The 60,948-nt window shown below is 36.3% G+C and overlaps 4 protein-coding genes across 8 annotated transcripts; 1 reads left to right on the top strand and 3 right to left on the bottom strand.

Moving 5' to 3' along the window:
* Nucleotides 1–2,406: 2,406 nt before the first annotated feature.
* On the top strand, nucleotides 2,407–15,079 carry LOC110688998. Of its 3 annotated transcripts, XM_021865747.1 has the most exons (14): nucleotides 2,407–2,824; nucleotides 4,320–4,402; nucleotides 4,743–5,009; nucleotides 5,434–5,566; nucleotides 5,663–5,736; nucleotides 5,824–5,870; nucleotides 6,083–6,236; nucleotides 6,319–6,360; nucleotides 6,437–6,641; nucleotides 6,741–6,802; nucleotides 6,886–6,986; nucleotides 13,931–13,985; nucleotides 14,079–14,147; nucleotides 14,460–15,079. In XM_021865747.1, exons 3-14 carry the CDS (start codon nucleotides 4,766–4,768, stop codon nucleotides 14,636–14,638), a joined length of 1,365 nt encoding a protein of 454 aa, XP_021721439.1. In that variant the 5' UTR covers nucleotides 2,407–2,824; nucleotides 4,320–4,402; nucleotides 4,743–4,765; the 3' UTR covers nucleotides 14,639–15,079. The 3 variants fall into 3 exon arrangements, with proteins under 3 accessions (XP_021721439.1, XP_021721438.1, XP_021721440.1); XM_021865746.1 differs by lacking the exon at nucleotides 4,320–4,402; XM_021865748.1 differs by lacking the exons at nucleotides 2,407–2,824; nucleotides 4,320–4,402 and having other exon boundaries at nucleotides 4,793–5,043.
* A 69-nt stretch (nucleotides 15,080–15,148) lies between these two features.
* On the bottom strand, nucleotides 15,149–16,992 carry LOC110688999 (light-harvesting complex-like protein OHP1, chloroplastic). Of its 2 annotated transcripts, none has more exons than XM_021865749.1 (3): nucleotides 16,660–16,978; nucleotides 15,575–15,697; nucleotides 15,149–15,462 (listed from the first exon to the last, which is right to left on the bottom strand). In XM_021865749.1, the coding sequence occupies exons 1-3, from the start codon at nucleotides 16,843–16,845 to the stop codon at nucleotides 15,394–15,396; spliced, it is 378 nt and encodes a 125-aa protein (XP_021721441.1). In that variant the 5' UTR covers nucleotides 16,846–16,978; the 3' UTR covers nucleotides 15,149–15,393. The 2 variants fall into 2 exon arrangements, with proteins under 2 accessions (XP_021721441.1, XP_021721443.1); XM_021865751.1 differs by lacking the exon at nucleotides 15,149–15,462 and adding an exon at nucleotides 16,511–16,545 and having other exon boundaries at nucleotides 15,604–15,697; nucleotides 16,660–16,992.
* A 5,837-nt stretch (nucleotides 16,993–22,829) lies between these two features.
* Nucleotides 22,830–28,172, bottom strand: LOC110688997 (UPF0496 protein At3g19330-like). Of its 2 annotated transcripts, none has more exons than XM_021865745.1 (3): nucleotides 27,975–28,172; nucleotides 24,494–24,650; nucleotides 22,830–24,340 (listed from the first exon to the last, which is right to left on the bottom strand). In XM_021865745.1, exons 2-3 carry the CDS (start codon nucleotides 24,573–24,575, stop codon nucleotides 23,301–23,303), a joined length of 1,122 nt encoding a protein of 373 aa, XP_021721437.1. In that variant the 5' UTR covers nucleotides 24,576–24,650; nucleotides 27,975–28,172; the 3' UTR covers nucleotides 22,830–23,300. The 2 variants fall into 2 exon arrangements, with proteins under 2 accessions (XP_021721437.1, XP_021721436.1); XM_021865744.1 differs by having other exon boundaries at nucleotides 22,831–24,343.
* A 6,874-nt stretch (nucleotides 28,173–35,046) lies between these two features.
* On the bottom strand, nucleotides 35,047–36,943 carry LOC110689055. The gene is made up of 2 exons (XM_021865801.1): nucleotides 35,801–36,943; nucleotides 35,047–35,724 (listed from the first exon to the last, which is right to left on the bottom strand). The coding sequence occupies exons 1-2, from the start codon at nucleotides 36,941–36,943 to the stop codon at nucleotides 35,047–35,049; spliced, it is 1,821 nt and encodes a 606-aa protein (XP_021721493.1).
* Nucleotides 36,944–60,948: the final 24,005 nt, after the last annotated feature.

Here is a 60,948-nt window from a genome sequence, read left to right as displayed (position 1 = left end):
ATGTTTCACTAATCGGCACTATGTGGGAGGAGCCGTCTGAGTTTGAGATCCTGGCAGTCTTTTTTGTTCTGGCCATCATGCTCTGCATAGACACAGATACAGTCGGACTTTGTATAAAGGGCAAAGATGGGTCCAGAAAAGGGCAGGCGGCACTCCTAGTCCTAGATTCAGCCGTCCCCGGTGACCGGCTGATCACTAACCTAGGTCGTGTCGTGTGCTTCCGTGGTGCCATTTCAAAAAAGAATAAAGTAAAGAGAAAATTAAGAGTAAGAGAACCGACGGTTACCTGAACGAGTGACGATTGATGAAGTTCTGAAAATCCTTTGCAGTCGGCTTGTCAGAGCAGGCGGTAGGTAGAAAGGGTCCAAAATGTCAGAGCAAGTTCAGGGGTCCGAATGTTCTCTCACAAAGTTTTCAAGTGTGAAAATGACCGAAGTCAACACTCCTTTATATAGGCGAAGTGAGAAGGCGAAGGGTCACTTCCAGAATTCAAAATTTTGGCGGGAGAATCTCTCGGCCTCTCGCCGAGTGACACCTGTAGCAGGTAGTCGCCTGTTACAGGGCGATACCTGTCACAGGTAACACGTGACCAGTCACGTGCCACCTGTGAGGGGCAAATAATTAGGGGATTTTTCCCCACCAATCACCATCTGGCAAGTGGACCAATCAGGTTCCGCCATGTGTCCGTCACATGGGCCAATAGGAGTCTGCCACGTGTCAAGCAATGATCCGTCCACTATGGACCAATTACGACACGACACGTGTCCTTCCCATGACACCTGGGATAACCGGTCACCTAGGCCCAACTTCCGAGGGAAGCCCAATCAGCCCAAGGTTAACTTAAACCTAGATTGGCACGTTTTCCGAGGTTATAAATACCTCCCTTAATCCTCATTAAGGGAAAAAACACGCTAAAAACGCAGATTACACACATTAAACACTCTCACCTAGAGAGACCCAATCACTTTAATTTCCGCATTAATTACTCCTTAATCAAGTGCTAACTTGACCGTCGGAGGCGGATCTCCAATCATCCGGAGCATCCGTTTGTTTTGCAGGTACAGGCGTCCGGTTCCAGTCTCGGAATTGTAACTCTCCCGCAGGACATCAGAAAACCCCGAAACAGGCCTGGCTTGTAAATGTATATTTAGAAAGATAACTTCCAAATAAAATCTAATTTTGCTTTTTGTAAAGAGGTAAAAATGTAAAGAAAAGCAAGTTAAAGGTAGAAATACATATGTGAGCTATTTGATGTTATTAAAATATATATGAACGCATTGTTAAGGCTTATCAACAAGTGTTTTATTTATTTTTTTAGCATATGCGTAACACATGCAATTCGAATTAATACAAATTAGTAAAGGAAATAAGAGTAGATGTTGCCATTTAGAGCCAGAGCCTTTGATAAACGGGCCTAGGTCATACGTATCACGCGCTATGTATACGACCAATGAGGTTTCACCGATCATATAAAATGAGGGGAGTAACCCCTTATCCTTGTAAAGTGGACACAACTTTCTCTTTTCTTCAATGTGGGATACATATCCTACTACTCTTCTTTATCTTTACACTCTTTCAATGTGGGACAACATTTTTACTCACATGTAGGTTTGTTCATGGGCTCAAGAGCTTTGCTATGTAGAGTTGAAACTGTCCACCCTATTCGAATAATAAAAAACATAATGGGATTTGGGGGTGGAGAAATTGCCAAATGCCTTTATGACATTGCGGCCTTTCTTCATTTTCGTATTTCGGAGACTCTTCGTAGTTTTGATCAAGAGATTGGGAATTAATCTCAAATCCCTAAGGTTAGTTTGCGTTTAACTATGATGGGGCAACGAAGGGATGCTCGGGGCAACCTGGATATAAAATTATAAATGCAAGTAATTTTTATAGTAAAAAAAATAATTTTACAAGCAAAAATTCTTTTTTCTCAAGCTCAAGTGGGGTCAAGGGACTCCATTAAAATAGCTTGCATCCGCCACTAAATCAGGCGGAGGGGTCATTATTCGAGAGTGTGAAGGAATTTTTATTTCAGGTTTCTCTACCAATTTTGGTCATTGTGTGGCTTATCGGGCTAAGATTTTGGCTTTTACTCAGGCCACAAAGACGGTGATAAGAATTGATCCTAAAATCTTCTAGAATTGATCCGTCACTCTCTAGCTTACTTCTTTGTTTGTATTGATTTTGATGTGTCTCAGTCATTCCTCATTTGAAAAAAAAATAAAATTACTACGGGTAGTAAAAAGAAAAAAAACCAACTTGCAAAGATTTCCATAAAAATTGTTGTAAATTAATTCCCTATTTGTGTCAGTTTAAAAACTTATTCCCACAATGTTGTCCACGTAGGATTGGATGGAGATTTATATATATATATATAGATATTTTAAAACAAAGAACCGCTAACGTCGTTAGCGGTTCTTATATTAAGTTTTAACTTGTGAAGTTTTCTTATACAAGAACCGCTAACGACATTAGCGGTTCTTTTGAAAAAAAAAAAATAAATAAAAAAAAAAAAATACCAATCTTCCAACCAACTTGCGTGAAAAAAAAAATAAAAAAAATAAAAAACCAAATCAAAGTTCATTAAATTCGTGCCTTTTCAACCTCCCTAGAAAGTCACTAAACCCCTTCTCTCAAAAACCCCTCACAGCCAAAACTTTGCCGGCGACGGTGCCGTTGTCTATATATGCCTTAACCCCACTTCAATTTCTACTTCACAGCATCGGAAGCGCAAACATATTTTCATACTCAAATTCTTATATATATATTTTTTTTTTGTTTTTTTGGTGAAAAATTCAAATATTTATTCCCTACTTTTCAGGTAATTGAACCCCAACTCATTTATTCATCAATTTTCCAATATTTAACCTCTAATTGTTTCTCCTAAAGTCCTAATTAATTATTGCTGTAATTTTTAGTTTCTGTTTTTTGTTACTGTATTTTCTATAAGCTGTCATTTTTGCCAATTTTTTTTTAATAATTTGTTGATTATCATTTTTGACATTATTCATGCTCTTATATATTACTGGGTTGCTAGCTACTGAATTTAGATATGTTGTATTTGGGAAATTAATATGCAATTTAAATGCTGGAAATTAACTATTGAATGTTATATGATGAGTTCTAATGTTCATTTCTTGTGTTTTCGAAGTCGATGACATTCTAATTTCTTGAATTTTGATATTGCCGTCGTATTACTAACATTAGAAGGCTCGTTTTTATGTTGTAGATATGTAATATACACAAGTTACAGATTTACAATTGGTACAAATGTTGATTCCAATCGACTATAATTATGTTCTAAGAAAATTGAAGCATGCAAATTTTCGGATAATTCTCACCTTTACATATAAATTACTAATAGAGAAACTATTAAACTTGAATTATGAGTCACTTTTATCAAGAACAAAAGGTCTCACCATAACATTTGTATTACAATTACGAAACCTCTAAACTTTAATTTACAAGCTATTATTGACAAGTAGAAATAGTGAAGACTTTAGTTTAATTAAGCGAAAAGAAAATTTCTATAACTTAGAGATAGGGAACAGGATAAACTTGGAAATGAAGTTTCCAATTTCTGTTATCAATGACATTCTCTGACTCAAGCTTGTAATTAAGTCAAAAAATTAGTCATTGGGGCTTGTCACATTGAATAGGAGGGAGATGACAAGTACTAAGAGAAAATTTTGATTTTGATGAGCTTGAGCGGGCCGCTATAGAAGTGAGCCCAATTGGCAATCTTAGGGTATGCGAATGAAGGAGTTGTCTGAAGATTGAATTGTAATTTGAAATTACCACCAAGACTTTGTTCTCTTCAGGTTATTTTGTTGAATTTGACTTTTTTTGCTAATTCTAGATCTGACTGAATTAATCTTATTTTTACAAAACGTACATTTTTTTTCACTGAATAAAGCATATATTGATGAAGTTAGCCGAATTTTTGCTGTGCTGTAATCTGTTATGTTTAGTTAAGGATGCTTTATGAAATTCTGGTATCTTGGTTTTGCTTTAGAAGTCGTTGAATTTGATCTAAATCAAAATCTAAATTCTTGCATCACCCAAACGATTTAAACAAGGAATTTTAGTCAGTTTAAGAATTATAATTCAGAAAACAGCTCAAAAAAGTTTTTCTGTTTTACGTTCTCATTATACTTATATCATCATGACATATTTTATTTCTTTATCTTTATTTTTTTATTTTTTATTTTTTATTTTTAATTTGGATGATATCTAGTAGACTATACTAGATTGTGTTCCATTCTATACTTATGAATATTAATTTGAACTGATTGATGTTTCCTAAATTTTCTTAGGTTTGCTTCTTTACAATCTTTGCCCTCATTAAGACGAAATTATCCTACCGTTGTTTTGGTTGATACATGATTTCTCATTGAAGGTACTAGAAGTGGTTCTTTTGAAGAAAGCAAACTCGTTGTCCGATTTTTCTTTTTTTCTTTTACGCTTTCTTTCTTAAGAAATTGTGGAGCCACTTATTAGTTAATTAGCCAGTCTTAAGTAGGATTCATTTTATGATTGCTTAGGAAGTTAGGAACTACATCGAGTTGATTTATAATATTGATTGTCATCTGGTGTCTCAAATATGTTGTCCATAGGGAATTATGGGTATAATATATGTTGTGAACTGACTTGTGATGTTAGATCTTTACATCTTATGCTATGTAAGTGTTCAATTTGATCTTATGTTCACTACTCCATTCCTATAATTCTTGAATCAGGAACCATCAGTGGTAAAAGAAGAATGTCTCATTATCGTGTAGCACCTCTACACAAACTCCTAAGAAATGCCATGGGGATTAGCTGCACCAGCATAACTTCTTCCACTAGAACTCCTGCTGGAATTGGTCTCTTCTCTCGGCGTCTTCTTCAGCCGTTGTCATATTCACCTCCCCGATATTATTGCGCCAATCATGTCTCAAATATCAACCCGGTTGCCCTACAAATGGTTGATTATGCTCTTGGCCTTGCTCGCTCTCAGAAAACTGGTCTCTCTATTCCCTCTCTCCAATTGGGAAATAGGTTTAAATTTTTTTTTTCAGGATTTATTTTTTTGCTTTGCTGTTTCTCTTTATTTTGTTCGAATTATGGACACTATCTAATTTATTGGGAATTTTACTTTCCAGAATATATTAGGTCTACAATGAACATATTGTGAAATTTGAAGTTTTTGCTATCTTCCTCAAAGATAAGGGTGATTAATTGATGCCTTAAAGGAATACAATTATTGCTGATTTACTTTCTGGAATTTAATTTTTGTTGATTCTGTTTAAACTTAAAAAATTGTTCAATTTATTTTGGGTGAAAAGGCAACATGTATTTTTCCAGAGTCTCTGCCCATTTAGTTTATGTTGATTGATTCTCTATTTGTTTTCTTAGTGTAAAATGTTTGCTGTTATTGGCATTTGGCAGATGAATCATATGGGGAAGCTTTGCTGGTATTGGAGCAGGGTCTATCTTCTCAATCACAAGAAGGGCCAGATGCTACTGTAGAGAATACCAAGGGGGTGATTTTACTCGCTATTTCTAGTCTATTGTCTGAAAGGTTTGCCAGGCAACACTATAAAATTGTGATATTTCTTATATTAGCTGCTCGGATGATGATTGAAGTTAATAAATCGGTTCATTTCATTTGGTTTAGGGGGAATATTGATGAAGCTATGCAAGCCTTGCTGATGATCCAGGATTTAAGTAGCTCTTATGTTGGTGTAAGAGGTAAGATTGAAACAATACAATTGTTTTATTTCATGGATGCATAAGTTTCGTTCACAGTTCTATTACACTAATTCTTTGCTGCTGTAGTTGCTGCAATGGAAGCACTTGTTGGGCTCAATTTAGAAATCGGTTTGGTAAGATCCTCCAGGCATAAATTTTTGCACTTTTATAAATATCATTGTTTGAACCTTTTTATACGAGTAACTTTGTAGTCTATTATGGATTCTTAGTCTATGCTTATGGTGGCTTTGGTATGTCTACTTCCCAATGTGTGTCTGTTTTTCTCTAGTGAGTGACTATCTATATGAACGGCGTAAATTCATTTGGGTTGTTCTTCCTTGTATAGGATGATACCTCATCAGTGCTCGCAGATAAGTGTTTGAAACTATTGGAGCATGAAAGCTTGGAGACTGGTGATGAGCGTGGCTATAAAGTTTTTAGTGCACGTTCTAAAGCCATTAAAGGCTTGGTTGAGATAGTTCATGGAAATATGGAATCAGGTAAAGAGATAATTTTTGACCTGTTGGTTTGTACAATATTTTTTTACTGGTTTTTCTATAATGACTAGGTTTTTGGTTGTAGCCAAGGGCTTCTTTGAAGGTTGTCGAGATGAGGGCTGCATTGGTGAGATTTCATTCTTTCAAGCTGATTATAAATGTCTGACTTTTACATGCCTTAATGAGCTTGTCATGCTTGGTAGGCAATGCATCTCTGTCATATGGTGAATTCTTGCATGCTAAGCGGGACTTCAATGCTGCAAAGGAGTTGTATCAAAAGGCCATTGATGAATCATCTGAGAAGAAGAATTTCAATTATCCATATGACTTGGGGGCATGCAATATGTCACCAGAAGAAGTTCTGTTGGCAGCCACATGTGCTTTGGGGCAGCTTGAGTCTCATTTGGGGTAAGTAGAGATTGTAAATGATATTCCTGTGGTCGTGGCCTTTTCTTCTCATCAACTTGTTCAAATGAAGTGATCGTTGTTATAATTGTGCTTTATCAGGAATTTTGGGGAGGCAGAACTGATTATGACAAGGGCATTGAATAAAGCAGAAGAATCTTTTGGTAGCATTTTTGTTTTCTCCTGAAAAAGCAGGTTAATTTTAGCTGCTTGTAAAAATAATAAATATTCCCCTTGATCTATGCAGGCACACACCATCCTAAAGTGGGAGCTGTCTTAACTTGCATAGCACTCCTGTATCGACAGAAAGCAATTGCCGAACGCTCAAGCTCTCTCTTGATACAAGAGGTGAGATCGTTGCATCAATGACTTTAAATAACCATTCATAATGTCTCATTCTGGCTTTTATTTTCAATTGTTGTTGCTTCTGTATTGGTACCACTTTGAGTATATGACTAGACCCAAGTTTTTTTTTTTTTTTTTTTTGACAAAAGCAACTAAAACTAGAGCTACAGAGAAAAGCTAAATAAATTACTTCTACACCAACCCGAAATATTATGCGCTTTTGTTAGTTGGTCTCTACTCACTTTCTAAATCTTACACAAATGTAACATTCCTTTTACCTTCAATAACTCCCCAATGGTCCATAGTAATCTCACTTCCCTTTGATTGGAGTGCCGCAACAGTTGAATAAGAGCTATAGAATCTGTAGAAATAGTAATACGTTGATAGCCTTTCAGTCGTGCCCATTTTATAGCTTTCAAGCAAGCTATCATTTTCGCATGTAAAGCCAGAAGTGCCGTACCAAACTCCTTTCCTCCATCCAAAAAGTTAACAGCATCGACAGAGTAAGCCCATCCAAAACCTGCATGTCCTGTATCTTTTTTCCAAGATCCATCAACCATGATAACCACCTGTATATCCCTTTCTAAAGGAGCGCTTGGAAGTTCCATTCTACTTCCAATGTTGATCCTGTTAAAACCTGGTGGTTGATCCCCATTAATACCCAAATTTCGTTAGAGACTTGAAGCTGTTACACCTGGCTTAAGGAAAGAGGCAAGACTATTCGTTGTAAGATCAAAATGTCTCAACAGTCCGTTAGTTAACCACCTTCATTCCTAAAAACCCTGGCATTCCTTGTTAACCGATGACTCCACAATACTCCTATAAAGATATGTAATCTTCTACTTTGCTTCCCATCCTCGCTATAAAAAAGCAGGATATGATGCTGAATCCAATGTCTTAAAAGGAGTAGGCTCAGAGCTAATATGCAAAGGGAAATTTTGCCGAGCATACCAAGTAAGAGAGCAAAACCTAAAAAGGTGTTGCAAATCCTTTCCACCATACCACACGAATCACAAGTACCTTCCAATTCTACCCCTTGTTTTAGCAAGTTAGACTTAACAACCAACCTATTCATAACCAGTTTCCATAACAATAAACTACATTTTGGGGGAATATTTAGTCTCCAAATGAGGTTGAAGAAAGAGTAGTCATGATCAGTTACCTGTTCCACAGAAAAATCACGCATTAGAAAGGCATATCCGGTCTTAACAGTATAATTGCCCGAAGGATGATAGTTCCAAAAAAGCATATCAGCCTCATCAGTTGATGGCAACTCCATTTCCTGAATTCTCTTAGCAGTGTTCCACTCAAACCGGTCTCGCACTATCGCAACATTCCATGGGTTATCCAAGATGAGATCTTTCACCCTACTGGAACCAATTCCAATTCAACACTGGGGAAGGTTAGACTCAGGTACCGTACCTTGTACCCACTTTATATTATCAACTTTAACTCTTTCTCTATTACCTATCTTCCAAGCGTATCCTTGGACTAGCTTGTCCCCCACGGATCGAAGCCCCCTTCTCTCCCACGAAATATTACGGCATTGGGTCCCTTAGTCAAAATCGAGCAAGCATGATTAGGCTCTAAAGCACGAGCCACTAACAACTGTGGGTTGCATTGCATTCTAACAACTTGTTTAAATAACAAAGCGTTAATTAAGCAAGCCATGGACTTAATACCAAGACCTCCCATATCCTTCGGGAGCTGTAAAGTATCTCTGTTCACCCAGTGCATACCCTTATCCCCTTTATTCGCCCAAAAGAAATGAGCAATTAGAGAATTAATCCTATTAGTAATAGAAACTGGCAACTTGAAGCATTTTATAATGTTTGAAGAAATGCTCGACGCTAATTTTGTCGATTGAGATAAATTTATAACATTCCAAGACATAATCCTCCGGGACACTTTATCAATCAAAAACTCGAATGCCCCCCTCTTGCCAACTAGAAAAATAAATTGGGGGCCCAAGTGCCTCTCCTCGAGCGGATGAAGTTGGCCAATACGAAGAATAGTTTTGTACTCCTCGATTTCAGCTGTTGTCTCGAAACATTGCCAAACTTATTTAGGATCTTTGTCTTTGGTAGCCTGAAAATATAGCATAGCATCATCAGCAAAAAAAAAAATAAGTGTGAAATATATGGTGATCTTCGAGTCACGCGCAGTCCCTTGATTTGTTTAATATTCTCTTCCATTGAAAACATGCGCGAAGAATATCCATGCAAAAAAGAAATAGATACAGGGGGATTCTTCCTGTCGCAAACCACAAGAAGGTTTAAACACCTCCGAAACTTGGCCATTAATTAGTGTTCTATAAGACATTGTAGACACACACTGTGAAATCCATCGAGCCCAATTTGGAGGGAACTTGTACACCCGTAGGACCTTGTGCGGGAACATCTAGTCCACTCGGTCATAAGCTTTGGGCATATCCAACTTGCTAACTGATAAAGGCCTCATTATTAGTATTAACAAGAACATTATCTTCCACATTTCTTCCTGGCACAAAAGCATGTTGAAATTCAGTAATGAGATCCGAAAGTAGCGAATTCATTCAATTTACAAGGCATTTGGCTGTGCACTTTTAAATAGTATTACATAGACTTATAGGCCGGAATTGTGAAGCTAACTCTGGAATATCCACTTTCGAAATCATAACTAATAGAGAAGTGTTAAGCTCCTTTAACAAGTAACCTATAGAGGAGAAAGATTGTACCGACTCGGGAACCAACCGTATCCCAGTGTTGATTAAAAAATTCCGCTATAAACCATCCCGAAGCCTTTAGATTATGTATAGAAAACATCGTCTTTCTAATTTTCTGTGTAATAAAAGGTCAAATTAGATCTACCGCATTGACAACTTTGGCAAATCTAGTTCCCGAAGAACTATATCCATTCTTTCTTCTCGGTTATTCGGAATCGGCCTAGCTGGGATATGGACCTCTTTAAGGGTATCATGAATTAAGACCTCAAAATTTTTTTGGCCAATCACCCAGCCATCCCTTCTCCTTCCTTGTCTCAAAGTGATAATCTCTCTTCTTTTCTGCCGTTGCTTAACCCGATTATACATCATGGTGGAGGGGCAGTCACCTTCCTTAGACCATCTCTCTTTCATACGTTGTTGCCAATAATGAAATTCCATGGTACTCTTTGAAATTTGTTCATTAATAGCTTGCACATAGTCTATCGCCTCTCGTAAAGTACTGATATTAGCACCTTGATCTTGCAACTCTTTCGAATACCTCCTCCAATTTATGCCCCTAATCTTTTTGTTGTTCAAACACCATCGTTGTATTTTATGGCGCAACCACTTGCATCTTTGAGCCTGTTTAAATATAGAGGAACCATTACATTCAAGACTCCAAACTTCAGTTTTAAAAATCTTTAATTTCTGGAAAGACCAAACGCCATGTTTTGAATTGATACGGCCGATTTGACTTCAAAATCAAGGAGTTGGTATCATAAGTAATCGCCGCATTATCCGAAACTGTTATAGGTTCGTGAATTAACCTACCGTCAAGGGAATTCATTAAACCATTGTGACGAGGAATAAGCTCTATCAATCCATTCCATAATTAACTCCGATCCCAATCTCTTATTCGTCTAAGTAAAGCGAGGGCTAAGTAAATCACTTTGAAATCTCCAATTAAGAAAATTATCCAACCCCTTTATCACACTAGAACCTCCTAACTTATCACTCAAAGACTCCAATTGAATTATGTCTCCCATAATCAACACATTTGGAGAATTATGTAAAAGCAACGAAATATCATCCCACACCTTAGCCCAATCCTCAACCTTAGACGCTCCGTACAAAAACAAAACATGTGTATTTGTTCCATTAACATCAACTATCTTACAAAAGAGAAAATTTAGGAGAGGAGGCAATACAAAAGACATCTCCTAAGTACCGACAAAACAAAGCAAGTCCTCCTCTAGTGCCATTTGATTCTACCCCAAAAGAAAAGTTAGGAGCAAAATTTACAACCAACTTACTAACATCACTAAACAACATTTTAGTCTATGAAAGAAACATAAAAGATAGTAAATTAGTAACTAATAACCACACTAAATAAGGGTGTGTAGGGGAAAGTGGGCCATTAAGCCCCCTACAATTCCAAGTAATTAACTTCATAAATCCTTCGGAGTTGACCCAATGCAGCCTCCTCACCATTTTGAATAAACATAGAATCCATAAGAACTTGTTGCACTTCCATGTCAAAAGCATCAAGATCGTCATAAAGTTTCGAAGTAACCTCCTTACTTCGTTGTTTCTTTGATGGGCCCGAGGAGGATGAAGAGGTAGCAGCAGCCCTCTTTCGGCCTCCCTTCTTGAACACATTGGAGCTAGCTTTCACCCCTGCAGCCGCGCATCATCCACATCAGTAATGGTCTTTGACTTAAATCAAAGCACCCATTTTTATGACGCATCCAGATGCTGAATCCACCCTTGTCAGCCACCTATATAAAGTTTTTAGTCTTTTTTTCTCGAGCCAGCCTAAGTCATAAGAGCTAGCCCTAACATTCTCATAATCACGAGGATTTATCGGCGAACATTCGATATTTCTTGGTCTCTTTCCCAGAATTCTATTGCAAAAATTCATTAATATCAAAAGAACCAGGCTGTGAACCCGGCAAATTCGGCGGATCGAATTATGTCATTGGCAAGTTTTGGAACTCGCCACCAAAAGAGTGCGGTGAATCCGCCGGGAACAAAGCCCTAGGGTGATCCAAAAACACCCTTTGCGCCCTTGAAAGAGATAAAGATTAAATTAATCTTCTTCCTGCCTCCACAAAATTCAAATGATTAGCATCAAGAAAATCATCATAAGAATCAGCACCTCGTCAGGCAAGTTGTTGGTTGCACCACCCAAGTTCGGAGCACCAATACAAGGTTTGGAACATCTTGTAACTACCCAGTCACTTCAATTATCGTGCCTTCTTGTTCCCAATTTTCAATCCCTAAAACTTGAAAAAGACTACGAGGTTGCCCATCTTCCAGTTTCTTTGTGCACCGCTGCTGAAGACGGCTCCCCCACCTCAAAGGTGGAACCACCAAACTGAGGAATTGTAGGTGGCGGGGAAGAAGAAAAAACATTACTTGAGTTGATTCTATTCGCCCTATAAGGCTGAATAGCCGCCCTTATAGGTGAATAAGATGATGTTGGAGGTAGAGTGTTGTTGCGTGAGTTTGATAAGGTATTCAAACCCAGATTCAACGGTGACGGAGGATTATTCAGGTTTGGCATCGTATACTCAGCATACGGGTCCTATCTCAGCCCTAATCGCGCCGCCCTGGAGAGAGGCGGACAACCTGTTGACCGATTCTTGCCTCCCTCACATTGCCATCCTCCACCCCGGAGCTACTTGAACTGTTAGAACCTGTAAAGTAAGCTGTATCGGGTCTTTCATCCGAGTTAAAGTCAGAGTCAGAATTGTCATCAAACTAATTCCTTGCACGCAAGGGTGCATCCTCCGGCTCTTCCAACCTAATCAAAATGATAGTTGCGAAACCTAAAAATATCTGGCAAACCTCGGATAAAATTAGTGTAATAGGGATAATCTAAGGGGCCATGCAATACCCTCTAACCATCCCTTTCGACAACGAGAAAGTCACCTTGCCACATCAATTCTTAAAGCACAATTTCCAGAATTATGTCCAACTCTACCACATCTTATACGAAAACGAAAAACACCCTCATACCTGAAGTAGACCCAAATCACTCGGTCACCTTCAATTAGGTTATAGCACTCAGGAATCAGTGGTTGAGTCATGTCAATCACTGGCATTCACAATAGGCTCCAACTGGTCGAACAAAGATCCTTCTTGCCCATGCCTCCGTTAAATACGGAAGTGGCAATCCATACACACGAACCCAAATTCCGGAAGTTGAAAAGCTGATTTGCTGAGGAATGAGACTAGCTTCATAACGCCTTAAATTGATGAGACGACCATCAAAAGTCATCGTGGCTCAAGATATTTAGAAAACAATGAAAATATCTAATGTATGACATTGGTATAAGTAGCATGTTGTTAAAGGATGGATCCTATTAGCTGTCCATGATTCTTGAAGTCTATGAGTAGTTATGAAACTGAACTAAGAGAAACTACTTTTGTCAATCAAAAGGCAATTTTTTGGAAACTGGAATAATATGATGTATTCTTATGGAATATTACATTGTAAAATCACATACCAATTCTATTTAATTTATTTGATTTGTTGCAATGATAAAGGCAAAGGCATGGCAAAATTGATCTGTACCAATAACTTAATCCAAATCACCTATATGTACCGGACTCAAAAATTGTGTGACTTATAAGACTGTTGAGAGTGTTGACCAACTTATCTTATACTCCCTCCGTTTTCAAGTACTTCCTCCACTTTTCATTTTCACCCGTTTTTTAATACTTGCTCCATTTCCTTATTTGGAAAGCTTTTACAATATTTAATTCACTTCTCTCAACTAGTGGACCCAACATAAATCATATTTTATTAATTTCGTATTCTCTCTCCTCCAATTCTCTCAACAATTTTTTCTTTTTACAGTTTTTTATTCTTCCACCTACCCCGCTACCTCCATATTTTATTATTTTCTCCGGTTTCTCCTAAAACTCGACTTATGGAGAAATGGATCAAGTATTCAAAAACAGAGGGAGTACTAAGTTAATTGGCAAAAGATTTGAATATGGCTAGAACTAAATAAACTCGAATGGGGCTGAAACTAATTTGAATGGACTTGTTGCTTGAATATGGCCCGTACTAAACAAAATCCAAACGACTTGTCGGCCATCTCTACGGTTGCTATACATTGGTTCATGCAAAAAACTTAATTTTGTCAAAGAATGTTGTTTGACCTTGACCAATTGACTAAGTTTGTCGATTATCATTTGGATTTCTACTATTTTCATTTTTCCTCATGGAATGTGATCTGCTTCTGCTCCACAGGGACTCTACAGGAAGGCTATAGATATGCTAAAAGCTCCTCCATTAGAGACAGATGGTATGATACCATTGCGCTTAAACATCTCTCTTTTTTTACGTAATGGTTAGTAAAGTGGATGTCCCAAAATTAATTTCTTCTTCATTGTGTTAGATGCAAAAGCAAATGTGGAGCATGTTCGAGAAAACGTGGATAAAAGGGATATCGTTGCCCTTGCCAGAGGTATGCTTGGTCCAGTATAATTTACGGGAATCATCATCTCTTGGATTTTCCTTAGTATCTTATTATCTGAAATGTGTTCAGTCTGATGGTTTTGCATATTTTGAATGAAGTCAATGAACATTGAAATCTGTTGCCTATTTGGATGAAGCCCTGTTTCTCTTGTACTGTGGTGGACTTCATTAACATTCCTTATGTTCTAATTATTTACCTGTAGTTGAGAACTTTATAAATGATAAATATCTTTAGCTTCTACCTGTTACTTTCATTTCCTTTGTCCATGATCGCTTTTACTAATCTTCACTTCTTATGCAGGGGGTTATGGTGAAGTACTTAGCGTCCAGCAAAACAGAAATGCTGAAGGAGAAAGAATGCAGAAATGGGCAGAGGCTTGGTGGAGAAATCGTCGGCTATCACTTGCAGAAGCAATCGACATATCCCAGTCTTCTTCCAAAGTCCTGGTACTTGATACTAGGATATGCAGAGCACTTTAGATGCTGAAACATCCTTCTGTATCAAAAGATCTGTGAGTCTCTAGATGCTGTACAAAATAAATCAAGCAACTAATTTTGTCTTGCTACCTGATTTGTACCATTCTACATTTCTGCTGTCATGTGGGGTAAATGAGAACTTGTGTTTGTTTTATGGCCTGTCTGTGCAAGTACATGGCAATTTTGGATTTAGTGGGTAAAACACTAGGGATTTCTAGTTGCTGATCTGTTCTAAGCCATGTCTAGTCTAAAATAATTGTATGAAATTGATGTCTATCATAAGGAATAATTTCATGTACATCTTAAAGTGCTATGGTATATCATAATATTAGAGAGAACTGTGAAGTTGCTCTTCTTATGATAGTAATGGAGGCATATAAGTTGTCAAGATGGTGTAGAAAGTAGCTATTTTCCACTCTTGGAGATTGGCCATATTGCTCATTATGGAGTGTTTTTATTCTGAAATTACCTCTTTATCAAATAGCTATACCCAACATATAAAAAGATGCTGTAAGATTAGGCAATAATATGCCTGATTCTGGAGATTGATTGATTACAACTTGGCCTATTGGCTTGGTACATCACAGTACACTTGTTGCTCGACTGCAGAGCTTTTATATCCAGTGTGTTTTCTAGCAAACGCTACATGAAGCACTTCTGAAGTGATTAAAAAAAGCATGCAGAATTTGGTAATTGAAAATATAGAGTGTTACAGGTACAGCAACTATATGATACATGAAATTCTAAACGGCTTCTCTTCAGAGTGGAATATCAAGCCCTTTTCCGATTTCAATGCCTATAAGTTGTAGTATCCCCTTGTTTAATATCTGACAAAAACATCATCGTCAATGATCAAGTTCCAAAATATAGCATAAATCAGAAGCTCAAAGAAACAATCAACTACGTTTGAGCAAGAAAGATGTGGGAAACTTATCATACAAGTTCAACAATGAACGTTCCAATGAGGCCAATCATACATGCTCGCGAGTTCCAAATTTCAGCAGTCTTGGTGAACCCAAGAAATGAGGGCTTAAACTTAGGTTCTACTTTCGGCACCACCACCTGATCAAGTCAAATGATTCAGCCAAATTGACAGAGAAAAGGCCAGAAGAGACGAGATGAGAAAAATTGAATCCTATACATGATTGATATGAGCTGCAATAATGATCCATTAAGGTCCAATTTCTTTTAAGACATAATTAGGCAGAGAAATGACAGGTTAACGCATCAATGAAATACGGCTTATTTAGATTTAATGGCTGTCACCAAGTTCTTTCTCTAGGCATTGCCATAAGGCATATATATTAAAGAAGTCAATCCATCACCATAGTTTAAGATAACAAAGCGAAACAACAATTATATACAAAGAACAATAAAACATGAATTACCTTGCATTTGTAAGACGGTTAAATAAACACACTTTGATAAGCTAATTAATAGAATAACATTCCTAACATTAATCGCCGTTATATTCAACAAGTTTACTCACCTATATCACATAAAAGTTACCCATTTGTGCAATTAACTTTTATGTAATCTGGGATGACTAAACCTGTTGTATATACTATACTCGCAAAATTGCGGGGGATACAAGTTTTAGCTACTCCAAAATGGGTTGCAAAAGGTTCCTCTTCCCACTTTATTAAACAATCATCACCACTTTCATGAGTTCCATCTTTCTACAACCCCCCTTTCAGCCTCTAATTCTCCCCTCATTATAGGCACAACGCAACAATTATTCCAATGAAGAGAACAATTTTTTAGCATACTTTTAATAATCATGCACATTACATCAAATCTCACATGTAGTGACTAATGAGGAGTGGAGTGACTGTGCCTCCATCTCCCCAGAAGTGACCAAGGTTTGATGCTCACCCCATCTCTCCTGTCACACGAGGGGCACCCTGTAACTTGTACATGTAGAAATTTTATAAGTCAACTACTTAAACAAACTAAAAAATAGAAAGAAAGAAAAATAAAATAAAATTGGCGGACTAAAAATTCTGAAGACAGAAATAACATACACCAGCAGGGGGCTTGGCAGCTCTGACTCTGAAGGCACCATGATTAGTCCCAGCTCCATGATTTCGATGGCGAAGGCGGCGACCCGATGGCGGAAGTAGAGATAAGTTAGAAGCTGCCGCTGCGGGTTGAGGCTGTTTCAATGGATTAACCAGAAACTGAGAGTTGAATAGAGCCACTGATGCCATTAGTTTTGAGCAAGGTAATGGTGGGATGAAAGTTGTTTGAACAAGGGTGATTGGTTTATGGACAAACGGATCAGTTACGTCACAGATTTCATATTGTGGCCTGGTTGCTTTGATTGGATGAGGTTGTTACATGTACAAGTAGTAGGCTAAGAAAATAAAATAAAATATGTGAGTAGGATTTCTCCATCTCTATTTTAAGTTTTTAACTAATTCTCCCTTCTATCAACCTCACTTGTTAATCTGAATTGATTTTATTTAGGTTACTTCCTCTTTTTCAAGATAAATTTTACCATTTAACTGTAGTAGTACATTTTCAATGTAAAAAAATCGACTAATACTTTTATTTTTGAAAAATACATTGAGATGATTTTTACAAATATTTCCACCGTCATCAAAAGAATGACCCTTTGGGTTAACATGTATTGTTAATATAGGGGTATAGTGGTCTTTTTGATCTATGTAACAAGGATAGTGGAGTAAATTCACCACCAAGAACAGTACTACCTCACTAGATGCTAATTTGCATCGTTAATTCCTTTCCGTCATCTACTCATCTCCATATCCACTTCTTTTTTCACTCAAATTAAAACCATTAATGGAGAAATTGGCGGCTACAATGGACAACTTAAAGGTGATGACAAATATCTACCCTTTGGGGTTAACCATGCCCTTTGTTTCACCCTTTATCATTAGGGTTTTCGTTTAAGTGGTGGCGGTGGACATGTTTGAGCATCTTCAATGGTGGATGAAAGCTTGGACATCTTCAATGGTGAGCGAAAGCTTGAGCATCTTCTACGGAGGATGAAAGCTTGAATTGGGCATTTACTTAACGTTAACGACGAAAGCTTTGTTGGGTTACAGGTGGTAGTAGAAAAATAATAAAATAATATATTTTACTCCTCATATTTACAAAATTGCCATCATATTAACAAGCTTTGTTAATATGGCATATTAAATGGGTTCTCCTCAAATTCTAGTCTTAAAATGATCACTTATTTGCAAAATATTCTCTATTTTGTAACAATATTCGTGCAAAATTAGCTATTCATATAAATTTTGAATTTTATTTTCCAATGTACTTTTACTACTTCCTCTTTCATTTTCTCAATAATAAAATTCCTATGGTCAATGCTTGAGAGTAGAAGGGGAAGGTAAGTACTAAGTAGGTAAGGGAATCGCCCTACTCCCAACTTTCCAAGCCAATGTAGTTGTTGGTGAGGCTCAAACTTGTAACTTTAAAGTTAGAAGATTAGTTTTCCACTAACACTACCAAACTTTGATTGATTTCTAATCAATAACAAAATACTGAAACAGACACCAAGAATGACACATGTCACTTCTTGATGCTGTTTTTACCGTCCAAATTTTTTTTTCTTTTTTTTTCACTTCTAAAAAAAATCATTTTTTATATTATTGTGATTCACTTTCTTAAAAAATATTCACCACATCATATAATTATAATATTCATTTCCTAAATAAATATTCACATATTATCCATATCTTTTACTCAGTATTTTATAAAATATTTTATTTTCATATTTTTTTACTTTTTGATTCGGAACTCAATTCTGGTTTTAAATTAAGGTTCAAACTTTTTCATTTCCATTTAAAAATATGAGGATTATTTTTTGGTAGATTTTAAATCTATCTATCTATATATTATACTAAAAGACAAGCGCCTCAATGTGAGGATGACAAATGTCACTCTCTCATTAGTTTATCTTATTTATAAAATATATCTATATAATTACTGTTTACATATTTAAGCATAGTTATTTTTGTTAAACTTCAAACAATAAAAGCAAGTTTCTATACATGCATAAGATTTTCATGATTTTCCAACATAAATATTAATTTAATTTTTTATAATAAATATATACTTTCCAATACTACAAATAATCCATAAAATCTTTCCAATCTTTATTTATAGTTAAGTTAAAGAATAATAACTCATTTGAAACAATATGATTAAAGTGGCATAATTAAGAAAACAAATATTTCATATTTTGAAAGGCTAATATTGTTTTTTTTTATGAAAATTAAATAAAATCGATAATATTTAGTTTGACGTCAATTATGAAATCAATACAAACATTTTAAAAAAATCAGATGTACAATAAAATATTGTGCACCTATTATAAAAGCTGCCCTGTAATGAATGAAAGTTATTTATGCTTTATTGATAAAAGTTACCCAAAATAATGTAAAAGTTTTTGATAAAGATACAAATTAGTGTAAAAATTACTTTTATCGTTTGTTGTACTCCTTGACAAATAGTGAATGCTGAGCCGAAATGTTGTCGTGGAAAAAAATACATAATCTTGAACATAAATTTAATTTTAATCGGCCTTTCATTTTCTATACAATGTCTTTTACAATGACCTTTTGTTTTTCTTGCATAAAAAAAAAAAAAAAAAAAAAAAAAAAAAAAAAAAAAAAACCTATGAACCAATAACCAATCTAAACAAGAGGAATAAAAGTTAAATTGAATTAGACATTTGACAGAAAAGGGATAAATATAAAATGCATTATAACTATTACTCATGTTTTAAATTGTAATATTCGTATTAACAATGCAATTACTTATGAATTTTTTTATAGAAAAACTACATTTTGATTTAAAAATCGTGCTTGCTCATGTACTATACTAGATATACAACAATCATGTGCAATAATTTATGTTGTTTCATACATAATAATACTTTTAACTATAATAATGTGTGTATATAATATAATATTTTTTATAATATAAAAAAGTATACGTATATAATATAATATTTTATAACACGTGTCCTCCATACCAAGTGTAGTCTCAATCACCACTACACCAATTGGTTGTTGGTGTAGTGGTGATTGAGACTACACTTGGTAGGGAGGACCTGTGTACTCCCCTGCAACAACAATCGGAAAGGGAGTGGAACCTAATAACCTAGAACTGATCCTCAAATCTGGAAAGGGTGAACCGGATAGAACACCCAAAACTCAATGCATATATGACGGGAATTAACTTATCCTTTATCTATCTTATACAAAACTCCAAAGTCTATTATTTTTTTCTTTCAAAATATGATAATAACATTTGTAAATTTTTGTTAATATGAAAGATATAAACCTATCAAAATGTATATATAGTTAAATTGTTTAATAACTTATATCGAATGCGTAGTTGTATTAAAATTATTTGCATGTAATCATTAAATGTGTTGGATGTTGTGTAGCTATGCAATGTCCAAAACTTTAGTTGAGCGACTTTGATTTAGTGATTGTATGGTAAAAAGATATTGACTTCGATCTTGAAACCTAATAGTCTAATAAATTCTAAATAGAAAAATTAAAACAAAAGGAAATGAAAATAGTAAATGGCTTTAAATATTGAAATAAACATAACCTTTTAAATCAATTTAGCGAATTCAAGAGACAATTTTAAGGCATTTAAAATTAAATGGGGGAAAATATATGTAAAAAGAACATTTTTAGATATATAAATGTCCATGCACTATTATAAGAGTTTTGTTAACCTTTTTATAATTAAGGTAGGGATAAATCTTAGTAATATATACTCCGTATATTTTATTTATATAAAATTATTAGTATCCATACCTATATACGAAGTATTTGTGTCGTATACTATATTTAATCAGCTGTTGGTTATATATATGACTATTATATAATATATAGTTTTTGGCACAATGCTTAACTTAGGAAAATATATGTTCTGGTAGGTCAAATATAAGGTTATTATTGTGTCTATAGATTTAATGAGTGCGACGGGTAAATAAAACATGTATATATTAGATTGATTGTAACTACTGATGCGGATGGTATGATAAGAAAATTTTAGTTACGGGAGATATAAATAAATTAGTCCACTTCTTATATAGTTATGTGGAGTATTATTCAATTATTTTTCAATTAATAAAATAACATTATAAAAAATTAAAAGAAATTCAAATAATATAAAATACTATTCAAAAAACATTCCTTTAATTTTTTTTTATTGACCATTAGTACAAGTCCTTTAATAGTAAATGAATTACCTTTGTTTTTATTTTTATTTTTCCTACGGGTTTAATAATTTGATTTATAATGCACGGGCACTATGCTAGTTAACACTATAATTTGTTATAAAATTTTGTAAAAATCGTGCGTTAATCAGAGTATTAAATAATAATGAAGTTATGAAGGTTAAAGCGATATATTTGAATAATGCAAAGTTAATATTATAGCTAATCTTATGGATGCAATTAATAGCACTAATCGCTTTCTAAAACAAAAAATAAAAAAAATTAAAATTCTTATGATGAAACAATAACGAAGGTCAAATGGTGCAAAATTTAATATCCGACATTTATTTTGAAATAAATTAAGAAATCTAGTTATTTACAACTCCATGTAATTCACTTGAGTTACTTTCTACATTTTTAATAGGTGCATCAATTTTGACTTTGTGCAATATCTATATATTTTGTTTGTTTCACTAAAAATTACATTAGATAGTTAGGCTATGTTTTGTAAATAGCTTTTTAGTGGGTTTTTTTTTGGTGGTCGGTGATTTTTAGCTTTTTTATGCGGTGAAACAACCAAAAATATTTTTGGTTAATAGTGTTTTTTTTTTTTGGTAGAAAAACTGGCTTTTAAGCCAAAATAAAAAAACTTTTGGCTTTTGCAATAGTATAATAATTAATAACATGTGTTCTTACACCAACAACCAACAACACATTTTACCAAACAAATTTATATAGAACCACACCAACAAAATGCATTCAGTACAAATAACCAGTCAATAATTTGTTATATACCGGGTGCACAGTGCACCAAGGATATTGTTTGTTTATTTTAATGATTATTGCTCATTTAATCATCACATGAGAAAAAAAATTGCCTTGTACACGCACCCGAGCAAATAATTTTTCTTATAATAGGATAATCGACAATAAACAAAATACTTTCTGAAGATTTTGTCTAAAAAAAATGTTTCAGTAAGTTGTAAACTTGTAATTATATTATCGGAAATTTCACCATATACCACTGAGTTTAAGCATAATTCACCGTATACCACCAAAAACTTTCTAATACACCATATACCACTCAATTATTGTATATTAACACAAAATGCCCTTTTTGCTAACTGCCGTTAGTCTGCCGTTTGGGGGACTTTACCATTATGCCCTTATACATCTAACTGGCGCCATTGATAGGGTTGACTCCATTGACCCCCCATTTCCCCTTTCCATTGAAGCTTCTCTCTGTTCTTCTCCATTAAAATCGAACCCCAAAATCAATCAAAAAGTTTCAAACTTTCATCGATCCCCCTGGCGGCAACAATTGCGATCCCAGCCACTTCCCAGATGGCCGGCGACTGCCCTCCCCTGGCCCCTTCCCCCCGCCGGCGACATTCTCGACCCCTTCCCCCTACGCCGACGACCATCCCACTCCTACTCCCCTTCCCCGAAAATCATCCCCCACCTGTAACCCAATTCCCGATTTCCTCCCCTTCCCCGATTCCCGATCTCTCTAACCCTAAAAAAATCCTCAATTTCCCTCTTGCAAATCCCAATTGGAATATCGACGGCAAAGAAACCACCCATCAAATCTTGACGAAGAGAGAGAAGGTTGAATTAGAAGCGAATTTGTTCGAAAAAAATGTTGATAAGTCGAATGCTGATAAGTCGAATTGATGTTGTATGGTTGCAGATTTTGAGTGTTGTCGGTTCAGGGGGAGAGGGAGGCCGACGCGCTGGCGAGAGAAAGGCTGGGCGCCGGCGTGGGTGGGGGCGTGATAGGGTGGTGGTTGGGGGTTCTAGTCATATTTCGTGCAAGCAGGGGATGTTAGGATAGGGTGGTGGTTGGCTGGGAGACGTTGGTGGTTTGGGAGGAGGACGGGAAGGGGAGATGGCAGGGGTAGGGGGAGCTCTGGAAGGCCGGCGAGGGAGGAGGCTAGGCAAGGCCGCCGGCGAGGGAGGAGGCTGGGCAAGGCCGCCGGCAGGGAGGGGGAGCTGGGCTGGTGGGGGAAGGGGGTGTCGGGGTTGGTGGAGTGAGGAGGTGGTGGCTGTTTTTTTTTATAATTCTTTATTTAACTAATTAATTAGATAATATTAATAAGAGCCAATATGTGATAGCCACGTGGCATAATTAACCTTAATTACTAACGGCGTTAACGGCAGACTAACGACAGTTAACAAAAAGGGCATTCTGTGTTAATATACAATAACTGAGTGGTATATGGTGTATTAGAAAGTTTTTGGTGGTATACGGTGAATTATGCTTAAACTCAGTGGTATATGGTGAAATTTCCGTTATATTATTGTACACTTAATCAGTTAAGATTGTTACTATGAACATGTAGTATTGAAAACTTAAAAAATAATGACATTTTTTATGGATCCCAAAAAGGGCAATTTTGTAATAAAAGTAAATAAATAAATAAAATTAAACTACCTGAACGCTAATCAAGACTACATCTGATAAAGAGGTATCCCTTGGAGAAGGAGTGATCTGGTTTTGTTGATTGCAGAAAAGCAGAGGCAAAATTTCCCCACAAGATCAGTAAACTGGTCGAATAAACTTGCACGGTTCTTCCTTAGCTGCTTCACCACTTCATATGTAAGGTACTTATCCCTACCCCAGTCCAACCCACGGCGAATCAAAAGCCTATCCCCCTCAATTTCAGTATGTAGAAGTGAGACAAGGCGATCAATGGTGTCCAAAGAATGATGCAGCACAAAAGCACTCATGGCTGCAGCATCAAGCTGTGTCATATTTGCTTCTTCCCTCTTTGTAATTTTCGAGGGGAACATTATTGGGCAGCCGGAAAAGCCGACCAGGGCGACCAATGCATGAGCACCAATGGCAATGGCTGCTATAGTAACTCCAACAGCTGCCCCAATTAAACATATTGCTGATGTGGTGGTGCCACAGCGTACTTGACGAACCCTGCCACGGGACTTCTCAAGGCGTTGGTCTACCTGTTGCTTGAGCTGGAAAAAGCAAAGTCGCATGTCTTGAAAGTTGTTCGAATCAGGGCATGGGAAAGGGTTCCCTTTCTGTTCAAACTGAAGTAAAACATCAAAAGCGTGATTGCATTGTAATTCAGTCATAGATTCTGTGTCAGTAGGTAGGATGTCAACAAAGTCATGTACATGGGCATACAGGGAGCGGGCATGATGAATATTACGGTGGAGGAGGAGGAGAAGCTGGCATGTTTGCTCACTGTGTTCAAAGTAAGCAGTGACGAGTTGAGTAAAAGTGGTGGCTGGGGCATGCTGTAGAACCTCATCGACAGCTTCACGATCAGGCTGGAGGACCTGAGACAACAAAAGCTGTGGTTGATGGTCAGTCTCATTGTTCTGATAGTGCTCAACTACATGAATCCTGGACCATATCTCGTTGTAGGAACTTGTCTGAACTGCAAGTGCATACTCTTGTGAGAGATTGACAGTAGGTGAAGGTACAGCACTTGTTCCAGAGGTAGTAGGTGTTCCCTGTGATGAATTCCCTGCTATAGACACCAATATGTTTGAAGCCTTTAGACAAGCCCAAAAGAAAAGATGTATGCAAATACAAATGACATCCCTACACCACTGTCACACAAACTACTATGAAAATTTCATTTAACAAAAATTAATAAATTTTTTGTAAAGTTATCTACCTTCACCTGGATGATGCGTAGGGCTAGTTACTGTGGTTCCAGAAGATGAGGTCAATGGTTTCAAGGGCAAGCAACCCAGCATATCTTGCAGTTTTATCTACAAAGAAGTAAGCAGTCCCCTTTTGACTACCAAATAGTTCAAACATTGAGGTTCACACTGCAAAGCAAAACTTCAGCTGTTAGAAAGGCAATCTACTAAAATTGTTATCAAAAGGCAACAACTTTGAAATATTACTAAACTAGCTTTGAAATATATGTGATTTGAAATACAGTACTTTGAAATGGTATGAAAATATTAAAATGTTGAAATTACGTAGACAAAATCATGCTAAACATACATATTAATCTTCATAATCATCCCTAATCATTTATTGTAAAACTTCTGAAACTCTACACTATAATTACCACTCAAGCCTTGTTTCTCTTTGTTAAAGTAGATTATCATGGAAATATCAAACAAAGGTATTGTTCTTAATAACTTAAAAATACAAAATTTTTTGGTCGTAAGCTCAGATCTAGGTTAATAAATTTGTATCAGTTCAATACCAGGCTCTTAAGTCCAATGGGTCAAAATGCTCTTTGAATGTAAGTGTTTTGTATGAGAAATAAATTTTTGGTCAACAGAAAGACCTACTTAAACAAATTACATCAAGCAGAGCATATTAATATCAGAGTTATAAATTACAAAACAAAGGGAAAAGTGTCCTAAGAAAAGAGAACGAGACTCATAACTGAAAATATAATCCAGGAAATAATCAAACAATGTAGGACAGTAGGACACACTACAAAGACCACATTGGTATTAAATTGATCCACTATAAGAACAAATAAAAAAAATTTGGATAGGAAGATTCTCAGATGTTTCTTAGCAAGTCTTTACCACCAATTACACCCTTCCTGTGACTTTCTATCTCAAAAATGAGCCAATAGCTTAGACATGGCTTGCAGTTGTTTACACCTCAATCTCAATGCAGGAACAATTGATAATATTTGTAGTTTCTTGACAAGTTGGTGAGTACAAAGTTACCAATTAACGGAGACTAACACTTTGTTTGTATTGAAGAAGTGCAGGAAATGAGAGGGAGGGATCATCTTTCATTAGGATAACAAATGAGAAAGAAAGGGAATTGGAGGAGAGAGGAATGGAGTGATTAAATTTTAAGAAATTGATCTCTTCAACAATGGAGAGAGTTGAAAGGATAACTCATCATTCTCTCCCCCCCCCCCACCCTCTTACCTCCCTCCCCTTCTTTTCTTCCCATTTCTTTATCCAAATTCCACATACACCATAAAGGAAGAACTGAAGCCGTAAAGGAAATTACATATACTTCCTGACATGAAAATTCGAGAAATAAGGAAGATCTTTCAACATCTTCATATAGGTAGCCATAAATCATTAAGGGGCCGTTTGGTTCGAACATTGACCCTGATTTAGCTTGATTGTTTGGTTGTGTCTAGCAAACGGAATGAATTGCTCATTGATTCCCTTTGTGACTGCTTGGTTGAGAACCAATCAAATTATGAGTTTTTAAATTTTTTTTTTATTTTTTCCAACAGAAGTCATGAAAAAAATTGTAGTATCTAACAGAAATCAAGTCTCCCAAAATGAGAAAACATTGGTATGTATAAAATTGGAAAAAATTGAACATTGGTATTTTTTTTTTTTTTGGTGATTGGTTTTTTTTTTTGTTTTTTTTTTTTTTTGGTATTTATTTTTGGTAATTGATAGTCGGCCAACATTAAAGGGAAAAAAAAAGGTAAATTATGAACTATTCGTTGTACGTCATTGACTTTCAATTACAAACAATAATTCAACAAAATTAGGAATAAAGTGTAGTTTCTTTAACAATTCATGAAAAAACAGAAAAAAAAAAAAAAAAAAGGGCTTGATTAAGGTATAAAACATGAATTCCAAACAACAAGAACATGAAGAACGATGGTCGGATATTGTCGCCGGTGGTCGTACCTCGTTAGAGTCAGAGATTGTCACTGGTGCACGTAGTTCGGTGGCTGCCATGGTGGCCGGAGCTTCAGTGAGGGTGACGGCTATTTGGGTTTTTTAGGGTTTGAGAGGAGAGAGAGTGTGATGGGTAATGAAGTGGGGAATGGGAATGTAAAAGTCTAGGGGGTGGGAATCAGTGTAGAACATATTTGGGTAAACTCAAAAGTAAAAGTGGGTAAAGGGAATGATATAAAGTAACAAACAAACAACAACAAAGGGAATAAGCCATGTTCATTCCCTTTCCCTTTGATTATAACCCCCAACCAAACGCCCCATAAATTTCATATGTAACCTAAATAATCTACCATGCTTTAGAACAGAAATTCCAATCGTCTCTTATTCTATATCTCTTCAAAACCAAATCTACCCAAAAATCCTATCTAATTTTCTAATAAAGAATCTTCTACTTGCAACAAAGACAAGATTGACACTCCCACTAAGCCTATGAAAAAACTATTGCCTACATACCATCATAAGCAACCACAAGCAATGGTTCATCATCAAGCCAATAACATTTTGAGAAGATGCCCAAAAAAATCCACCTGGTTGACTCTTCATTTTACCTCAAGTGCGCGGTGAGAACCTTAATACTCTTGCCGGGGTACAGAGTACAAACCTTTTGATTCTTCATTTTGCACCAACACTAGAAGCTTATTTATTTATAAAATAGCCGATCTTAAAGCTTGGACACATACCCTTGTCCAATATGGATTCTTGAGTCCGACTAACATAGAAATCCATGACAATATCAAACCGAACTACCTTACATTTTACAAAATTTCCAAAAGGAAAGTTTCCCAACTCCCAACTAGACAACAACATTTCCTTAACTTGCCATTAAAAATTTAAGGTTCCAAAAGTATATATATTCCCAAAGTTCAAATCTAAGTGAGATATTGGAGCACACTTATGTTTCAGATAATCACAGTTCTAGAGATTCAACTCCATAATAGGATAAAAGAAACATCGAGAAGTATTAATACCGAATCTTAACCAATACTGAAAAATATGGACACAACAACTAATCTACTAGTTCCCAGTTTCCTAAAGGCTAAACCAAAGAACAATGTATACCTCAACCTCATTGGCAAGTATAGCAACAACTCGAAACGCGATTCGATATAAATTATTCAACTACTTAACTCAAAATTTCAATCCGAAATTGAAATTGAGAGTTCAAGCATACATATAATGATCCAAAACTACTCTTACAGCTCAAAATTCAGAAAATGCACAAAATCCATACTCTTTTAACTTTTAGCAACATGCAAATGTATTAAAAACCCCTAATTTGAAAATCAAAGTATAAAAAACCATAAAAACTCAACAAATAATCAGATTAAACCCTAAAAATTCAAAACAAAAATTACGAAAACAAATTTATAGTAGAGTCAACTAATTGCTAGAATATTGGGAAAAGCAAATATGAGAACAAAGAAATTAGGAGAAATTGAAGGGAAAAAAAAATTAAAAACCAACCTGAAATTGCAGAAGTAAAGAAGTCGAAGACGTTAAACTTGCAGAAGAAGAGAGGGAGAGGGAGAGAGAGTTGCTGAAGTGATTGAGTCAGAGAGAGTTTCAGCAGCTCACAATAGTGTCAACGCGGTGCATTTTGTTGGCTTTTATATTGCTTCCTTCTACACGTTTTTTTTTTTAAATGTAAAAATTGAAAAGAATAATCCCACCTTTCACTCATCTGCTCAAAATAATCCCACCTCGTCGAATTCCAGAAATAATTACACCTTGTATCTAGCACTGTCAAAACGGTTTGACAGTTCGGTTAGAAATCGGTTCGATATTTAATCGGGTCGGTTTGGAATCGGTTTAATTGTCTCACGGGTCGGTTTTGGTTCGGTTTAAATAGTTATCGGTTCGATTCGGTTTCGGTTTATTCTTAAGCGATTTTAATTCGGTTCGAGTTGTAAACAGTTCGGGTAGTAAACGGTTCGGTGCAAACGGGTTGCGGTTTGTTAACGGTGCGGTGTAAACGGTTTTTATCCCGATTCAAACAGTTTCGGGTTGGGAACGGTTTCGGGTTAGAAACAGTTCGGTTCTTTTTGGGTTCAGTTTATAACTGGTTCGGTTCTTTTTCGGTTCAGTTTTTAACTGGTTCGGTTCTTTTTCGGTTCAGTTTATAACTGGTTCGGTTCTTCGATGGTTTATTACTTTAACGTTATTCATATCGGTTCCATTTCAAGTTTACTAAATTACGGTTCGGGTCGGTTTTCGGTTTCAAAAAATAAATTGTTTATCGAGTTGTTTGGATTCGGCAATTAAATGGTTTTGGTTTGAAATTTGATAGCACTTGCTAACCTTTTGCGTTCACAAGTTTTATATAAAGTCGCGAATCATTTCAAATTTACTTATTTAGGCATCATATTATAAACAAATTCTCATTGATTTTATAAATACATATTATGTTCTGTTTCAAGTTTAGTCATACTGATCTTACTAGTTTATTACGAAGTAGATTATAAGAGTTAGTGTATTAATGTATTATTGTTTTACAATTAGGTTATTATATGCTTCTTATTTAATCATTTATATACTACGCATAGTATCATAATCATGATTTGATGAGTTCTTGTGAAATGAAAATTTGCAATTTGGTAATTCGATACTTGATTAGTCAACAAGACTGATAATTATGACTCGTTTATCATTATATATTTTCATGAAATTATGAAGATATTACAAAGTGCTTTGATTTGTATAATGAAAGAAAACACTAATGACTAATTAACAAGGTAATATTGATTAGTTCAATCGATCATGTGTACACATTATTAACACATGGCATCTAACCATCTCATTGTTAAATATTCGTATCATCGTTATTTGTATGTATTAGTACAAAGTTATAGACTCATTAGTGATCTTTTTAAATTTATCTATTTATACATTTTATTAATATAAGTTTTATAATTTTTACGTGTATGAAAATAAAGATATACTAGTAGATGTTTTAATACGTGTCTTGGGCACTGATCCCGATCAAATGGGGCAAAAAAATACTAAAGAATTGAGGGAATAATATTTTTGTAGATGAATGTACAACACACAAACACACACGGATCACCACTCTCAACCATAGATTAAAAAATCAATGGTTAGATTCTTTCTCCCACAACACACACGGATCACCACTCTCAACCATAGATTAAAAAAATCAATGGTTAGATTCTTCGGAAATTTCACCAAATGCCACTGAGCAATTTAAAAATTCACCAAATGCCATCGGACTTTTCAGAATTCACCAAATGCCATCCAGTTTTAAAAAAATTCACCCAGTGCCATTAATGACCAACGACCGTTAACTCAGTTAGTAATTAGGGGTTAATCATGACACGTGTCATGACATAATTGGATCATTTATCTTAATTCATAAAAATTTAAAAAAAATACAAAAAAAGTTAAAAAAAATACAAAAAATTAAAAAAAAAAACAAATTTTTTTTTTAAAAAACCTAAAATTTTCCCAGCCACCCCGACCACCGCCAAACCCTAACCCCTCCCCTCATCTCGCCGGAAAATGGCCGGTCACCACCAGAACCACCAACAATCGGCCGACCGACCATGTAGCTCCCCACCGACCCACCGCCGACCCCCAAAACCACCCACGCTGCTCGTCCCGACCCCAAAAACCCTGCTCCCTCACTGCCACCACAACAACTCCACCTCCAAGCACCACACTGCCCCCTTTGCTACACCCACACGCACCACCACATCAGCCACGATTAGCACCACCCAGCTCCCTTCGCTGCTCCCACGCGCACCAATTGGTCTAAATCCTCAACCCTGATGCACCGCCACTTCACCGCCACCACTACATAACCCATTTGGGTTTCGAGTGCAACCCAGAAATCCCATTTTCTAGGGTTTCGGGTTTTCTGGGTTAAGTCGATTTTTGGTGGTTTAAGGTGAGGGAATGGGGTTTATAGGAGCCGGAAAACAGGGGAGGGGGTGGTTTCGAGGATGCGGTGGTCGGGAAGGGGTTGAATCAGAACCGTTGCTCATGAAGGTGGAGGTTGGTTGTGGTTTTCGCGGGTTAAGGTTAGATTGGATGGGTGGCGCGTCAGGTAGGGGAGGTCAGAGTAACAATGGTGGGGGTTGGCGACAGCGGGTGATCCCGACTCTGGCAAGTCGGTTTCTGGGCTGGGGAGAGGTGAGTTGCGTGAAGGGAGGGGGAGAGGGATAGGGAATGGTGGTGAAGGTGGTTCCGGTAGTGACTGGCCGTTTTCCGGCGAGATGAGGGGAGGGGCTAGGGTTTGGCGGTGGTGGGGTGGCTGGGAATATTTTGGGTTTTTTTTTAATTTTTTGTATTTTTTTAACTTTTTTTTTTAATTTTTATGAATTAAGATAAATGGTCCAATTATATCATGACACGTGTCATGATTAACCTTTAATTACTAACGGAGTTAACGACCGTTGGTCATTAATGGCACTGGGTGAATTTTTTAAAAACTGGGTGGCATTTGGTGAATTCTGAAAAGTCCGATGGCATTTGGTGAATTTTTAAATTGCTCAGTGGCATTTGGTGAAATATCCGTAGATTCTTTCTCCCACAACACACACAGATCACCATTCTGAACCATAGATTAAAAAAATCAATGGTTAGATTTACAAGAAACCCTTTTGAAACCCTTTCACTCTCACTCTCACTTTACCACTCTCACTTTACCACTCACGGGCTCACGGCGCCTCTCATTCTCACGGGATTAGCGCCTCTCCGTCTCCCTCATACATTCATTCACAGCGGACCTTGAAGCTGTCCTGATTTTGCCTCTCTCTCATCGGTGTTTGCTGCCCTAAATCTCCAAATTCAAGTAACCACTCTCTCATTCTCGATTTTAATTGATATTTTTTGTTGGTATGAATTGGTTTTTTTTTTTTTATTATTATTTATATTTTGTATATGTATTTCTTGTAATTCATGGCAATTAAAAATGTAAATTTGGGGATGAATGGATGATAGTAACAGTATATAAAAGTTGGCCAAGTTGTTGATTTTATATATATAAATGAATAAATTGACTGAAAGTGTTGAAGAATGGGGTTTTGTTTATAAGGAATTAAGGATATATAACTTATTACATGCAGTATTCTGAGTTTTTGTGCTCCAGCTGCTATAGCAAGTTTTATACAAGGTGGCTAGCTTCATTGTCTCTAGGTGACTAAATGCTCTGTTTTGCCGGCGATTTTTAAAAGTTTATTAAGCACATTATTGCCTGAACTTTGGTTTATTCATACATTAAAATTAACACACTGTTTTGTTCAGTACATTTCTATTAGTTGCTGCTGTGAAATATTAAGGTGAAAATTAATTAAATTGACACTTTGTATGATCCCTGATCAGATAAAATGGCCATCTACATGTATCAATATGTGGCCTAGTATTGATTTTCTTTCAAATGTGGTATGACTAGTATCAAACTATCAATAGTGCTAAAATAATAAGAATTCTTGTCAGTTTTGAATATATTCATGTTCTTTGCTGATGAGTTGACATATAATGGAATATGGTTTGCTCAACTACATTCACTTATGATGAAATGTGTTGTTTTGTTTCTGTTTTTTTAGTAATGGAGCAAGGGTTTGGAAATTATGATGAGAAAACTATAGATTCTCAAGATACTGTTCAGAATCAAGATTCTTCTCAACAACATAGCCTAATAGTATATTCATGTCACTAGCACACTCCCATCTTTATTTCATTATTACTCACGGAATCAATGTAATCATATGCTTAATAGTCTATGTGAATTAATTTTATTTATTACGCCTTCAGCCAAACCTTGGTACTTAATATTACAAGCTTTTTGTTCATTTGGTTTCATCACCTCAAATGTATACATGACTAGAGGTAGTAGTGTTGCTAATAGTTTGAGGCAGGGCCTGAGCCTGCTTGTTTTGCTCTTGTTTGTGAATACTGATTATCCTTAATGAATGATTTGCCTTGCTATTTTAAAAAAAATATTCTAAGATTTCTAATATTTAATCCATTTAATTATATTCCTGTAAAAAAAAAAATCCATTTAATTATATAAAAAAGTTTGTAAACGGTTCGATTTAGAAGCGGTTTGGTTCATAAACGGTTCGGTTTATAACCAGTTCGGTTTACAATCAGTTCGGTTTTTAAATGGTTCGGTGCAAACGGGTAGCAGTTTGCTAACGGTTCGGTGTAAGCGTTTTTTTTGCCAGTTTAAACGGTTTCGGGTTGGAACCGGTTTCGGGTTAGATACGGTCCGGTTTTCTTTCAATTCGGTTTATATTTGGTTCTGTTTGTTAACGGGTTCGGTTCTTAATACGGTTTAACATTATTCGGGTCGATTCGGTTTCGGGTTTACTAAAATACGGTTCTGGTCGGTTTTCGGTTTAAAAAAAAATCGGTTTTTAATCGGTTCGGTTATCATTTGGGTCGGTTGGTTTCGGGCAGTTAAACGGTTTCGGTTTGAAATTTGACAGCAGTACTTGTATCCCCTTCTTCCCAAAATGATCCTTTTTCACTTAATGACCGGTTCTTTTGATTTTAAACCTTATTCTTCCGGTTTCTTTCTCTCTCCTTCCCTAATTAAGAAAATACCGTTGGAGGCATTTATAACCTCCATAACTCCTCTCCTCTCCCTCTTTGCAATTTGTTTAAATTTGCCCCCCTCCCTTCAATTTTTTTCACAATTTTTCGAATCTTCTCTTGCTCTGTGAATCATCAATGGCAAGTCATATGTCAAATGGCTCTTCCTCAAGGTCCAGATCCAGGAGTAAGTCTGGTAGTCCCATGGGTCCAGTGTAATGCTACCACAACGAAGTTGCTCCTCTTAGGACAGTGAAGTACGATGGGCCAACTGTGGGGAAACACTTCTATGGGTGCTCTTTCTGGCCTGTAAGAAAATTAGGGTTTTTTGTCTCTGTTTTTGATTTGATTTTAATTTGTCTAATTTGTGGCAAAGGACTTGTGGCTTCTTCAAATGGGTTGATGAAGTGGATGATGTGCGTGAGCTGCAAACCATGATTCTTGAGAGGGACACCACCATTGCTGAACTGGAGATGCAGAAAGAAGAGCTCAAAGAAAGGTGAAAAAGCTGAAGGCTAAGAAGGAGGAGCTGATGGAAGAAGTGGAGGAGATGGGCATAGCCACAACAGAGACTATGTTTGAGTTGAAGGAGAACAATACTGACAAGCGTTTGATGCTGACTTTGGTTTTTTCTTGGGCGTTTTTCACTCTTGTGTTGCTGATGAAGTGAATCAGCTAGGGTAGGTGGGGTTGTGATGTTTTTTTTGGGTATAATTAGGTTGGTGGGGGAATGTTTTTGGGAGGATATGCTGGTAGTTTATGCATGTTGTTGATCATGCTTTTAGGTTGATATTTGGAAGGAATTTCTATTTGGAATTTTGTTTGTGCTTATGGTTTGTAAAAAATTTGGTCACATATGATGAATGAAATGATGTCATATTTTGGTACTTTGTTAGTGTTCTTAATTATTCTGTTTCAACAAAAGTGTATGACAAAAGGAAATGCTCAAATTTTGGAGAACACTGAATAACATACAAAAGCATCACTTGATTTAGTTGACAATGAAATTGTAGAGTAGAATTTGATTACAAAAGACTACTAATATCTAATTGTTCAATAACAACTAAAATTGCTCAATAAAACAAGGTTTAAACTGAAAATGTTCAATAACAACTACATCACTATTACAAATTAACTACTTAGACTATCACATAGCTAAGCATCTAAGTGTTGGTTGTTGACCCTTGGCTGAAGTTGTAGTTGAATGTGGTGGTGAAGGCACTGACATCCTGAGGTCCACTGCCTGCTGCTGGCTGCACAGACCAAAAACAGAAGGAAAAAAACCCATTAAAATACAAAGTTAGAGTACATTTTGGAAAACAGGACAGGTTAAAAAAAAAGTGAGCAAGGCCTTACGTTTGTGATGTTACTTCCATCAATAGTGACAAAAACTCCAAAGCCTTGAGGTATATGTGTCCTTCCTCCACCTCTTCTCCCACCCCTGTTGGTCCTCCCCCTCCCTCTGCCCCTTCCTATACTAGAGGCTGTATCAGTTCCCATGCCACCTGCCCTGCCTCCCCTGCCACCCCTAATGTTTCCCCCACCCCTGTTGCTTGTTGTTCCTCTATTGCTGACACCTCCTCTAGTTACAACTCTACCACCTCTGCCAAGTCTTGATGGTTCTGTTGTAGCTGTGTGATGCTGAGTGGTTTGAGGCACAAGTGGGATCTCTGTTGGGCATGGTTCTTTTCTTGGTCTTCCTCTTGGTATTTTAGCAGGGGGTTGATGGGGCTCTCTTGTCAAAGCTTGAGGGCTGGAAAACCCTTTTTATTGTGCCCTTTTTCCTTGCACCTTGAGCATGTCATCTCCATCCTATGCTTGGTCAATTTTCCTGGCCTTTTGGGATCTTCAAAGGGGTCCTTGCTTTTGTTTTTCCTAGGTCTCCCAGGGCCCACTTTAATTGGTGGTGGATCAAGTTCAAACTCAATCCTTGGCCAATGTCTTTCACCCTCAACTGGTGGTATTGACCTTGAGTAGGCCTTTATATAAGCTTCTTTTTGTAACAAGCATTAACATAATCTTCAGCATTTTTATGCTTGAAGAAGATAGCTGCCACAACATGGAAGCAAGGGAAGCCTGTCATGTCCCATTTCCTGCATGTACAGGTGTGAGCCTCCAAGTCCACATCACATGTGTCCAAGTAATAACTAACTTGGAACTTAGTCAGAGAAGAGGGGGTGACATCACATTTTGCAGCTTCTTGCTTCTCTATCAGCAGCTTCCTATGTATTCTAGGGCATAAAGGTGTTGTCCATTTTAGCATCTCCTCCCTCTTTGTCACAAGCCTCTTCATTAGTGATGATCTGATATCTTCCAACATGTATATCAGGTGCTTGGCTCTAACATTGATAATATAACCATTGAAGGTCTCTGCCATGTTACTTGTTATCACATCACCTTTGACTTCTGTATTCAGGTTGGCTCTGCAAAAGACCTCAGGTTGGTATGACTTAAACCCTTCAACAGCAAGTGGGTCTGCCTTCTTTAAAACTTCAATGTTCTCATCATAATCAGCTTTGTTGTAAGACTTTGCACAGTTCCAGAATAGGAGCTTGAACTCATCCCCTCTAAAATTTTTGTGCCAGTTTGCAAATATGTGCTTGGCACAATGCATGTGTTCAGCTTGAGGGAGCACCTCTGAAACTCCTCTTAAAATAGCCTGCAAAAGTGAACAAATTCAATTTCCAATACACATAACAAACCATTTACAAAACCTGTTGTTTTTAAGAGAATACCTGATGTTCATCGGACAAAATCACCAGCCCAGCACCTTCTTCAAGCTCCAAGCTCTTCTTCAAATTATCTAGGAACCATTCCCATGAAATGTTGTTCTCACCCTCTACCACTGCCCAGGCAATAGGGAACATCTGATCATTCCCATCTCTTCCAACAACAGACATGAGCTGGCTTCCAACAAAGGTTTTGAGGAAGCAAGCATCAACACAAATGACCTTCCTGCATCCTTCCTTCCATCCCCTTCTGATACCATCAAAGCACACATACAGTCTTTGGAAAATTTGGCGGCCCTTGTTATTCTGTCTGTATGTAACCAAGTCAATATCAGTTTCTGGGCTAGCCTTCTTCAATGCCTCAAGATACCTAGCTAGCTTTCCATAATGCTCTCTCATGGACCCATGCAATTTCATGTGTGCATAATATTTCACTTTATAGGCAAAATCCTTCTTCACAATAACTCTGTAAGCTCCCCTCACAGTCTCTATTATCTCTTTTGCAGGCCAGTGAGGCCTTGCCTTAACCACATTAAGCAACTGGTCAGCCAACCAAGTTGATTTCAGCTGAATGTTCTTCTCCATGTTCCTAAGGCATGTGTGCTCACCCATGACATTCTTCATCACAAAACTACCTTTCCTTGAATCCCAAGAAGCATACAGTCTAAAAGGGCAGCCTTGATTACACTTCACCCCTATTCTCTGTTGCCTAAGTTTGTCAGTAGTCACTATACACAGATTCCTTCCTTGAAGTATGGCATACTTAGCCACTGCCTGCTTAAAATCATCCCTAGATGTGAATCTCTGTCCTATAACCCACTTGAACTTAGAAAAATCTGTATCTTTCCCAACTAAAAGCCCTCTTTTGGCCCTTTTCTCCTCTAAAGTTTTCTCATCATCACTAGTTGTAGGAGTGTGTATTTCATCCTCTGAATCCTCATACTCGGAAACATGTTCTCCTTCTTTCCTACTACTGCTAGCCTCTACAGGTGGAGTCTGTTTTTTCTGAGCTTTCAACTTACCCTCAGCAGCTTCTTGCTGTAGTTTATGAGCTACCTCAACTACAATACTGTTAAATCCCTTAACCCTTTCCCTTGCAAGAACTTGCTCCTCATCACTTGTATCCACTTGCACCAAATCAGGTTCCATGTACAGAACTATATCCTCATTATCAACTGCAGCTCCATTAGTACCAAAGTTAAGTTCATATATCTCATAATCACCTAGCTAATCATGCTCCCCATACTCATTCTTATCAAAGTCTACCTCATCAAATAAAGCTTCATCTATCTCTTCAGCATAATCTGGGTCATTATCCACTTCATCATCACTTAAGTCTGCATCATAAATCAACTGGTCTAGAGGAATGGGGCTATCAGGTCTTTGATCTTCCCATTCATAATCTTCCGGGACACTAGATCAAAGACATATGTTTCCAAGGTGAGAAGTGTTTTGTGTTTCTGGTTCAAGGTTTGGTAAAGGTACAGAAGAAGAAGGGATAGGGTTACAAGTTTGACTGGGAGATGTAGAATCTTGTTGGATGAGTTTTTTTTTTTTGCCTTTTACAGATGTGGTGGGGACCACTAGAGATGCTGTTTTTTGGTTGCATTTTGACAGCTCTGGTAGCTTGTCTGAAACTACACAGGATTCCTGTGTCAACCTATTGGACCTTCTTGGGGCCAGCTTATTGGGCTCAGTTTGTTTATCATTTGGGCTTTTTATGGGCTGGGCTGTATTTGTGGATCCAGCTTGTGAGGGATTGACAGGTGTAAGCCAATCAAGGTCCTGCCCATCATGCACAACATACAACTCAATGCATCTACTGCCACCCTAAATGTTCACCATTGACCTCACCTCACTGTCATCATAAACACTCCTCAATCCACTCTCAAAATCTAACCCAGGAACAACATAGTATACCTTAAATATTGGACTATAATTACCACATTTTTCAACTAGCTCCTTCAAATAAAACCAACACAATTCATCACAATCCACTTAAAATGACTTAGATTTCCCACCCAAGTACACCCAGACATTCTTCTTTTTCTTAAAGGTACCCCCATGAAAAAATCGCAAAGAAACAAGTACCATTTTCAATCTGAAATATGCAAATAAGGGAAATTGACGCAATTAGGGTTCATAGACTACTTTAAACACCAATTAAACTACAAAATTAACAACATTTCATCATCAATCACCAGCAACATTCATAAATTTGAACATTTAACCTAAGTTAAACAATTGTGAAAAATTAGGGTTTGCCGAAGTACCTCAATCGCAGATTTACTTCCTCTCTTCAAGAATTCACAGTGCACTTCGCGTCAAAAAGCGTAGAGCTTGGATTTTCTTTGGGTGGTGTTTGAAAATCAACCTCCAATAGAGTAGGATGGGTGGGAATTCGAGTTTTTGTTAGTTGAACAACGAAGGAATTTGGGAGGGAAAATCAGGTAGAAAGAGGGAAAGAAGAAATAAAAAAAAAGGGGTTAACCTTTTCTCCAAGTAACCCGTAAAAAGGATCATTTTGGGAAGGAGGGAATACAAGGTGAGATTATTTCTAGAATTCGACGAGGTGGGATTATTTTGAGCAGATGGGTGAAAGGTGGGATTACTCTTTTCAATTTTTCCTTTTTAAATTTTATTTTATTTTATTTTATTTATTTATAACTCCATAATTTATATTTATACTAGAGTGGACTACGGCCCGATGCACGCTAACGGCTAGCTCTTATAGAGAAGCTGTATTGGCGTGTATTTACACCTTTGGTTTCCAAGTAGACCTGGTAGTTTTAATACTACTATTTGATTTATGTGCCTATATGATGGCTATGTAGAAATATAAGAAATCCACTAAATTTTTTTATGACAATTATTTTTTAAAACCCTCAAAATTTTGATAGTGTCATTTCAAAATTATTATTAAATAATATTTAATTGATTTGCATTCGATCCCTTCATAATTTAAGCGGTAATTGTCAGTTTAGAACTCTTAATTGATTTGCATGTTTCAATAATACTTAGTGTGTTTTTCTTTAAATGAATTTTTTGTGAGTTTTGGTCAAATAGAGTTTTAAAATGTGAAATGTTCGTTGTAGCTAAAAACTTAATAATGTAAGTTCTTCACTTATTTATGCTTTTCCTCTTAAATTATCTCCATGATTAATTAATATCAATTTTTTTTTCCTATCAACGATTTTCCTTGATTTTAGGATTTTTAAGTTCTTTATACCTCTTGATAACATCTGCTCAAATATCACTTTTTGATATGAATCCCATTCAAATTCCATAATGTTGTTTATGTGCCATCAAACAATGTAGATTTCAAAACTAATAAACCTTAACAATAGTTGCAATTAAATGACGACAAGATTGTAAATAAGAAGAGTAACCACGAAGGAGTAAAAATAGACAGTCTCTTCGTAATAAAAAGTCTCTTCGTACATACATTTTTTTCTTTTTAAATAATAATAATAATAATAACATATTAAGTGCTCCCTCCGTCCCCGAATAATAGTCACTATTTCCATTTTTGGACACCCAAAATGTTAGTCACATTTCACAATTTTAGGTCCCATACAATAACACAAAATGACCTATATACCAACCCTCATTTTTTTTGGTTGTATTATCTGTGCTTCCCAAAATACCCTCATATTTGCCTTTGTACTTGTGCCTTAATTGAATGAGTTGTCTCCCTTTTTAATGACAATCAGTTTCTCTCTTTTCTTTTTGTTTTGCACATGATTGGATTTTAGTTCCCATGTACTTTATTTAATTCTCCTTAATTCCCGTGATTTTCACCCAAAAGTGACTATCATTCGGGGACGGAGGGAGTATAAAGCATTAGATTTTTTTTTATTAAAAAAAAAAGCATTAGCATTACAAGTTTTTTGTTTAAATAAAAACTTTAAATTAATTGATGATAGGTTTAATGAAAAAAAACATTAAATATATTAATGAGAGTTAACATATTAATGAGGGTAAAAAAGTAAATACACATATTTATACATATTTTTAAGGGTATAGTTGGTAGAACATTATTTCTAAGAGTTATCTTCTACTTTTTATAAAGTAGGGATAAGGTAGGGATGTAAAAGAAGTAGTTTATTTTTTAAAAATTATTCCCTTCATTTTTCTTTAAATTCCATAATATTATTTCTTAAAATTTTAAGCAATGTTTGGTTCATTAAATTTAAAATGATTGGTACGAAATATCATAGTAGAAGGTTTAAAAATTATTCTCATTTAATAGGAGGGAAGTAAGAGAGAGGGACAATGTAAATAGCAAATTAATTGGGTGCACGTAAGAAAAAGAAGATATCAATGCCTAAAAATCATAGTCAACGCCAGAATAGTATGCACAAGTTTCATCTTACAAAAAAATACTACCTCCATTTTATATTATTTGCAACGATTTGACATAAAGTAGAGAAGAAAAATATTTAATCGTTGTAGATAATATTAAACGGAGGTAGTACAAGTTGGTGGTTTTTTTGTCAAAAACGCTTTGAAAGGTTTTTTTTTTTTTTTTTTTTTTTTTTCCCTTTTTCGCAAAATGGTGCTTTTAAAAGAATTTTTCTGACAAATTTTCCTTGTTTAATTTCCTTATCTTTTATTGAGTAATATAAATTATTCATTCGAGTAATCTTATTTTAACAATCATAATAACCTTAATTTATTATTATATGATTAACAGTATTAAAATTAACCAAAAAAAGGAAATATCAAAAAATATAAATAACATCATTGGTTTTATGTATATCTATAAACCATATAAAAGTTGAAACTTGCATGATATCCCCTTTACTGTGCTTAGGAACATTATTTTTGGCGCTTTTACTTCACTACCCCCAACAATAATAAATTGCCCAAAGCCCTTTTGCCTTTTTTTTTTTCTAAGGGGTGGGGCTGAGTAAGCAGGTTTAGTGCCAGGTGTATTGCTGTGAGGTTTGCATTTTTTTTTTTTACTTGGGTTCAGAATTTTTATAAAAATCCAATTGCTATTAATTACGGAGGGAGGTGTCCCCAGGAGAATAAAGGTGGTTGCTGCAATGGTGGTGGCATTGCAATTCTTTTTGCATGAAAAACAACCCCAGGAATGGTGGTGGAAGCTCAACTAATGTTGCGTGTCACCAGGTTTGTGTTTAGTGTAGTTGTGAAATTGAGGTGAAATTGATTAATTTTTGTAGGTGTTCTTGGGAGGTCAGAGGCTTGGTGTTAGTGATTATTTGATTGTAGTTAATGCCTGGGTTTAATTACTAATTTGGGTTTGTAAGTGTTTTAGAGTGTGTTGTGGGTGGTCCCAAATTGGAATTGAAAACCCAGCTTTCCTACTTGGTCTTACTTTTACTTATGCAATAGCTAGAGTAGGTGATTTAGGCAGTATTATTGTTCAAGGAGTACTTTGACTGATTAAGATATTGCTTTACTTGTTTAATGCGGTGTTCTTCAAGTTGCAAATTTAAGGCGGTGCTCTTCAGGCTGCAAATATATATATATATATATATATGCTATTGGAATTGTTCATGCAAGAATTAGGGTTTGATTTTCTGTTGTATGTGGCGCAATTTGCTTACAATTGGACAATTGAATTAAACATTTAGACATTATAAACAGTTTTGCATTTACATGTGTACTTCAATTATTTGAACAATTGTATTATTACATTTTGATAAATCTTGATATCAATGGTAGTTGATGAATACAAAGACTTCAATTCAATTATCCAAATACATATTTATCTAAAATCCTGTTATCATTTGCTTTAGTTACAGCTCAAATTAATAAATGCTTGATTATGGTAGTTCTTGATAGGAATGGTGTCCTTCGAACAAGTATATTATTCCGATAGAGAGAATCGAAATTATTAGAAAGCTAATTATTCAGTAAGGTCAAGTGATCAGAATGCCTAGTTGGAGGCCGCTTCCGATTAGTAATATTATTTCATAATAAATATTACAGCTTAATCTTGACTAAACCCTTCGGGTCACGCCTAACCAACTAATGATCCAATACGACGAATTAATCCGTAAGGAATTAATGAGTCGCTCGAGTATTACATATTTAGACGTCAGAAATCGAGCTAGGAGCCTTGAAACCGAGCATCGCAAGTCGAGTCGAACTAATAAAAGACGAGGCTGTAAAATCAAACCAATTAATCAACAATTACCAAAATACCCCTAGCATTGGAATGCCCCGAGCAAGCCGAGTGCTAGGGGAAAATGGTGCTAGCATGTGCACCGCACTTAGGCAATGGTGTTAGGTGCGCATGGCTAGCATGCACCAGCCGCGCACAAGCAGCAGCAGCCCGCATATGCGTGTGTGGCTTGCTACGCGCATGTGCGGGCAGGTGCGAGGCCAGCACTGCTGGGGCGCCAAGCATACCGCACCAGCAGCAGCCCACTAGCAAGCGTGGCATGCTTGTTAGGATGCATGTACTAGCGTAGTGCAGCAGCAAGCCTCGGCCAGCAGCCCGCGTATGCGCGTGGCTTGCTGGGACGAGGCAGCGTATTTCCCCACACCAAATCCGCCAACTGGGCACGCCTTAGTGCCCAAGGCTGGCACCACGTGGCGCTCGGGGATAGGGGAATGTGGCATGAGAAGGGGCGGCTAAGGGGAAGCTTAGGAAGGAAGGAATGGTCCCCTTCCCTTGTGGTCCTCACCTACCCTCTCCTTTCTTGCATGCCACTTGTTGATTAATTATTTTTTTGGGATTTCTTTTTATTTTTAATTTAAAAATAAAATGAGAAAATGGATTTTACCAACTCTCCCAGATTGATGGGAGAGTGGAATTCTCACAAGAAATTCTCTATAAATACCCACCTTGGAAATTAGAGAAAGTCACTTGAGTAGGAACTCAAAAAAGGCATCTCCACTTGATAGAAAACCTTTAAGTTCATATAATACTCGAGTAGTGTTTTGGTCCAACTGGACTAAACTTCAAGTAAGAGACCGGTCAGGTCGAGTTGCGGGTGGATACCTGTAGACACCCAAATGTGTCTCCCCAAAACCAAACCCATTGATGAGTACCTTTCGTGTCATTTGATTATCGAACAAAGCGAAAGTGTGAAAATTCTAGTGATGAGGACGTTTTTATTAAAATATCTCTTCTTTCTGTTTTTTAAAATATTTCTTTTCTTACCTTATTTTTGAAAAACGTACATTCCAGTTTATTTTGGTCCATGTTAAGGGTCCAATAATGATGTAGTTGGATGGGGTTTGAAAAGACCTTTCCAACGATATATTATAAGCCCAATTCCGATGAATAATGAGGAAGTTATGACCAAAATACTAAAATGGGCTCGATTTAGTTTTTATATGCGGCCCAATGATCTAGAGGATGACCTATTATTAATTATCATTCCTAAAGATATTAGGATTGATTATAGTTTTCTAGAATACTCTAGAATATTATTTTAAATCCTAATGGAGTTAGGATTGATAATTATGTTTCAAAGAGTTTGAAATTGAATAAAACTACTCTTTTTAAGAAGCCTTGTTTTGTACGAAGTGGAATATATTCAGATTTTATTTTCGTGCCTCATAATCTTTATCCAAATTTTATATGGTTGGATAGATCTTTAAATTATCTTTCCAATGATATATTATAATATTAAATCCAAGTTATAACGAAAAAGATATGAATGAGACATGAAACTCTATCCAAAACTGATGCCCTTCCACTATTTTGGCCATATCTTTTTATATACAAAATATTTTAATCTGATTTTAATTGGGTTGGAAATTAGACTATAAGATCTTTCCAACGACATATTATATGATTTATTTGAACTTCCGGATCAAAAGATATGATAAAAACAAAACGCGTGAAACTGTTTATTATCGCTTGACGCTAAGCATTAGCGCCTGGCACTAAAGCTTGGCGCCTGTCGCTAACCTTCAGTGCCTGGCGCTAATTAAGTTTTATTCTCGTTAAAACTCTCATTCGTTTTTTTATCCATCCAACTGATTTTCTCTATAAATAGCCTCTTAAAATTCTATTTTCAATCATCAATTGTCATCAATCCTTCTCATCTAATTATCATCAACTCTCATCAAGAAATTCTTGATTGTCTCTCTCTATTTCTACCCTAACCTTTTACTAACACAACTCCTCATACATTAGATCTAGACACACCTAGCATTGTTCAAAGTTGCCTTCTCCATAGACGTGAAAGGTTTTAATTTCTGAGGGTTTGGTCCCAAATCTTTATTTCAATTATTTAATTTAATTGTTGTTTTATTATTTTCCTTGAATTTACTAACGTGTGTATTTTGTTATTAAAAAGAGGTAAGAGGCATCCAAGTAAGTACTTTATTTGTTTGCATTGTTCTTATGATATAGAAATCATGCTTAGGTTGTTATTATGATTCCTAGTGTTATGTTAGGGTATTTTGATCTTCCTTGTATCATGTCTAGGGTAACTTTAATATCAAGTATGATTAAAAGTATGATGCCTTTTATTTTCTTCATAATATTTATGATGTTAGTATCATGTTAGGGCTAAATATTTGATATTTATTGTTTAGTGACATGCTAGGGTTTGTTATTAATATTGTTAGTATCATGCTTAGGATCTTGCTATTGTTATGCTTTAACATGATTATTATTTTTATAATAATAATAATTATTATTATTTATGTTGCTTGATGATTATAATTATTATTATTTTGATTTATTATGTTGCTTAATGCTTTTTTATTGTTATTGCTTGATCACGCCTTTTATTTATGTCTAAAAGGAATTTGTACTTGTAATCATGCTTAATAAGATAATTAATAATCTTGTTTAGGGTTAATGTGGTTATAATTCAAGTGATCTCCAATAATAGATTTATTTGTGCATTAAATTCAACCAACATAGATTAAACAGGTTTAGGGTTAAACCTGTTGATTGCATGTTAGTCAGAAAGCGCACATGAATATGATCAGAATAAAGTAGAGGCCTATTATTAGGGCAGGTTCAATCTCTTTTAGGTTGGATTTGTACCTTTATCCCCGAACTACCAGTCATGGTTCCAGACCTATTGGAGTTGACGATCTCTTGGATTGTTAAGGGGTGTAACCTTCATCCTGTGAACGGTTTACAAGTTCCTAAAACTTGTTGGTAACTCTTTTGCTCTATCTTCTTTCCCTTTGGACGCCACTGTACTTTAGTGTATGATCACAGTGGGGTTCAAGTTTGGGGTAATGCTTGAAATATTCCCTACAGTTTTTTGGCGAATCCACTGGGGAGGATTTCTATTTTAATTCCTGAAATTTATTTCGGCAATGATTTAGAATGAGTGGATGAGACTCGAAAATTTCTAAGTATTTCATGTGCGTAATTTTGATAATAATATTGTCATATGCATAAAAAATATCTCATTGGAAAGACCATCCGTAATGAGTTAAAACATAGGATTTTTATACGTAGGAAATTTGAGGAATATCTTTCACAACTATGATCGAAATAATGTTGCGCAAAACTGGAAAATTTTATAAAGCTGCTGAGGCATGTAGGAACTAGCTTCAGCGAACAAAGACTAGCGCCAACATTTTGACGTTAGCGTCAGGCGATAGACTTTGTCGCCAGGCGCTAAAGCCAAAAGCTGGCGCTGGACTCTGTTTGCTGGCGCCAAGTTCTTCCAATACCGAGCCAGAAATATGCGTTCTAATTTCGACCAGTTTTTAGCACTGTTTGCTCGATCCTACTTCCTGATTGAGTTTTTCTCACTTTTCTGAAACCCATATGTGTTCTACATATGGACATAACCCCCTGGGAATTCATGCTCCATCTACCTGATTGAACGCTCTGAGCAACAAAAGGTACATCCGAGAATGTTGAATTCACCAAACCATGGAAGCGAGTTTTTCTAAACTCGCGGTGTCCCATCCACTCGCGCCAACCCTTCACGGTTAGGCTTCCGCGTAGTGCATCTGGACAATTAAACATGGACCCTCTTTGACTAACCTATATCCCAAACTTTAGAGAACTAGAGCCATGGTTAGGTTGCAAACTCATTGCATCATATTGTGCCTACTTGACTAATTGTGATTATTTGTTATGCATACTCTCTGTGATTTTTCCTAACCGTTTGTTTGACTTGTGTTAAGACTAAATAAACTAATTAATAACTAAAGGACTTTGTTTAATTAATTGATTAATTAATTTGAGCTAATAAATATGCCTTAAGTCGAGTCATAGTCCTTTTAAGTCAACCCGGATTTTTATTCCCGTATACTCCACAAGCGTCAACTTGTTTTGGTAATAGCCAGATTTCTAGGAAGAACTACGAGTCTTACAGCCTATGGATCTATAGCCTCGAGTTTTATATTTAATTTGGCGTTGGTTTCATCCCAATCAGAGTCACAGATAAAAGTTATGACTAAAATTCCACAGCCTGTCCAGTTTAGTGCATATACGTGAAGTCTTAACTTAGTCTTTGCTTGAGTCTAGTCACATAGTCTAGTCACATGGTCATGACACGAGTCTTAACATGTTACATACACTCACTAGTATTAGCACACACTTTGAGTATATATCACCATGACCATGTCTTAGGTTCATGCATGAGTCGGTTTTTTTCCGTCATTTGAGTTGGGGGTACATTCTATTCCTAATTTTTTTTATCCCTCCAACTACTTCATCTTTTCATTCTCTACATGTTTTATCCATATCACAACCTTCATTCTTCCTACCTTCTTCTATCCATGCATGTTGAATCGAGTTTGAGTCAAGTGATTGACAAACAAAAAAAATGAGGGTAATGATGAAACAAATGCACAAGGCAAGCTTCTCACTAAGATTTCATGCTTTCTTCTTCTTTTTTTCAAACCCTTTCCCCAATAACTCTTGCATAGGCACACTTTAGTCTCCTTGGATTTTTTTCTTAGAGTTTAATTTTTACCCTTCACTTTTTAAATAAAATGAGCATTTATTTCCTTGCATATGATCAATGCATTGCATTGCATTTAAAAAAAAATCCATGTCAAACTAAGCACAAGGTATACCAATGATTTGAGGCACCCCTTGTAGCCACATCATATCACCTTTTACCCTTCAAATATGCAATCCTTTGTTGATAAACCACTTTGAGCCTCGTCTAACGATAGACTTTCAGTTTTCACCCTACATCTACCTAACTTTGGGATGGGATAGTGTGTAACTTATGCAGTTTTCAATATCATAAAAAGCTTGAGTGACTTCAAAAGATTAAAATAGCAAAAATAGAAAAATAAATAAATAAAAGTGTACAAAAGGGTAAGTGTTCCAATGTCATTGACATGAACATGTCTTTGATATGAACACGTCTCAGATTGCGTCTCTTATCGAGTGCTCGGTACCGTGCCTGAGAAACATGAATGCCAAGTGAGTGATAGACCGCATGATCGAGATTGACCACACTTATAAACATAAAATAGATGCTAAAGAAAAAGATAAAAGAGAGCTAAAAAAGAGTGAGAAACCTCAAGCATAAAATATAAAGATTCAAAAGCAAAGTTGCACACCTTGGGGGCTTATCTAGGGTCTTGAGCCTTTATCCCCTTCTTCTTCAAACCTTTAGCCTAACCACGTTACAACCCTTAAAAAGACCTTTTTGAGGTATACACACACTTGTGCGAGGTTCGGCTAGAGTTACGTTCGGCCTGATTCCTAACGGATACGTAGGCAACCTCACATCGAGGTGCGGCCATAATAAACATGCATTCATATTCACATTCACATTCACACACCATGATCATATCAAGGGATCTCCTATGCTCATCCCTATTTACTTAGAGCTAGACTTGGGGGCTTGATCCCTACATCATTAGCTTACCTAGCCTAAGAGTCTCCACCATTTGACTCTTTTCAATATATTTTCCCACACACTTAGCCCTTGCGGCCTAACTTTAGTGTCACTATCATACAAATCACAGATACATGACCAAATATACTTCCCTTAGGAACCCTTTGTCATGGAATCTTCACACAACGCTGAAGCATGCCTTGTCATGTCAAAATCACTTATCGAAGTATGAAGTGCTTAGCCTCCGCGCCTAAGTTACCTAAATACTTTCATTTTCGAGTCAACTAGGATAGTTTAAGATGTTACAATCCTTGTACTATGAGAGACAACGTTGACAGATTAAGCTCATTTAACATGCACCCTCAAACACTTTGTTTCTTTTTCACGTCTTTCTTTTTCGGGAGAGAGTCGGTACCCTCCACAAAAATGACGGAGAATTTTTCTTTTTTGCATTTTGAGTCGCACGATCACATTACAATGCACACACGAGTCATGTACATATTGAGTCGTGTTATCACATTCAGTCAACACTATGCACACACGAGTCACATGAAGTGTGTCATCATTGAGTCAAGTTTATATCTTGAGTCATGTCAAGTCAATGAGTCAAGCAACACTAAGTCTTAGGTCAACCCTAATTACATGAGCAAAGTCCTATAGTCAAAGATGTAAATACAGGTGCATCCCAGCAACAGCAAGAGCAGAATAGGGAAGACCCTACTCTAGCGCCAGACGACAACATCTAGCGTCTGGCAATAGATTTCAGCGCCTGACGCTAGATTCCAGCGTCTGACGACAGGGCCAAATTGTGGCGCCAGAAGCATTGCATCGGCGACGGAACTCTCAACCACTCAGAGCAGATATTTTAACCTCTTTCAGCAATTTTGGGTTCCTTGGTACGTCAGTTAGCCCCTATAAGCAATTTTACATGATTAAGTAGTCGGCTTGATTACAATCGCAATAAGTGATCGACCTGATGAAAGATTGCCTCACTTAGCTTAAAGAGCCTAAACATTGGCTCATCGCATAGACACCAACATACTGGTTCATAAACAGCAGAGGCACCGACATAATAGTTCACAAGTAGTAAAAGCACCGACGTACTGGCATAACGAAAACAAAGTTCAAGCGAGCTTTAAAGATCGACAAGCGTTGGTCTTCGGAAATTTTCTTCGGAATATTATTGCAACAAACATTAAAGTATCAAAGCTCTTTGTTCAGAGATGCGTGGACAATCCTTTCAAGCTCTTTTGTTCAGAGACGCGTGGACATATCATCAAAGCTCTATTGTTCAGAGACGCGTGGACATTTCTTTCAAGCTTTTGTTCAAAGACGCGTGGAAATATCATCAAAGCTCTTTTGCTCAGAGACGCGTGGGTATATTATTCAAAAGCTCTTTTGTTCAGAGACGCGTGGACATATCATCAAAAAGCTCTTTTGTTCAGAGACGCGTGGACATGTATTTCGAAGCTCTTTTGTTGAGAGACGCGTGGACATTTCTTTCAAGCTCTTTTGCTCAGAGATGCGTGGGCATCCTATTATCAAGCTCTTTTTCTAAGAGACGCGTGGGCATCCTATTATCAAGCTCTTTTGCTCAGATACGCGTGGGCATCCTATTATCAAGCTCTTTGTTTAGAGACGCGTGGACACATCATTCAGAAGTTCATATTAAAAAGAAGCTCTATTGTTCAGAGACGCGTGAACATATCCAAAAAGCTCTGTTGTTCAGAGGAGAGTGAACATCAAAACAGCAAGATGGCGTTCCCTAGCTTGTGGAAGGTTGTCGCAACAGAAAAATGCAACAATCGGTTACCTCCAGAGATGTGTGCTCGATGGTGCAAGATACGCGTTTCTTAATTCTTTTATCTGTTTTAACTAACGCTAGTTTGCAGGTATCGGCGTTACAAGAATGATTTAGGATAGCAGAACGTTCTGAATCATTCTCTGTCCCTATCGATACTTTGACTTTCGTTTTCGAAACTCGCGTTTCTCCAAACTCAGTCAAAGTGGGGGCTTCTTTAGACACCCTAATGTGTCTCCCCAAAACAAAACCCAGTGATGAGTACCTTTCATGTCATTTGATTATCGAACAAAGCAAAAGTGTGAAAAGTCTAGTGATGAGGATGTTTTAATTAAAATATCTCTTCTTTCTGTTTTTGAAAATATTTCTTTTCTTACCTTATTTTTGAAAAAGTGCATTCCAGTTTAGTTTGGTCCATGATAAGGGTCCAATAATGGTGTAGTTGGATGGGGCTTGAAAAGACCTTTCCAACGATATATTATAAGCCGAATTCCGATGAATAATGAGGAAGTTATGGCCAAAATACTAAACTGGGCCCGATTTAGTTTTTATATGCGGCCCAATGATCTAGGGGAGAGTCTATTATTAATTATCATTCCTAAAGCTATTAGGATTGATTATAGTCTCTAGAATACTCTAGAAGGTTCTTTTAAATCCTAATGGAGTTAGGATTGATAATTATGTTTCAAAGAGTTTGAAATTGAATAAAACTACTCTTTTTAAGAATCCTTGTTTTGTACGAAGTGGAATATATTCAGATTTTATTTACGTGCCTTATAATCTTTATCCAAATTTTATACGGTTGGATAGCTCTTTAAATTATCTTTCCAATGATATATTATAATATTAAATCCGAGTTATAACGAAAAAGATATGAATGAGACATGAAACTCTATCCAAAACTGATACCCTTCCACTATTTTGGCTATATCTTTTTATCTACAAAATATTTTAATTTTATTCTAATTGGGTTGGAAAGTAGACTTCAAGAGCTTTCTAACGACATATTATATGCCTTATTTGGACTTCTGAATCAAAAGATATGATAAAAACAAAACGCGTGAAGCTGATTATTAGCGCTTGACGCTAAGCATTAGCGCCTGGCGCTAACATTCAACGTCTGGCGCTAATCGAGTTTTATTCTCGTTGAAAATCTGACTCGTTTTTTTATCCATCCGACTGATTTTCTCTATAAAGAGCCTCTTAAAATTCTGTTTTCAATCATCAATTTTCATCAATCCTTCTCATCTAATTATTATCATCAACTCTCATCAAGAAATTCTTGATTCCCTCTCTCTTTCTAGCCTAACCTTTTACAAACACAATTCCTTATACATTAGATCTAGACACACCTAGCATTGTTCGAAATTGCTTTCGCCCTGATGTGAATGGTTTTAATTTCTTAGGGTTTGGTCCCAGATTTTTATTTCAATTATTTAATTTAATTGTTGTTTTATTATTTTCCTTGAAGTTACTAATGTGTGTATTTTGTTATTAGAAAGAGGTACGAGGCATCCAAGTAAGTACTTTATTTGTTTGCATTGTTATTATGATATAGAAATCATGCTTCGGTTGTTATTATGATTCCTAGTGTTATGTTAGGGTATTTTGATCTTCCTAGTATCATGTCTAGGGTAACTTTAATATCAGGTATGATTAAAAGTATGATGCCTTTTATTTTTTCCTAATATTTATGATGTAAGTATCATGTTAGGGCTAAATATTTGATCTTTATTGTTTAGTGACATGCTAGGATTTGTTATTAATCTTGTTAGTATCATGCCTAGGATCTTGCTATTGTTATGCTTTAACATGATTATTATTTTTATAATAATTATTATTATTATTTATGTTGCTTGATGATTATAATTATTATTATTTTGATTTATTATGTTGCTTAATGCTTTTTTATTGTTATTGCTTGATCACGCCTTTTATTTATGTTTAAATGGAATTTGTACTTGTAATCATGCTTAATAAGAAAATTAATAATCTTGTTTAGGGTTAATGTGGTTATAATTTAAGTGATCGCCAATAATAGATTTATTTGTGCATTAAATTCAACCAACATAGATTAAACAGGTTTAGGGTTAAACCTATTGATTGCATGTTAGTCAGAAATCGCACATGAATACGATCAGAATAAAGTAGAGGCCTATTATTAGGGCAGGTTCAATCTCTTTTAGGTTGGATTTGTACCTTCATCCCCGAACTACCAGTCATGGTTCCAGACCTATTGGAGTTAACAATCTCTTGGATCGTTAAGGGGTGTAACCTTCACCTCGTGAACGGTTTACAAGTTCCTAAAACTTGTTGGCGACTCTTTTGCTCTATCTTCTTTCCCTTTTGACGCCACCGTACTTTAGTGTATGATGACAGTGGGGTTCAAGTTTGGGGTAATGCATGAAATATTCCCTAAAATACCGTAGGTTGTCTGTACACCTGCAAGACTTGGCTTTGAAGTAAGGGCTCCGGGTGTGAGCGAAGCACGCGAAAAGGGTAAGATCATCTTTTCTCTCTTTCTTGTTATTTATGTCATTTAGTTATATTAGTTGTGAGCTGGTCTTGGAGTTGCGTTTTCTTCCGTGGTGAGTTAGACTTACCGAAACCCAACAGTTCTTTCTTTCATGCAAGGGATTGTGTCTGAATACTCATTCTGTTATTGTATTTAACTTCAGAATTGGTATGCATTCTATTTTGGTGTTGGTGTTTTTTAAAGGTTAATTTTTATATTACCACCCAAAAATTTAACCATTTTCGAACTAACCACCCGTTTACTTTTTATTTTAAATTACCACCCCTTAAATTAAATAAATGCTCACATTACCACCCATTTCAAAAATTTGGTGAATTTTCTGCCTGTAGGCACCAGTTAACACTTATTTTGACCCTTTTGACTGATGTTTTCCCCGATTTTTCTCTTTAAAAACGCTCTCTATACTTTAATTCACATTTCCTTCACCAAATTTTACCAAATTTCAAAGAGAAAAATGTGAATTGAAATTAGGAGAGTGTTTTTAAAGAGAAAATTTGAGGAAAAAATCTGCCAAAATGGTCAAAATAAGCGTTAGATGAGGCCCACCGAATTTTTGAAATGGGTGGTAATCTGAGCATTTATTTAATTTAAGGGGCGGTAATTTAAAATAAAAAATTAAACGGGTGATTAGTTCGAAAATGGTTACATTTTTAGGTGGTAATTTATAAATTTTCCTTTTTTTAAGAGTGTACATTTGCTTGTGATTCAACCATTTACAATGTCTTTGCTTTCTTAGATACACTTTGTTTGTGTGACCACATTTGGTTATGTTTTTATATACATTGTTGTGGATATTTATTGAGTTACTATTCTATGAAATAATCGACTTCTTTGATTTGGAAATCGTTTCTTTTGGTGTATATGTAAATTATCCTATGTAATAATTGTTTATGTTGTTGAGATTGGAATTCTGACATTCTTGCTGTTAATATATTAAGAAGTATAGGTTGTGGATCAATAGGAATTTCACGAGACCTTATTTTGTATGTTTTTGGCTTTATGACCTTTAGGCTTTATTCCCACCTTTTTTTTTGTCTCGGGGGAAGAGATCAGTTGTCCCTTTTTCCATTCTGTTTTGTATTTTCACAAAGATTTACTGAAAAGAGGTGTTCGATGATTATTTATAGTCCTAAACGTGGTTATTCCCGTTACAGGTTATGGCTGTAGTACCACGGACAATCTTCATTCCTTTCCAATCTCTTTTGGAAAAGATAGTTGCTTGGCTGAAATTTCCTAAACCAGTTTATGGGTTCATAGTATAAGATTTGGAAATCTTTTGATGATTTTTCCATTAATCAAGGATGCCTTTAAATAGTCTTACAGAAGACTGCAAATATAAAAAGATAAATTCAACATTATTTACTTTCTAAATACTAGAGATGATTACAAGAGCATATTTATCTAAGTACAATAACTTTACAAAACAGAAAGATACGATGTTGACAAAGTAAATTAAACTAATGAAGTTGGAAAATTCGTTAATTACTACCCAAAAAAGGGGGTCTTTGTGAATTATTACCCCTAAAAAAAGTTGTTAATTACTACTCTTAAAACTAATTAATTCTAGTGATTGCTACCCTTTTCCCTAATCAACCCCTAATTAGTTGATTTAATCTCTTAATGATATCATTATCCGACTAATTTATAATTAGTTTCTTTTAAGGCATGATCAATTAAATAAACTCTAACACCACCTCTAAACCACACTGCACCACCTCTGACAGCCCCCTTACCCCATCCCCGCCATCTCCGGCAGCCTCCTTACCCCATCCCCACCATCCCCAGCAGCCTACCCCCGCCCCGGCATCCACCCCTGCTCTAAACTAATTATAAATTATCCGGATAATGATATCATTAATAGATTAAATCACCTAATTAGGAGCTAATTAGGGAAAAGGGTAGCAATCACTAGATTTAATCAGTTTTAGGGGTAGTAATTAACAACTTTTTTTTTTCCGGGTAGTAATTCACAAAGACCCCTTTTTTGAGGTAGTAATTAATGTAATTTCTAATTAAGTCACTGTAAGGAGGGTGATCCCATCGTAAGGGTACTCTCCTTAAATGCCCTTGGCCACTTAAAGGCCTAGGACTTTACACTTATTAGGGTGTAGTAGGATTTGAATTCCTGACTGTTTGGGGGACCTTAAATTAGAATTGATTCTATTGTCACGATTTTTTATAAGAAACAAGTAGGAGTCGCCAATGAGTTTTAGGAAAAACTCATAAACCTCTTTCATGCCTTTCTTCCATGTGGAGTTCATGGAATAATTAACACAAATCATAAGTTTACCCATGCTCAAATTGGTCTATAAACCAGAAATGAGTTCGGGAGCGAGGGTACTAAGATAACGTTCCTTTTAGAGGGGAATCGTCACCCTACCCCTAGTACAACCTCTACTAGCTCTTCCTTTTTTACAATTTCATCACCAAACAATATATGCAACGCGATACCTAAAACTATGCTAGTTGATTTTATTTACAAGCATTAATTCACGTAGGAATTACATTACAAAGTCGTTATTCTTATTTAATAATATTCGTGAAAATAAACAAGATTCGCCTCGGCTTAGGTGATCAACCAACAATTATTTAATTCAATTCTAGTCTTTATTTAACGTAAGATACTATGTGGAATTGATTAATTAATTATTTTAAAAGTGATCAAACAACACTAATTAATTTATTAAAGTCCTTTTAAACAAGAAAATAAAGGTGATTTAACTAAGTGCTCAGGAATTTACCACTTCTCTTTGCTAGATCTCCGTTTAGAACACTTATGGACACCTTCTTGTTGGGGAACCTCCACCGTAGTAACAAAGTATCGAAAGGGTGAGTGTTTAGAACAAGAGGGCTAGGTTGCACAAGTTCACAAGTTATTTCGCCAGAGTTTTTAGGTTAATTTCTGTCTGTTGAAGCCTCGATTTAAGCTCGTATTTATAGAGAAGGATTAGGTTTAGGGTTTCGAGCAATCTGCCGCAGCAGGTGTCGCGCGCAACAGATGAAGTTGCGCGCGGCAACCCAGCGCAAGTTATAGAGTTGCGCTGCTATGTGCAGCGCAACTTTTGGTCTTGCGCGCGGCTTAATGGTAAGATTCGATTTTATATTTTCCGTATAATTTCCGAATAATTACAAATATTCTACAGCGCAACTCTGGAAGTTGCGCTGGGTGTTGCGCGCAACTGAATTAGTTGCGCGCGACAGCCCAGCGCGACTTTGTGAGATGCGCGCGACTTTTTTCTGCGGCAGCACTAAGTTTTAACCTAGGCGCTCCTAAATCCGTCATTATTAGGGTTTAAGAACGGGCTTAAGCCTAATTATGATCGGGTTTAGTTAATTGGACCTTTGCTTTGGCTTTTCTTTAATTTGGGCTAGTCTTTTGTGTTTTGTGGCTTAACCAGTTATCCATAAGTATTCTTCACTTTGATCCAACACGAAGATGGCTTTATTTGTCGTCATTGCACTTCTTGTCGGGACAGGAGGCCAAAAGTAGATGTCTACAGTCACTTAGACTTATCTCCAACACTCCCCCATAAGATAGGTTGTTGCGGTGAAAGACTAATCTTGGAAAACAGAATAAAGAAATGAACCTTTACAAGTGGCTTAGTTAGTGAATCAGCTAACTAATCAGAGCCAAAGATATGTTTTACACGTAACGAACCTTGCTAAGCCTTTTCTCTGACAAAGGGAAATGCCAATGCAAGGTGTTTCATCCTTGAATGAAACACTAGATTAGCGGAATAATACGTGGCACTTAAATTATCACAATAAATGGTTGGTATAAGCTCAAGCTTAATACTAATTCTGAAAGGATTGATTGTAGCCATAACATTTTTGCTGTTGTGGATGCAACCAGGGGCGGACTTGGCCTTGTGCCTGGTGGGTCAAATGACTCACCAGGGCCCAAATTTCTAAGTCTTTTTTTTTTTTTAAAAAAAAAAAAAAATTATTAGTTTGTAAAAAAAATTATTAGTTTGTTAATTTTAGTCTTGTCAATTTTAAGCTTGTTAAATGTTAGTTAGTATTGTAATCTTGTCAATTTTCTATTTGGATGATTTTTGTAAATAATTTTTTTTGGGAATTTTGGTAAAATTTTTTTTTTTTACATATTTGGTTATCGATTGTGAGTTTGTGACTCACCGGTCAGAAATTCCTGGGTCCGCCATTGGATGCAACTGCTCTATAATCAGATTTGGTTGAAGAACGAGCTAAACCATGTTGCTTTTTAGATCTCCAAGATAAAGGATTACGACCAAGATAAACAATGTAGCCCGTGGTTAACACATATGAGTCATGATCACCCACCCTATCTGCATCAGAGTATGCATGTAAGCGTAGGGTGAGTTGCGATGCAATGTAATGCCATATTCTGTTGTACCCTTCAGATAACGGAGTAGCCTCTTAAGCGCTGCCCAATGTAAGTCAGTGGGTTTGTGCATAAATTGGGACAAACGATTCACTGCAAAGGCTACGTGAAGTCTTGTTAAAGACAAGTACTGTAAGATCCCAACAAGAGCTCTATACTTGGTTGGTTATGATAATATTGTGCCATTAGTAAGACTGAGAGCTGGTTGAACAACCATTGGAGTGGAGACTGGTTTGGCCTCTGACATGTTGGCCTTAGCTAGTAAATCATCAACATACTTGAGTTGACTTAGGAATATTCCATTTTTGTGTGGCAATACCTCTACACCCAAGAAATAGGATAATGTACCAAGGTCTTTAAGAGAGAACCGAGCAGCAAGTCTTTTGATAAAATCTTGAAGTGTTGAGGTTGAAGATCCTGTTAAAATTATATCATCAACATAAACAAGCAAATAAATGGTAGTGCCATTTTGTCGATACATGAAGAGAGATGGGTCTGCTATAGAATTTCGAAACCCATAGGACAGAAGGAAGCTTTTAAACTCCTGATACCAAGCTCTCGGAGCTTGCTTAAGGCCATAAATAGCTTTGCGTAGTTTGCACACATGAGAGTGACGACCTTTGTCTAAGAAATCAGGTGATAAAGACATGTAAATGTCCTCTTTTGGAGACCCTTGAAGGAATGTGTTGTTGATGTCAAGTTGTCAAAGTGACCAACCCTTTGTGATGGCAAGAGGGAGCATGAGATGCACAATTGTTAGCTTAATAACAAGGCTAAACGTCTTAGAGTAATCGAGACCAGGCCGTTGATGAAAGCCTTTTTCCACAAGGCGTGTTGTTCAATATTACCATAATCCTTGTATTTTATTTGATACACCTATTTGCAACTAACTAAATTTTGTGTAGAAGCTGGAGGAACAAGTTTCCAAGTTTGATTGCGAGTGAGTGCATTAAATTCATCCGTCATGGTAGCCGCCAGTGTGGATCCTTCAAGGTTTGAGTGATGTTTAGTGGTTCAGTAGGGTGTAGGGATGGTAGCATGGTGACCATATTTTAGATTTGGCTTAACAATATTATTTTGAAGTCTTGTGACGATATTTCGAGTGGGAAGAGGAGGAGGTGGAGAGGGAGGAGTAGGTGGAGAGGGAGCGGGAGTAGAGGGAGGATGAGGAGGAGGAGATGATGGTTGTAGGATGGGAATGGGCATTGTACACCTCTCATCAAGGGACATCAACTGTGGAACCTTTGGTGGGAGTGTAATTTGAGAACAAATTTGGGTAGGGAAAAACATCTTCAATGAATTTAACATGTCTAGAAGTATAGATGCGATTTGTGGGAGGGTGAAGGCGATAATATGCACTTTGTGTTGAGGAGTACTCAATAAAGACACAAGGTAAAGAACGAGTGTCTAGCTTATGAGATGAATAGGGACATAACCAAGGATAGCATAGGCATCCAAAGTTCAGTTTATGATAATTAGGAGGAGTATTGAAGATTTTGAGATATGGAGACTTATATTCAAGTGAGGCAGTTGGTAGACGATTAATTAAGTATGTGGCGGTAGTAAAGGAATGACTCTAAAAGGTATGAGGAAGTTTAGCATGAGAAAGCAAAGTAATACCAGTTTCAACTATGTGTCAATAACGACGTTCACCATATCCATTATGCTTAGGTGTATTAGGTGGGGAAGTAATATGTAATATTCCATTAAAGGATAAATATGTGTAGAGAATATTTCAAGCATCCCACACTTGAGCCCCACTGTAATCATACACTTAAGTATGGCGGCGTCCAAAGGGAAGGAAACTAGAGTAAAAGAGTCGCCAACAAGTTTTAGGAACTTGTAAACCGTTCACAGGGTGAAGGTTACACCCCTTCACGATCCATATGATTGCTAAGTCCATAGTGGTCTAGAACCATGACTGGATATTTGGGGATGAAGGTACAAATCGAACCTAAAAGAGATTGAACCTGCCCTAAAAATAGACCTCTACTTTATTCTTTTCATATTCATGTGTGCTTTCTGACTAACATACAATCATTAGGTTAAACCTAAACTTGTTTAACTATGTTTGTTGAATATGAATGCACAAACAAAACTATTATTGGCGATCACTTTAATTAAAATCACATTAGCCTAAACAAGATTATTAATTATCTTATAAAGCGTGATTACAAGTACAAATTCCCTTTAGTTCTGTAAGAGATGACGTGATCAAGCAATAACAATAATAATATCAAGCAACAATTATAATAACAATCATCATCATCATAATAATCTCAATCTCATGAAAACATAATAATATTAGCAAGATCCTAGGCATGATACTAACAAGATTAATAACAAATCCTAGTATGCCACTAAACAATAAAAATCAAATCTTTATCCCTAACATGATATAAGAAAATAAGAAGCAACCTAAACATGATTCTAGAAGGCAATAAAAGCATCCTAATATGATACTAGGAATCATAAAATATAAACATGCTTTCTAAAGATATAGAAATCAAACTACTTACTTTGTTGCCTCGTATCCCTTTCTATCAAAACAATACACACATTCGTAACTTCAAGGAAAATATTAAACAATTAATTTAAATAATTGAAATATGGATTTGGGACCAAACCCTCATAAATTATCAACCTTTCACGTCTAGGGCAAAGGCAACTTTGAGCTTGGCTAGGTGTGTCTAGAACTCGTGAATGCGGTATTTTTATTTGAAAAGGGAAGGCTTAGAAAGAGGGAGAAATAATAAGCTTCTAGCTCGAGAGAGAAGAGAATAGAATTAGATGATGATTGATGATTGTTGTGAATGAATAAAAACGGGGAAATATGACCCTATTTATAAGAAAAATATCCCGTAAACGATAAAAAAAAGACCGAATCCTATGTGGAATAAAACTACCTCTGTCGCGCACGACAGGGTCCAGCGCGACGCAATAGCCTTGTTGCTGTGCAACAGACTTGTCGCGGCGCGCTAGTTCTGTCGTTTCGCAATGGTTCACGCGTTTTCTAAAAACCGTTTGAAATCCTTAATTTAATAAAATTTGATTAATTAACTTCCGTACTTATCTTTTAAAATCAGATTTAATCTCTTTGAAACACTTGTTTTAATCCATATAGTACCCTATATTTTCATAAAAGATATAGTTATTAATCCTAATCCCATTAGAACTCAAAATAACCTTCTAGGTTATTCTAGAAGATTAAAATCAATCCTAATAACTTTAGGAATATTAATTAATGGGTCCTCCACTAGATCATTGGGCCATATAAAACTATTTCATCCCCAATTTAGTATTCTGGCCATAACTTCCTCATTATTCATCAAAATTGGGCTTATAATATATCATTGGAAAGCTCTTTTCAAGCCCAATCCAACTACACTATAATTGCACCCTTATCATGAAACAAACTAAATTGGAGTGGACATTTTTATAAATAGAGTTCATTTTGAAAACAGAAAGAAAGATATTTCTATTAAAACAACCGTATCACAAGACTTTTCACACCTTCACTTCGTTCGATAATCAATGACGCGAAAGGTATTCATCACCGGGTTTGGTTTTTGGGGAGACACAATTAGGTGTCTACAATATGGAGTTAATTTTTCATACTCACCCCCATTATCAGAGAAAACACGAACAATAGGACGCTTAAAATATTTTTCCACTATGGCTCAAAATCGTAAAAAAACGACATATGTATCTAACTTCTTTTTAAGAGGATAAAACCAAACATATTTAGTGAAATGGTCCACAATAATCACATAGTATTTGTAAATGTCATGTGAGTATATATAATGGTGAAGTCTACACATCAGTAAAAATAAGATCTAATGGAGCACTAGAAGTAAGAGTTAATGTACTAAAAGGTAACTTGTGGCTCTTATTGATATTGCAAGAATTACAATGCAAAGTAAAAAAATCTTAAATAGCTAAGTTGAAACTATAATTTAAAAACTTGATAATTGGGGATGCTGGATGTCCTAGGCAATGGTGCCACTCATGCCTAAGAGATTTTAAGGATGCATAGACTCAAGGAGGACTTGGATTCCACGCACAAATACCGGCTCTAGTTGGTCATTGGAGAAGAGTTGTACCCTTCGAAAGCCCCTTGACACAAAAGAAAGAAGGTAAGAACTCAATCCCAACATTATTATTTGTACAAAATTTATTGATAGATAGTATGTTTTAAGAGATAGAGGAAACATGTAACACATTTGAAAAATGGAAAGAATTAGATGAAGTAAAGATTGAGAATGAACCGGTGTTTTGTATAGGAAGAGAGGAGCCATCCCCAATCACGAGTTCCTTGGTGCCATCATATGGAGCATGAAGGGAAAGATTAGCTAAATCATTGGTGACATGATGAGAAGCACCACTATACAGGAGCCATAAATTAGAAGCCGAAACATTAGCAGTGGAAAGATGTGCATGAGGTTGGTGACCTAACTGGGCATCACATGCTTGAGTAGTAGTTGGCACATTGATAGTTGGAAAAAGGGCCTCGAATACAGAACATTGATCATGTCCTTGAGTGCAACACCATTGACACTTGCTGAGATACGACTTTTGTTGGCGAGGTGTTGTAAAACCACATAAAGTAGGGAGCAAGGCGGGGGCAGAAGTCATGGAGTGTTGAGGCTTGACTTTATAATATGCAGCATGAACTATAGTCGG

The sequence above is a fragment of the Chenopodium quinoa genome, unplaced genomic scaffold (genome assembly GCF_001683475.1).
Source record: "Chenopodium quinoa cultivar QQ74 unplaced genomic scaffold, ASM168347v1, whole genome shotgun sequence".
NCBI lineage: Eukaryota > Viridiplantae > Streptophyta > Magnoliopsida > Caryophyllales > Amaranthaceae > Chenopodium > Chenopodium quinoa.
This window is presented reverse-complemented; position numbering and strand designations above follow the sequence as displayed.

Coding starts and splice junctions, on each gene's coding strand:
- LOC110689055 (XM_021865801.1), bottom strand. CDS start 36,943: ATGGAACCTGATTTGGTGCAAGTGGATACAAGTGATGAGGAGCAAGTT. Junction 35,725..35,800: donor TTTTGTCCGATGAACATCAG/GTATTCTCTTAA, acceptor TCACTTTTGCAG/GCTATTTTAAGAGGAGTTTC.
- LOC110688999 (XM_021865749.1), bottom strand. CDS start 16,845: ATGGCATCAGTGGCTCTATTCAACTCTCAGTTTCTGGTTAATCCATTG. Junction 15,698..16,659: donor CTGCCAAGCCCCCTGCTGGT/GTATGTTATTTC, acceptor TGACTTGATCAG/GTGGTGGTGCCGAAAGTAGA. Junction 15,463..15,574: donor GAACGTTCATTGTTGAACTT/GTATGATAAGTT, acceptor TGTTTTTGTCAG/ATATTAAACAAGGGGATACT.
- LOC110688998 (XM_021865746.1), top strand. CDS start 4,766: ATGTCTCATTATCGTGTAGCACCTCTACACAAACTCCTAAGAAATGCC. Junction 6,803..6,885: donor TAAAGCAGAAGAATCTTTTG/GTAGCATTTTTG, acceptor TGATCTATGCAG/GCACACACCATCCTAAAGTG. Junction 13,986..14,078: donor TCCTCCATTAGAGACAGATG/GTATGATACCAT, acceptor TCATTGTGTTAG/ATGCAAAAGCAAATGTGGAG.
- LOC110688997 (XM_021865744.1), bottom strand. CDS start 24,575: ATGCTGGGTTGCTTGCCCTTGAAACCATTGACCTCATCTTCTGGAACC. Junction 24,344..24,493: donor TACGCATCATCCAGGTGAAG/GTAGATAACTTT, acceptor TGGTGTCTATAG/CAGGGAATTCATCACAGGGA.